This window comes from Papaver somniferum, chromosome 9 (assembly GCF_003573695.1).
Source record: "Papaver somniferum cultivar HN1 chromosome 9, ASM357369v1, whole genome shotgun sequence".
Lineage (NCBI taxonomy): Eukaryota > Viridiplantae > Streptophyta > Magnoliopsida > Ranunculales > Papaveraceae > Papaver > Papaver somniferum.
Genome location: NC_039366.1, coordinates 512,707 through 584,795, shown reverse-complemented (window position 1 = coordinate 584,795; position 72,089 = coordinate 512,707). Strand labels below are relative to the sequence as shown.

At 38.5% G+C, this 72,089-nt stretch overlaps 3 protein-coding genes, 1 long non-coding RNA gene and 1 other non-coding gene across 12 annotated transcripts; 1 reads left to right on the top strand and 4 right to left on the bottom strand.

Moving 5' to 3' along the window:
• Positions 1–8,937: 8,937 nt before the first annotated feature.
• LOC113308258 (WAT1-related protein At3g45870-like) lies at positions 8,938–11,342 on the bottom strand. Of its 3 annotated transcripts, XM_026556744.1 has the most exons (7): positions 11,067–11,342; positions 10,865–10,981; positions 10,664–10,777; positions 10,483–10,582; positions 10,220–10,375; positions 9,710–9,861; positions 8,938–9,304 (listed from the first exon to the last, which is right to left on the bottom strand). In XM_026556744.1, exons 1-7 carry the CDS (start codon positions 11,330–11,332, stop codon positions 9,163–9,165), a joined length of 1,047 nt encoding a protein of 348 aa, XP_026412529.1. In that variant the 5' UTR covers positions 11,333–11,342; the 3' UTR covers positions 8,938–9,162. The 3 variants fall into 3 exon arrangements, with proteins under 3 accessions (XP_026412529.1, XP_026412528.1, XP_026412530.1); XM_026556743.1 differs by having other exon boundaries at positions 10,483–10,777; XM_026556745.1 differs by lacking the exon at positions 10,865–10,981 and having other exon boundaries at positions 10,483–10,780; positions 11,136–11,342.
• A 738-nt stretch (positions 11,343–12,080) lies between these two features.
• On the bottom strand, positions 12,081–12,153 carry TRNAF-GAA. Its single transcript has one exon. It is a non-coding gene; the product is annotated as a tRNA-Phe (tRNA).
• Positions 12,154–30,630: 18,477 nt separating this feature from the next.
• Positions 30,631–34,975, top strand: LOC113310363. 3 transcript variants are annotated; one of them, XR_003341108.1, is made up of 5 exons: positions 30,631–30,766; positions 32,082–32,253; positions 33,181–33,213; positions 33,696–33,785; positions 34,365–34,975. It is a non-coding gene; the product is annotated as an uncharacterized LOC113310363 (long non-coding RNA). The 3 variants fall into 3 exon arrangements; XR_003341109.1 differs by lacking the exon at positions 30,631–30,766 and having other exon boundaries at positions 30,792–32,253; positions 33,714–33,785; XR_003341107.1 differs by lacking the exon at positions 30,631–30,766 and having other exon boundaries at positions 30,792–32,253.
• Positions 34,976–35,685: 710 nt separating this feature from the next.
• On the bottom strand, positions 35,686–55,999 carry LOC113310362. 4 transcript variants are annotated; one of them, XM_026559012.1, is made up of 9 exons: positions 55,604–55,999; positions 55,233–55,488; positions 54,217–54,312; positions 53,258–53,353; positions 53,054–53,118; positions 37,547–37,892; positions 37,342–37,438; positions 36,757–37,253; positions 35,686–36,388 (listed from the first exon to the last, which is right to left on the bottom strand). In XM_026559012.1, the coding sequence occupies exons 4-9, from the start codon at positions 53,317–53,319 to the stop codon at positions 36,379–36,381; spliced, it is 1,077 nt and encodes a 358-aa protein (XP_026414797.1). In that variant the 5' UTR covers positions 53,320–53,353; positions 54,217–54,312; positions 55,233–55,488; positions 55,604–55,999; the 3' UTR covers positions 35,686–36,378. The 4 variants fall into 4 exon arrangements, with proteins under 4 accessions (XP_026414797.1, XP_026414799.1, XP_026414798.1 ...); XM_026559014.1 differs by having other exon boundaries at positions 53,258–53,336; XM_026559013.1 differs by lacking the exon at positions 54,217–54,312.
• Positions 56,000–68,621: 12,622 nt separating this feature from the next.
• LOC113309877 lies at positions 68,622–69,194 on the bottom strand. The gene has a single exon (XM_026558397.1). The coding sequence runs from the start codon at positions 69,192–69,194 to the stop codon at positions 68,622–68,624; it is 573 nt and encodes a 190-aa protein (XP_026414182.1).
• Between the last annotated feature and the right edge of the window lie 2,895 nt (positions 69,195–72,089).

Below are 72,089 nucleotides of genomic sequence, written 5' to 3'. Positions count from 1 at the left end.
ATCTAACGGTTGAAATATATTAGCTTGGATAAATCAGGTTTTTCATCTAACGGTGATTATTGAACGCTTTGTTACCAAGGTAACTTAGCTTGCAAACCCTGATTTGAAAACTATATAAGGAGACGTCTAGCAACTGTGCAAAACTAATCCCCACACCTCCTGTGTGATACTAGTTGGTTTGCTAGAGTCGATTCTCCTTTAATCGTAGGTTTCTTCTCGAGACCCTGTCGATTAACGACTGAAGGACTTCATTGGGATTGTGAAGCCAGACGAAACTACTTCTCTTATAGTTGAGCGATCTGATCTTTCCATTTTGTATCGTACGAGTTCAATTTAATAATTGACTTGAGATTATATCTCCGATAGGGCAAGATAAAAATAAATCACAAACATCTTCGTCTCATCGTTTGTGATTCCACAATATCTAGTTTCGCTACCATACGATTTAGATTATTGTGAGGTGATTGATAATACTAGGTTGTTCTTTGGGAATATAAGCCCGGTTTATCAATTGGTTCTTGTTCACCTTGATTTTTATCAAAAGACTGAATAAAACTTTTAGGTTTATCTGTGGGAGACAGATTTATCTATCCTTGTAGACTTTTCTGTGTGATACAGATTTGTTTATTTAAGTCTTCGACTTTGGGTCGTAGCAACTCTTAGTTGTGGGTAAGATCAGCTAAGAGAATCAAGTGCGTAGTATCCTGCTGGGATCAGAGACGTAAGGAGCGCAACTGTATCTTGAATCAGTGTGAGATTGATTAGGGTTCAACTACAGTCCAGACCGAAGTTAGTTTGTAGTAGCCTAGTGTCTGTAGCGTCTTAATACAATGTGGTGTTCAATCTAGACTAGGTGTCGGGGTTTTTCTGCATTTGCGGTTTCCTCGTTAACAAAATTTCTGGTGTCTGTGTTATTTTTATTCCGCATTATATTTTTTTATATAATTGAAATATCACAGGTTGTGCGTTGTATCGATCAATAGTGAAATCCAACCTTTGGTTGTTGATTGGATATTGATTGATCCTCGGATATTGGTCTTTGCTATCATCCAAGTTTATCTCTCTTGTATTTAATTCAGACTCCCAAATTGCTTGAGTAAGATTTAAATCAAGAGATAAAGATATTAACTCCTTGATATACTTTTTATTAAGATTGAGTATGACGGTCTAGTTGATTCTCTTAAAAGTATATTAGAGTTAGTCCGTACATATTGTTAATCGAAATATTGGGTGAGGTTGTTAGACCCCCACATTTTCACACTCGCCTTAAGGGGGGAGTAACCTTGGAAATTCGTGTGGGAAAAATCCTCACCTTAACGACGTTCTGTGTCGTGGACATACTATCACCATACATAACAATTGTTGGGAGATCCTGGGTCCACGGGATCAAAGAAGTCGCCTCGACGTATCACCAGCGACTGAGGTTTCCAACGACTGATGGGATCGCAGAGATCATCGGAAACTCAGGCGAGGCTAAGTACTGTTACAACATGGACGTAAAAATTGTCGAAAAAATGATAATTTCGTCTAAAGCACAAAAGAAATGATCCAAGAATGCTAAGATCTAGGCCGAAATTGACGAATACATCGCAGCCACGAACGAAGCAAGGCGATCAGGCAGTGTGCTAACCTAGTACAATGTTCCAAACTCGGACTCACCGACAAGGTCCATACAGAACCTCTCTGACATCGGAGAACTAAGGTCAAACTTCTCAGCCTCGGAGTCCACAAAAGAGGTCAACATCAGAACATCCGAAAACCCGGGTATGGTTAGGATTGGAACTCTCCTCGACCGAGAGGAGTAATAAAAATTAGTGCAAATACTAGAGGAATACTCTGACATCTTTGCATGGTGTATGGAAGATATGCCTGGAATAGATCCATAGGTCTGTGTCATCATTTGAAAATCAACCCTAAGCATAAAACCGTAAGACAAAAGATGCGAAAGGTGGCACCAGAATATCACGAAGCAATTTAAAAAGAATTAAAAAATATGGAAGCATCGGGAGTCGTCCGAGAAGTGCAGTGTCCAATATGGGTATCCAACATTGTGATAGTCCCCAAGAAAAATGGAGGAGTGAGAATCTACATCGATTTTAGTGACCTTAACAAAGCCTGTCCGAAGGACAACTTTCCACTTCCCAACATTGATCAGCTCGTAGAAGCTACATCCGGATATGGGTTACTCTCCCTAATGGATGGGTACTCGGGCTATAACCAGATCCCACTCGTGGAGGAAGATCAATAGCATACTGGATTCTTCAGTCCCCGAGGGTTATACTATTACACTAAGATGCCATTTGGCTAAAAAAACGCATGAGCGACTTATCAATGAATGGTGGAGAAAATGTTTGACAATTGGATACATAAAACCCTATAGGTGTATGTGGATGACATGCTTGTCAAGAGGAAGCTTCCACAAGACCACGCAAACGACCTCAAAGAAATATTCGAACAAATGAGGAAGTTCAATATGAAAATAAATCCGGCAAAATTCACTTTTGGAGTAACCTCAGGAAAATCTTGAGATATTTGGTCACTAAACGAGGTATCTAGGTCGACCCAGAAAACGTACGGGCCATACTAGAAAGACCCTCGCCTGCCACGGTCAAGGACATGCAGAGGTTAAACGGTCGATTGGCAGCCCTTGGAAGGTTCATCGCCAGATCGTCCGATAAACTCGAAGACTTCTTCAACACCTTAAAAAAGGATAAAAATTCTCATAGAGTGTCGACTGGGAAGAAGCCTTCCAAAACATCAAGGAGCATCTGGCTACCTTGCCAATCCTACAAAAGCCCGACCTGGGAGAAAACCTTTACATATACCTGTCAGAAACTAACACCTCGATTGGTGCGGTGCTAACTTGGATAGATAAAGAAGTAGAAAAACCCATTTACTTCATCAGTAAGACTCTGACATCCGCGGATAAGAATTACTCCAAGATCAAAAAGATTGTATAGTCCTTAGTTTATGCGACACAAAAGTTGCGAACGTATTTACATGCACATACTGTGACCGTCATCACAAAAGCTCAGATAGAGTCTGTACTAGACCATGCCGATAGAGCAAGCAGAATCTCCAAATGGGGGGCACAAATCAAACAATTTGGGGTGAAATATCAAGCCCAAACAGTAACAAAAATCCAAGTGGTTGCAGATTTCTTAGCTGATTTCCCTTTAGACGATACCGATGAAATCGAAGAAATCCCGAGAATGGAGGACGAGCTAGAAGAACCTCCCGAGCTACTTCGGTTGGAAAATCAAAGACGATGGGAAGCTTTTGTAGATGGATCATGCAATTCAGAAATATCTGGCATCGGAGTGGTCTTTACGACCCCGACAGGCCGAAGGATCTTTTACAGCTTAAGGATAGAATTCCCCGCTACTAATAACATAGTCGAATACGAGGTAGTCATACATGCCCTTCGCGTGATAATCGCGTTCGGTATTACTGAAGTTAGACTCACGAGTGACTCACAGCTCCTCATCCGACAGATAGATGGAATGTATCAAGCCTCGGACCCGTGTTTACAGCGATATCTGCAACTCTCCAAACACTATATCGAGCAAATACCAAACATCACGTTCCGACACTTAAACATGAGAAACAACATGCACGCGGATGCCTTAACGTTCATATCCTCTATGAAGATAGATTTGGAAGCTACGAACGTCATAATCGAAAGGGTCATGCTTCCCTCCATACTCGTAGAAGGAGATATGGAAATTTTTAATGTAGACTCAACAAGCCAAGAAGAGGCCCTATCCAAGGACAATTGAAGAACACCAATCATGAGATGTCTAGCCAATGGCGATCTCCCAAGCGACCAACAACTCGCACACAAAGTAATATCATGATTTGGGAATTACTAGCTCAAGGACGACATTTTATAAAAAACAGTCATACCTGGGACCTCTATTCAGATGCCTTTTCTTTGCTGAAGGCCTAGAAATACTAAAATAAATACATTATGGTTACGCAGGAAACCATAGTGGGGGAAGATCCCTAGCTCACAAAGAGAGATTACAAGGATACCTTTGGCCTCGCATGAACGAGGACTCAAAGCAAATGGTTAATTCATGCTTAGAATGTCAAAAATTTGGCAAAAGAAGACACACACCGTCAATGGATTTAAAGTCCGTCCTAAGCCCTTGGCCATTTTCCAAATGGGGAGTCGACATAGTTGGACCCCTACGAATTGACACAGGACAAAGAAAATACTTAATAGTCGCCACTGACTATTCCACCAAATGGTTAGAGGCCTCAGCCCTCAGACACATTAGAGACCACGATATCTATAAGTTTCTCTTCGAACATATCATATGTCGTTTCGGTATCCCAGCCGCCATCGTATCAGACAATGGGGCACAACTCCGAGGGAAAAATATTAATCTCCTTTTTAACTGTTTCAAAATAAGAAAGAACAAATCCACCCCCATCTACCCCGAAAGCAATGGCCAGGCAGAGGTCACTAACAAAACCATCGCTGACATGCTTAAAAATAAGCTAGATGGGCTTGAGGCTAGCTGGTGTGAGAAGTTACATAACGTTCTCTGGGCCTACCGGACCACAAGAAGAGAAGCAACAGGGATGACCCTCTTTGCCCTCAAAGACGGAACAAAAGCGATCATACCAACCGACGCAATGGTCCCCACAACCAAGACCGAGGCATGGGAGAAAAACCTAACCTCGGACATGATACCTCCAAGCTAGAAGATCTCGAGGAAGAACAAGTATGGAAAATAGCTCTCAAAGAATGGAAAATTACCATCGGGGGTTAGCCCGAGAATACAACAAGTTTGTTCATCATAGGAAATTTAGCCCAGGTGACAAAGTCTGGCGCGAGATCCCGCCATACCAGCGCGAGTCACGAAAATTTGCTCCCATCTGGGAGTGACCACTAACAGTCATCGCCAAGGAAGGCGATGGAGCATATAGATTGCTCAAACCAAATTGGGAAGAACTAGAATGTCCCTGAAATATCAAATAACTCAAGCAATACAACGCTTAAACGACCTATCGCTTAAGAAGACAAGTCAAAACAATGGGGAATGAACTCCTACTTGTAAAGGGTCATGAAACCTTTCTTGAATACACTAAGGGTTTATAAACCCTTTTTTGAGAATAATAAAACTATCCCTTTTGTGCACTTGGTTCTATTTTTTGTTAGCTTACACTTGTTAATTTTTTATCTTATGATTTTTGCTTTAAGTTCTTTATTTCTTTTTTTTTTCTTCTTTTTTATCTTCCTTCTTTCTTGCATTTGCATATAGCATAATCATGTCATATTTGCATTATAACAAAAGCCCATCAAGAATATGGCACGGTGCTAGCCACACCTTCCATTCCACAACGAATGATGCGGTTAAAATTACCTAAGCTGCCCAAGACGGACACAAACCTAAGGCAATGCCATCTAGCCGAATGAAGCAAGATGAAGCGGGGGACACCCTAAACTACCTAAGATGGACACAGACCTAAGGTAATGCCATCACGATCATGAAATCGGATGATGTCCTGCCATAACAGGAGATACCCAGAATCAAGGCACTCTCCTTTAGATAAGGCGAGAATCACTTGACCGAGATATCTCCCTCCAAAACATGTTTAAGCAGACAGTGACTCAAATATCTGATTACTCGACCAACGGGCAAGTGTAACTTAAATTGGACACTATTGAAAAAGTCAAGCCCACGATGGCACCAGGAGAGAAGGAAATATCCTATACTCAACGTCCAACACTGTAAGAGATGCCTTATCCAATTAAGGGATCACTCATTGGATTTGTCACTCATGATTGGACCAAGAATACGTATAAAAACCCCTCAGATCCAGCAAAATAAACACAACAGGAGAGATAGTTCAACAAGGAAAGCTATCGTTCATTCCAATAAAATGTGCCAGTTACACGAGGGCATCTAACCCAAAGAACCTAAGGGGTTATCAAACAAAAAACAAAGGAATATTACAAATTATGCCTCGCCAACACAGTGTCCATCCGAGCTGGGGAAACCTCTGTCAGGAGCAACTACATCACCCGATTGGGGCATTTGCGATTCCAATATCGGATCGGCACAGCCTAGCAGGAGCAATCAACATTAAACCACCAGTAGCTTTCCCTCACTGCACAATAAACACCGGCGGATGCTAAGGCATAAAATATGGGTAGGTATATATATATATATATATATATATATATATATATATATATATATATATATATATATATATATATATATATATATATATATATAAATGTTTAAATATTAAGACATTATTTTATACCTCAACATCCTCAGCAGGTCAGGCGATATACAACCACCAGACGAAAGCATAAAAATATTTGTTAGCTACTAAATAACAACTCACACAGCAGCAAGAAATGTTTCTAAGCCAAAACAGGTGAAAAAATACATGGCGCAAAGTGTTCCCTAGGCCAATCGCTAGAAGAAACACTCTATATGAAGTGTTTCCAAGCTTGCCCGTGAAAAGAAATACAACAGCGAACACGAAATTTTCCAACAAAAATTTCAATACACTAGCAAACAAATCAATTCCTTTAAACCGTCAATAAGCTAAAGACGATATGGGAAAAGATAGGTCTTTCCGAGAAGACATCGGTGATGATCTAGAAATTAGATTAAGAAAAACCAAAGTATTAAATAAATGAGAGGACATACTATCATGCTCAAGAAAACACGAATAAGCACCTCGTTTCCATGGAGGACGGGGAGGAAAACGTTTGCTAGACATAAAAAACTCATATGAAGAAAGAAAGAAAGAAAGAGGGGCTTCGAACTCCACAGAAGGTATGAATAGAATCAATTCTCCACCCCAAGAGGATTTTTATAAGAATAAAAATCCTAGAAAAACCAACCAATATTTCCTAACCCAAGATGGTCAAGGCGTAGCAAACAAGACGACGGAAATCTCTAAGGAAGTCCATTAAAGAGAAAATATCTTCTCTCTAGGCGCCTCAAATCCAACCGATAAGTATGCATTAAAAATGCACACGTGGTGATAAAGACGGGGCAGTTACGAAGTTTTCTTCCCATCATGCCCTTGGCAAGTTGCAAAGAAAATGAGCAAAATGTGAGGGTAAATTACCCGATGTCCACGTGTCGACATCCCAAGGGATGGTTTCATGATGAGATGATAAAGTAGGAGCATCAAATCATATTCCGAAAAGCTGAGTTTGTCTGAATCGAGACGCCTGCTACAACGTCACATGAATGACGCGTGTAAGGAGTGGTCTAATCCGCTCATACGGTCAAGTCTAAAAAGAAGAACTGCATTTAATGGAGGATAAGAAGAGATATGGGTGAATCTACATCGTGACAGAAGGATCAGGCGATCTATATTATGACCCAGATATGATAAAACATGAGGTTCTCTTAGGAAGGGCTACACGATGACGAGCAGAGCGAGACAACTCGGGAGGAGAACCAAGCAAGCCATCACGAGGGATAATATAGAGTCTTTCTGAAGAATCAAAGACGATGTACGATAGCTCCACCACCACGGTAAGGCCATACCTTCACAAGTTTTATTTGTCTATAAATACCAGTCCATGTAGAAGGAGATGGACAACTTATGTATTATTAGATGGTCTTTTTACCGAGAATTCCTGAGAGAGATCTAGTCATAGAAATACTATGTGTCTGAGTGAGATTTGTAGCTCTTTCAAGGGTAAGACCCTAATCATAAATAAAGAATACATCTTCTTTCCCGTGGACGTAGGTTTTCATGGCCAAACCATTTTATATGCTTATGTCAATCTTTACTTTTATGTTCTTTAAATATTGTTTATCTTTGAATCTTGAATGTTTAAATAGTTTATAGCCTTTAGATTCATTTGGGTGTAGTCATCAGAAAAGATGCAACTACACAGATCTCCACCACCGTCTTCCTCTTTCTTGTCCATCACGGTTGACAACTTCCAATGATTATTCAATGATCAAGGTGTATAATCCATATTGGTATTTGTTGAATAATTAATTTGTATCGGCAAATTCATTGGATTCGACTGAGAAATAACCGATTGAATCGGCATCAGATGAATCACCACCACCATATCTTTTCTACTCCTCAAATTTCAAGGAGGTTTCTCCTCCCTATGAAGATGTTGTGAAAAACCAATGTCTTGCCTTGCTATTATTTCCGATCAATGGTAACAGACCTAAACAGTTGAATCACTATTTCAAATAAAATTTCATAATTTTCTAAATCAGGGGTTTCCGATGACGGAAATGGATATATAGAGACATTAAAACAGTTTGAGAGCTTTCAATTTGTACATGCGATAAACAAATTGAACCTCTTACTCAGAGAAATTGAAAGAATGGAAAATTAGGTAAAAAAAAGTAATCTGACGGCGCGTTGATATATATTGTTTGTGCGTGATTTTATTTTTGCAATAACCGGCGTTTCATGAACTACGAACAACTATGCTTCCGGTGTTAAATATTCTCGAACTTCACTGTCGGCGTCGGCATAACATTCAACTAATAATCTTTCGGGAGTATTTTCTTTTTAAGATAATAAAGGGAAAACTAGGAAAGATACGGGAAAAATGGCTGTAATGATTAGTTTTCTTAAATATTGTGCAAATTCAAATCGGCCTATTTTTTAGAAACGAAGGGAGGGAGTAACAAAACTTACTGATTTTACATGACTTTTGGCATGTTTTCAACGTAAATATTTAATAGAAAATGTGATCAACATTTAAGTCACACCATGACTTTGCAATTGAATTCGAATCATAATCTTGTACACCAGTAACACCGCTGTGACGCTGTCCAAATGGAACGGCAGGATATATAAGCAACAACTTGGAAAAATTCGTAAAGAGAAATAATTATGGAGCTTTTTAACAATACTTAATGGTGCAGTAAATATATATATATATATATATATATATATATTTATAAATGCACTAGTTTCGAGCTATAAAATAATATTAACTGCCATTTTATCTTATATTGAAGCATGAAGTCCAACTTCAAAGATGGAAAAAACGAGAAATAATTTTGGGACGTGGGTTTGTATAGAAAGCAAACAAGTAGAAGAATCTCCCGGTGCTTCTTGTTTCGCAGCCCAAGGCTTCTGGGGATGTGGTAGATGACCCTGGAAACGCATGTCTTTTTTAATATGAACCCTTGTTCAGGGGTAAATGTTTGTGAGGAGAGGTTCCACCACGACCGGATTGACATGATTGATTGTCCCTATTGCCTCTTGTCTCTCTCTGTAAGATGCCCAAGTAACCATATATAGTCCAGCAATGATAAGAGATCCACCTATGATGCTGCACATGGAAATCAGACAACTTAGCTTTAGTGTCAGGTTCTCATGGCCTAAGCTTAAGTATGCCTACAGTTGTCATTGAGTTTTGAAATATGCTAGGCGATGTATTAAACATATCACTGTATATGTTCACAGTTATCGCAACTTATATATTTTGTTAAGTAGATCGAATCCCTTGTCTTCCCAGTCCGGTTCTTCCACGCCGACAAACAACGTACATGCAGTTCAAATAGATTAAATACTTTGCAAAACCAGAGGAAGTGGTTGCCCACCCAAAGTTCTTGCTCCAAGGGTTACAAAAGTTTTTCTTAAATACCAACCCTTTTAACATAAACATAAATAGACAATGAACTTGTGGCTTTAAGATGTTTTTATCAGAATATAAACATAAGGAGTTGAGCAGAACCTTCCAAGATAAATGGCGTTTCCGAGGAAAATCTTGGACAACAATGCAGATGCAAAAGGTTGAAGTGGCATACAAAGAGCTACCAGTGCCGGTCCCAAAATCTTGTTCGACCATGTCGTGGCTCCATAATTAACAGCAGATGCAACAATTCCCTAGCAGGAAGAAAAAAACAAAAAAACAAAAAAACCTGTAGTTTTAGTTAATCCAGAAAGTCCCTGCTAGAACTAACTTTGATTAGATGCTCCAAATTGGGATGTAATATCTTCTGCGTTTACAGAAGCTCGCTCCAGCCATGAAATTGGGATTAATGGCAGTCACAGCCACAATATTTGATAACCAAATTTACAAAATAGATAAAATTGTTTTTCAACAATGGAAATAAAGCAAGCTGTGCATTTTATGGTACATTGGTACTTATTCATGCTTCTCTTTAAGCTGGACCACTAAACTTGGCCAACATTTCGGCACACTACATAAATAAAATAGGAAAATATAACTAGAAGTACTTACAGCGTATAGAACTGCGAGTAACTCAGATTGCGTCAAAGTCCAGACAGTATTTCCATCCGTTGCAGATATTCCAGCAATAACCATTAACATTGTACCAAAAAATTGTGAGTATGCAGTCATTGATAAGCTGGCCGGATACTTAAGTAGCAGCGGAGCCTGGAATTAGTAAACAATACAATAAAAAACATCTACAATTAGAATGATTCAAATTTCAGAAACAGGCATTACCATTTTCCATCACATATTATGAAACATCTAAATACCTGTAAGGATAGATAAGCAGCCACGCAAAAGCAGTTCCCAATTAAGCAGAACATCCCAATGTGAAACTTGGTAAGGCCAATATCCAACAAATCAGATATAAACCATCCAGCAGGTTCTTGATGCGCTCGGGCTATTATTTCATTTGTCGCTTCACCGTGCAACAACTCGCTAACATTGTTTCCGAATATAGCTGGACCTTTAAACAAAACCATTAGTATAGCTCCAGAAACACATACCAGTGTGCCACCCGCCTTCAGTTGGCCTTCAGTCTTTAGCAAATTCACTTTTTCAGTACTGCAAAAAATCAACCTCCCAAATCACCCAAATGAAGGAAAATACAAGAATGAAGTGGACAAAACGGAGGATGAAATTTGAGTTTACCCCATAAAAGCAGCAAAAACAAAAGTAAACACAGGAGTTGCAGGTTGAACAGCAGCAGCGGAAGTTGGATTTGTATAGCCAAGACCCATTAAAAACAACAGCTGATTCCCAAATACCCTGTTGACAAAATTGGACAGTGAAATCATGAAAAAGGAACGAAAATATAACATAAATTTGAAGAATGGATTGATTTATTACATACCCAGTTAATCCAAGGAAGAAGAAAGAGATGAGGAGACTAGAATTGATAGGAGGAAGAAGAATTCTTTTGTCACGAAAGTAAGCAATGGGTGCAAGTAATGAGAGAGAAATAAGATCACGACAAACACAGAATACAATTTGATTGATTCCAGCTTTGAGAGCAACACTTGATATGATATGATAACCTCCATATAATATCTGGACTACTGCTAATGTTGAATGAGCTTTCCATATTGTTTCCCTCTCCATTACTACCCCACCTGCCATTGATCAGGAGTTCTCTTCTCTGTCTGTCTGTGTGTGGATGGTGAACTTTGCCTTGGAGGAAGATGAAGAATTAGCGTGAACGTTTCTCAATGGAGTTTTTCAATGACATTTTATTCAACTAAAACGTACATTATTGTGCATAACACTCCTCGGCAAATGCTGAAATATTCCCTATACGAATATTTCTAAGAACACTGTTACGTCATCCCACTGATTACTCATTCGAAAAAGAACAGCTAAAGGATAGCGGCTGTTAAGAGTTCAACAAGGAGTACTATGCACAATGCTTTAATCGATTGTGTTACTGGTGGTACGCTTGAATCAATGTATGTTCGAGGCGACTCCTAATTACTACTGCAATTTTGGTTGTGCTGTCTCAAACTGCATCAAGAAAAGCACTCCGCATGGTCTTCTTGCTGATGAGGAAGATTGTAATTCTTACAGCGATTTTCGGATTTTTTTTTTTTTTTGAATGATTCTCTAGTCCAACTCTCAGATTTCCTTAACTTTTTTTTTGTATTAAGAAAAAAAAAACACCATTGAGCTTGACATTCCCAGTTTGAATGATTCTCTAGTCCAACAATTTAACTTTTTTAATATCAACTTGGCAACTTCCAATTAAAGGCTGCAAGCTTAGTTCATAGCTTAACATAAGTTAGGTCCATAGGCGAGGAAATAGAACTTCCGTGCGCAATAAGGCATCTACAAGTGTGAAAAAAACTGGAAGGAAAAGTTGAGAAAAAAAAAATGCGGTGAGCGTGGATCGAACACGCGACCTTCAGATCTTCAGTCTGACGCTCTCCCAACTGAGCTATCCCCGCGGTTGTGAAATTTCCCCTTATAATACAAAGAAACATTCTAAAATCTTGGTTATGACTGAAGCGGAGGACTTGATGTGTCGGGAAACCCTTGAACAAAAGAGTGCTGCAGGTTCTATATTTCATTGATGCTCTCCCCAAATGGTCATTCATACGGAAGGACATTTAGAGACTGATTCACCAGGGACACAATCAATTAAACATTGTAAAAACAAATGTTGTAGTTGACATTCATTCATTCTCAAGAACATTTCGAATCCTATCAATAGTTCCGGTGTGTACACAAAAACTTCCTTGATTCACTTTTTTGTAAAATATTATTCTTAATGTTTTTTGGACCGAGATAAGTGGCGTGGATAGCTCAGTTGGGAGATCGTCAGACTGAAGATCTGAAGGTCACGTGTTCGATCCACGCTAACCGCATTTTTTTTCTCAAGTTTTCCTTCCATCTTTTTTCACAGTAACACATTGTAGGCTCGTACATGCCATGGTGCGCACGGAAGTTCTATAAAAAGTTGGGCTAGAGAAACATTAAAAAAAAATATCTTTTTGAAATCGCTGTAAGACTTCGACATAATGTTCCACTTCAGCACGACAACTAGGAGTGCAGAAGTGATGCTGAACAGGGAGGGATTTCAGCCAAAGGGTAAACTGCAAATCTCCCATATCCATCGCAAGAAACTACTTAAGCAACTTTGTATATAAGATACAACGTATTAATTCATTCATTCCATTGCAAAGTGGCAGTAATATTGTGCAAGCAAATGTATAGATCCATTTTACTTAATTCATTGTTAAGGACTTACAGGGGACAATTACAGATCGACATTTTACTTAATTGGTACACTTTTTCCCGCAACGAGCATTGATACAATCATCCACTTGCTGAGGAGTGGCGGTTTCGTTGGCGCAGTTCAACATCCCACAACCAAGGCTGCAATAATCAGTAGTAGATGTAATAACCATATTATCTAAGGAAACCTCATGCTTGCCCTTACATTGTACCAAACAGACAATAGCACATGGAACCCATCCTACATCACCTTGACATTTCCTCATACATGTCGTCCAACACGCTGAACTCTGCCCTGCGAACATTCCCAACACTAAGATCACCCGAAAAAAAGACATCTTCAAATTCTTGCCTTCCATTTCTTTTTGGTACTAAACTCTTATTTTCTTAACTTTCTTTTTTCTCAATCGATTTTTCTCTGGAAATTTTGATTGAAGGAGATCCACATGGAGGACTAGTTTATAGGATTCGAGCCTAATCAACATTAAATGTGTGGATCTCAAATCATAACTCATGATGAACTTAAAATGGAAATATATCTCATGGTTCTTTTGCATTGGAACCATGATAAACTAAGGATTCACGGACACGCTAGAACAGGTACCTTGTCCTTTCCTAGCTGTGTCCTGTGTCTGCCACCAACCTTGATTTAAACTGTAATCACCTAACAAACATTCCATTTTCCATAAACACAATAAATTAATTCTAACTTGGTCCTCAAACTGAATATGCTTCTTCTGTCCACATTGTTTCCATCTTAGCTATTTCATCCCTTGTATAACCCATCCGTATCGACATTCAACGTAATTATGATTCATTATATTCCAGAATGCAGCACCTAACAATAACATGCTTTTTGTTCCTGAAAATGAACTATAATTTGGGGATCATTGAGGTACGAAAAAAGAAAAGCCCCAAAATTCTGGAATCCCAAAAAGGATATCAACAACAAAGCTTTTGGAATATGGCTCTTCATGGGGATTAGACTTCCCCCTCGAAAAATAGATCGTCAAGACATGTTCAAGGATCTTGTGAGAAATCATGATGAATTTCATCTATTCATTTTTTACGCAAAGTTTATGACATTGATCCTCAAGAGTCAAGACATAACGAAAACGGAAACACAAGTTAATAAAATCATTGTATCACGTTAGTAAAATAAATTCCAAAATAAATTGAATAAAGAATCACATTCATATTCTCTTATTTGATTACAAAATTCCTTAATTAATACATCGAACTAATAAATACGGAAAATGGGTCATTTGTCCAAATCTTTTTAAATCACGGTTCAAATGGACGAGTAAAAAATAGTTCAGGTGAAATGGCCAAAAAAAAATAGCAAGGATGAAACTGGATTCATCATGTGTTAATTAAAAATAAGAAAAAATATTTGAAAATGGGCACGATGAAACTGGTTACATCCTACCTATTTTTACATTTTTGTCCATTTCAAAATCTAACTGTCCATTTCACCCAGGAATTGTTGATTTTGGTCTTTTTAACCAATTTTGTGTAATAAATATGTAGAAGAAAGGCGTCTAATTTGTGCATTTTTTAGCGCAGTAAGAATTAACACAATGTTCAACCTGGTCTCCATGAGGATTCTGAGGAGTGCTGTTGTTGATGCAGTTTGCGGTAGCACAACCAAGCTTGCAATAGTGAACACCAAGAGACTCAATCTTGTTAGAAGGAGCCCCTCCGGATAAACATTTCTTCAAACAAGTAAATGGGCATTCAAGCAGTCCTTGCTGAATGCAGAACTCTTCCCTACGAACACTCCCAACATCACTATCACCATCAAAGAAATCATCTTCATACTTTTTCCTTCCATTGCTGCTACAAACTCTAGTTTGAATTGGCTCTTATCTTTTTTTTTTCTCACACTTTGGCTAATTTTCCGGAAATTTTTGATGGAAGGAGTTTTCGTTTGAGATGAAATTTATAAGGTATGAGCTTCCCAGCCCATGACACAATATGGCTCATCATGGCTTAACAATATCTCTGTACATCTCAAATCATAATTACTAAAGGAATTTCACAAATAATGATACCCCTTTTGAGAACCATAAAAATGGAAATGAATCATTTGAGAACCATAATTGATATACGGATGTCATGGCAACAAAGATAGATTTTTATTAAAGGGAAAGCCAAAAACATTTGGGGAAAGCTGACTTTAGGTCAAATATTGTTGACCTTGACTCAGTCACAGGGTGCAAATATAAATGTGTAAATGTTACAAATACCCTCTATTTTTGTTGACCTTCCACAAATACCCCCGAGGGGTAAAAAATATTTTTTTTTTGAGTCAATTTGAGAAAATTGCTTCCACTTTTTGGAAGCAACTTGTGCTAGTTGCGTCCACTTCCGGAAACAACTTGTGTTAGTTGCCTCCACTTCTAAAACAACTCGTGGTAGTTGCTTCCACTTTTCAGAAGGCAGGGTATTTTCAAAAATTGAATAACGAAATATTTTAAGGGAAAAGTTTTAAGGAGTACCCAAATAATGTACTAAAACTCATCCTCCCTAATGTCAGTTCTTCCTCTCTACCATCATCACAAACGACTAAAGTGATGGATTAATGATAGTTGAAATTAACGATGATAAAGGAAGAAAACATGGAAAATAACTGGGGCATATATGTCTGCTTTAGAATGATGCGGTATTTGTCCATTTGAACTCCCTCCGTCTAAGATGTGGTGCACTCTTTATTCTTTGACACTTCCAAATTCTATTAACTGCTTTATTTTTCGAGAAAATGTGGGAAGTTAAAGAAACAAAAAATAAATAAATAGTTAGATAATAAAAAAAATTTGGAAATTTTTTCCTACTTTATTTGACGTGTCATCATTTAAAAAGGGGCCACATACTCGACCACATCGTAGCCGCACAATGATACCCCTTTTGAGAACCATAAAAATGGAAATGAATCATTTGAGAACCATAATTGATATACGGATGTCATGGCAACAAAGATAGATTTTTATTAAAGGGAAAGCCAAAAACATTTGGGGAAAGCTGACTTTAGGTCAAATATAGTTGACCTTGACTCAGTCACAGGGTGCAAATATAAATGTGTAAATGTTACAAATACCCTCTATTTTTGTTGACCTTCCACAAATACCCCCGAGGGGTAAAAAATAATTTTTTTTGAGTCAATTTGAGAAAATTGCTTCCACTTTTTGGAAGCAACTTGTGCTAGTTGCGTCCACTTCTGGAAACAACTTGTGCTAGTTGCCTCCACTTCTAAAACAACTCGTGGTAGTTGCTTCCACTTTTCAGAAGATAGGGTATTTTTAAAAATTGAATAACGGAATATTTTAAGGGCAAAATTTTAAGGAGTATTCAAATAATGTACTAAAACTCATCCTCCCTAGTGTCAGTTCTTCCTCTCTACCATCATCACAAACGACTAAAGTGATGGATTAATGATAGTTGAAATTAACAATGATAAAGGAAGAAAACATGGAAAATAACTGAGCCATATATGTCTGCTTTAGAATGATGTGGTACATGTCCATTTGAACTCCCTCCGTCTAAGATGTGGTGCACTCTTTATTCTTTAACACCTCCAAATTCTATTAACTGCTTTATTTTTCGAGAAAATGTGGGAAGTTAAAGAAATAAAAGATAAATAAATAGTCAGATAATAAAATTGTTTTGGAAATTTTTTCCTACTTTATTTGACGTGTCAGCATTTAAAAAGGGATCACATACTCGATCACATCGTAGCCGCACCGATTTGGACTAAACCAACAATTTTAGCTGTCCTTTGCTAGCAGATTTGAGTGGTTTCTGCGAGAATATAACCCATTTTCTGATTTAAAAATGTAGTCAAAATTTCATAGAAATAGAGTAACCCTATTTGATCCCTTGTGTAATCCGCATATATAGAAAATGGATATATGCCTCACAATGAGTGTTGTCACTCTTTGTAATTGTTACCCTTATAAACCAAAATGAATGGACATACCATACCAGGTACAATGCATGACATGTGTCCAACTCTGATAGATTTAGCCGGAATGCAAAACTCATTAATATGCACGAAATATTATTTAGTACTTTTCTCACAAGGCAAGTGTATATGCCCCGGCCCATAAGGAGTATTCTCACTCTTTCTAATTGCAACCCTCATAAACCAAAATGCATGGAAAGAAATGACATTATAATAGAGAAGAAACAAAGAAGAAAAACTTTAAATTCTCTTATTTTGGATATCAAGTTGTTGTTACTTAGTTGGGCTGTGAATGTTGATTTTTTTAAAAACATCAAGTTTGATGATTTTGTTTTTGATTGGGTGAGTTTGTCTAAGGAGTAGTTCCTCGTAAACTCCCTATTCGCCTCTCTTTGTATTTCTTTGGAGGGTGCTATCGTGACATTCTTTCTTATTTATTTTGATTTTTCCTATTTCAAAAAAAAAATACATTGTAACCCTCATAAACCACGGCAACTTTATCATTAATTAATTGTTCCCTGTTTAACTCTCTTACCTTATCAGCCGCGTGTTTGATCCATGCTCATGGCATTTTCTTTCTTCTTCTTATTTTTCTAAACTCTCTGGCTATTTCTAGCGCACACGGACGTTTTACTTGCTGCCATATAGAATTGCAAGTTGGGGTTTTTCTTTTTTCGCAACTAAAAAGCTAATCTCAATAGTCACTGCACTGGCATAACTTTGGACAAGGTTAGCGCGGATGCCCAGGGACCGGAAATGGAATACTAATCCGAGAGTCAGTTCTCTAGCTTGATATTAGCCAGCAGACGAATGATAAATCTATGATGTAGAAACACAAAATCTGGGCAAATACAAAACATAAAATCTGAGGAATCTGAAAGTTGTACTGGAGAAATGAAGATCCAAAATAAATTGATTATTGCATTAAATTCATATTCTCTCTTATTGATTAGGAATTCCATTCATACATCGATTGATCTAACAAATTGTCACACAATTTGGGCCTTCAATTGTTGCATTTGTTATCGCAGTAAGAATTAACACAATATTCCACTTGGTCAACCCGAGGATCCTGCGGAATGCTTTTCTTAATGCAGTTGGAGACAGCACAACCAAAATTGCAATAGTAATTAGGAGTCACGTCGACTATACATTTCTTCAAGCATACAAAAGGACATTTAGCTCCTCTTCCAGCAGCGAAACAATCAATTACGCATTGTCCATAACACTCTCCGAATGCAGAACTCTTCCCTACGAACAATCCTAACAATACTATAACCATTAAAGAAATCATCTTCAGATTTTTTACATCCATTTTCTTACTGATTAGCTTCTAGTACTTGGTTAACTACCCAAAGCAAACTCTCTCTTTTGAAACTGTGATGGACAGACTCCCCTAGAGGACTAATTTATAGAGTTCAAACCATGGATTGATGACATAAATGATAATTCTAGGCAAGATTTTAAGGAAAGATATCTTCTGGGTGGCAAATCTTCACATTGATATCCACATTTAGTGATATTTTCGTTATTAAAACACATGATACGATAACATTGAATGTTAACGCTGTGCAATGTCCCATATCATTTCATCTGATGTGAAGATCTCTTCTTGCAGCTATAGAGGTTACAAAGGAAATAAAATGCGCAAACTAGCCCTTTTGAACCAAAAAAGTAAAAATAGGGCATGCAAACCTTTTTTGCAGCAACTATTTAAATCTAAAATAACTAATCCAAAGCTCCTAAACAAGCACTTTCTGCACTTTGTACCGTGACAAGTGCTTCTTAGCAGATTGAACAATCTTTCAATCTTGATCTATTCAGCAGGGATAATACCTGGAAATCGAACAATCATGTAATGGTCTTTTTTTATGCAGTACCTTCCGCTCATTATTCAATTCGAGCGCTCGAAACTACTATATATATAATCCAACCACGGAACAGTACACTATCCTACCTCAATTTGTCGATCGCAAATAGTTATAGATCATATTTCAGTGTTAGTTTAGCTTTTAATCCGATTAAATCACGTCATTACAAAGTTATATGCATGTTAAAGAATGCGAAAGACGATTATGACATACAAATCTACTCTTCGGGAACATGTTCATGGAAGGTCATTAAACATTCACACTCGTTGCCTAATATATGTGGTTCTGGTGTCTTTTGGAATGGATTTTTCATTTGGCACAATGTAGGTAACTCTTTGGTTTATTTCAATGTCGAGAAACAAATATTTGCCGAAGAACCGATGCCAGGCTGTTTACTTCCGAAATCAAGTAAGACTAGTTTGTATTTCGGTGAGTGCAAGGGTCATTTGTATTATGTTGAGCTTTCTAAACATCCGGTTTACTTAGAGCCGACCATCCTTATCTACGAGCAGCATTACAGTACTGGATGGCGTGCAGTATACAATATCGATATCCGTCGATTAAGAGTTTTATGTTTGAAGAAGATTGAGTATAATTTTTAAAAGAACGAGGTCAAAGTGTTACTTATCGATGGCGAAGAAGCAGAAGAAGAATATGATTCACCGAAGTTGGTTTTACAAATACGGGATAAAGTTCTTTCTTTTGATCTTGGAGATTTGGAGAGCATTAATGAAATTTATGATACAGAACCTAAACTACTCGTTATTCAAGGTTTTCGCATTGTAAAGTCGTTCATGCTTTCCGGTATATCCAGTCATTTGCTTCGGTCTGATGATGAAATTTAACGCTTTCGTTGAAGCTAAGCTCATGTGAGTTGTATCAACTTTGGTATGTGTCTATACTGTTAGTTTGAGCATTGGTCGAAGAAAAACAAAACAAAGTTGGTTTTGAAGTTGTTAAGCTGAGAAGCTCGTACACTTGTGAGCCAGTTCATAAATTCTTTTCTTGTTTTTGATCTTTCTAGGTAGAGGGCTGTAAAAATTGATTGAAATAACAATGTAGACGAGTTTCTTACAATAATCAAACTTTGAAGGCAAAAACCATTATTTAATTATGTCCAACACCACTGAAACTAACACTGCAAAATGAAATTCAGCTGACAGACCATACTCATAAACAAGTAATCACAAACCAACAACAATCAAACATAAATGCAATCATAATCAAACGTCTCGCTCTTTCACAATAATATCTTACCAGATAAGTGGTGTAAGAGTGACAAGAAACGCAAGATAAACAAAAAGAACGCTGATTTGCAGTTTCAAGCCATATGACGCAAGAAGAACAACTCTATCAATAACAGGACCACAAAAAACACCATATTTAGTTTTTGTTGTTCTGTCACTTTGGATACTAATAGGAGTAACACTTGAATTTGCAGTGATTGTGAACGGAACCCATTGATAACCTCGTATATTTCCTAACATTAAATGCTTATGTGTTGTCCTGCTTCAATACGCACTTCAAATGGTTCAGGACATAATTCATTAGAATGACCAATGGAAATCTCCATGTCATACTCGGAACCTTTTTTTAGCGTAACTGTTGTTTGTATCCCACTTGATTTCCCAGAAACAAGCTCGACTGCAGCATTTCCTCCAAGAAATAGATATCTATTCTCTGTAGCTACGTATTTCACCGTTCCTAATATTTCCCATTGGTTTATTGGTGACTGACTTTGATTTGATTCTGCATCAATAAGAACGCCACCAAAGGAATTGTTGGGAAATGCTGGCCCATATTTGAATCCATCATTCGGCAACAAATTCTTTTTTCTGCTGTTTAACTCAGGCGGGAACCCAAATCCACCATTATCTTCTGTGTCGGTTATATTAGAATGTTAGCAAAAAGTTACATATCAACTGATGAACGTATATATATATATATATTACTTTTTTTGATGAAAAAACATATGCATCAATCACATACAAGCGATTCTCAACTCGGAGTTGTTTGGGTTACTAATATAAGCAAGGTCTCTGTGCCGGGTTTCATGAGCAACTACAACCTACTATTTGCTCAAGGCTATCGGGTTATGTCCCTGTTAGCCATACTGTTGCGAGTCTTTCTCAAGACTCTCAACTGAGCCAGTCTACAACAGCAACCGGTCTACAGCCTTGTAACTAGGACTTATAGTTAGAAAAAACTTGTTCTTTGTTTGTTACCATCTATAACAGTTTCTAAAATAGTTCTGATGAACTATCAATATAAATAAGAAACTCATCTCCACACATTTGTTGTGGAAGATATTCATCTATATCCAGTGTTCTAAGTTGGTACCAGCTTGTCGATCCAACGCTTCCGCAAAAACACAAAAAAATACCCTACAAAATAAAATCCCTAAAACACCACTAATGGCTACAACAACTAGCCTTCGACAAATCCAGATTCATCACTTGGTAACTCTCAAACACACAGAAACCAATCATCTTCTTTGGAAGACATACTTCAAACCTATCCTAAAGGGATATGGTCTCACGGGTTTTATTTATGGAACCAAGGTAAAACCTGCTAGAACCCTACCTGATAGTGATGATATCAACCCATATTTTTACAGAACATGAGGCATGTGATTCACTGTTGGTTGGATGGCTAAACTCCACTCTTACACCTGAAGTGCTCGATGAAGTTGGTGGACTGGATATGGCAAAGCAAGTCTAGGATAAGCTAGAAAGCTATTTTACACCAAAAACCCTTGCACGTCAGGTGAATCTGAAAAGGAAACTTCATTCACTACAGAAAGGTAACAAAACTCTTAAACAATTTTTGCAAGACGCTAAGAGTTTATTTGAGCAGCTTACTGCATCTGGATGCACGGTTTCAGATGATGAGAAGAAACAGGCCATTAGTTATGGTCTAAACCAAGCTTATGATTCAATTGTAACATCATTGAGCACTGTTGAAAATCTGTTTATAGATAGATTCTATACTCATTTACTAACATTTGATATACGGTTAGAACAACAGTTACAGTCGTTGCAGCAACCTTTGGCTAATGTAGTTGTTGCGAGTAGCAAGCCTGATCAGAGGCGTTTCAACAATCATGGGAATCAATATCCAAACAACAATAATCAGAATAACAAGAGGAACAACAAAAATAATCCGAGAAACAACAACAATTCTTAGCAGCAACAAAGAGGAAATCAGGGAGATCAGATCTGTCAAATTTGTAAGAAGCGGAATCACACGGCAAATCGGTACTGATTTCGATACTAGAAAAGCAACGACAATCAACGTCAGCTTGCAGCTTACATAGCATTACCAGGTGGACAGAATGATAATGGTTGGGTAACAGACACTGGAGCTACTCACCATCTTACTGCAGATTTGAGAAATCTCACTATTCCTCATGAGTATGATGGTACTGAGCAAGTACACGTTGGTAATGGTAATGCACTCAACATTGCCAATGTTGGTAATGCCTCATTCCTTTATAAGTCAATATCTTTTGTTTTGAACAATATTTATCATGTTCCGCAAATAAAACAAACTTGCTGTCAGTTTCTCAATTCTGCAAAGACAATGATGTATTTTTTGAATATCACACATCTTAATTTGTTGTAAAGGACAAGCAAACGGGGACAACACTGCTACGAGGGCTGAATAGGAATGGTTTCCACGTCTTTTTGGGAATAGACATGCTAGAACCTTCAATAAAGCCGCAAGCTCATGTCTCTTCTACTCTACCACTGTGGCACCAACTTTTAGGTCATCCAATGTTGCGTACAGTCTAGGATCTTCGATGTCTACAACGCAGATTATGGACACACCTAATGTTTCTCAGGCAGTTCTTCCACAGACTTCAATCTGCAGATACATCACGATGTTCAGCAGGAAGTTGAACATCCAAATCAGCAAGTTGCAGTCACTCATCCCATGGTTACAAGGGATAAGGCAGGAATCTCAAAACCCATTCAAAAATTGTGCTTGACAGCAACAAAGTATCCTCTTCCTGAGTCTGATTTCATGGAGCCAATATGTTTTCCTGCTGCGAACAAAGATCCAAAGTGGAGGGGTCCGATGGATGATACATGCATGCATGAGCCGTATGTGGAGCATTGGGAGCTGGTGAAGAGGATCATTCGTTTTCTGACGCATACCGTCGACTATGGTTTACATCTAAAATCATCAAAGGACTTCTCGTTACATACATACTCTGATGCGGACTGGGCTGGAAGTCTAGATGATCGCAGGTCTACAAGTGGATATTGTGTATACTTTGGTGGAAACTTAATTCCTTGGAGTGCCAGAAAACAGAATATTTTCTCTAAATATAACACGGAAGCTGAGTATAGGGGAGTTTCCATTGCTACCTCTGAGGTAATTTGGATTCAGTCGTTACTTAAGGAACTTGGTATTGCTACAACAACTCAAACGATGTGGTGTAATAATCTTGGTGCGACGTATATCACTGCAAACCCTGTTTTCCATGCACGTACTAAGCACATAGAGATCGACTATCATTTTGTGCGAGAAAGAGTAACTGACAAGAAGTTACAGGTGCGGTTCATATGTTCTAAAGACCAACTGGCTGATATATTCACGAAGGGGCTCTCTTCTCCAAGGTTTCACTACATTCGGAACAAGTTGCACATTCGTCAACTCCGGTACAACTTAAGGGGAGGTGTTAGCCATACTGTTGCGAGTCTTTATCAAGACTCTCAACTGAGCCAGTCTACAACAGCAACCGGTCTACATCCTTGTAACTAGGACTTATAGTTAGCAAAAACTTGTTCTTTGTTTGTTACCATCTATGTAGCATCTGTAACAGTTTCTGAAATAGTTCTGATGAACTATCAATATAAATAAGAAACTCATCTCCACACATTTGTTGTGGAAGATAATCACCTATATCCAGTGTTCTAAGTGTCCCGATAATAAAAATTGAAAATCAGAAGAGTAAACAAAAAATGGTACTAAGCAATGCTCTTCTCATGTCCAAAACATTGACACGGCAATGCAATGCCTCGAAGACATGAGAGTGTCTAGTACTTAGTGACGGAACATGTTCCATCACCAAGTACTAGACATGTTTAGGATTAACGTTCTTACACGCCACTTATCTTGGTCCAAAAAACATTAACAATAATATTTTACAAAAAAAGTGAATCAAGGAAGTTTTTGTGTACACACCATAACTATTGATAGGATTCGAAATGTTCTTGAGAATGAATGAATCCAAAAGCACACCACATTTAGTCATAACAATGGTGTTACTAGTTTGGCGAGATTCTTGACTTTCAAGAGTCAGATTAACTAACTCTTCGTTTCCATGAATACCCAAAGAAACACCATGAGTTTGCCAACTACTTTAATTCTCAGTGAATTTGTCATTAAAAGTGACAACAACTGATTTATCTGGAACAGATACGGTCACACTAGTATGATTGGCACAATTTGGTTGAGCTGGTCGAAGATTAAATGTAAGTAGATAATGATGTGATTCTTTATTTGCTTTAAATGTTTGATTAATATTTCCATTTTCTCCTAAATATATTGGATTTCCTTCTTCACTCGAACTTGATGAAATGATATACTTTACGGTTCCTTGATATGACCATCCTGGTATGGAGTTGATTGTTGAATTCAGTGCTATAAATGGGTTTGTTGGTGGTATTTCAAAGTCCGGGTTTTGAAGATCTATATAGGAAAAAACAACAAATTATTAGTTGAACTTGTAAGTTTAGTGAGAAGAATGAATGAGAGAAACACATTTATGATATTGTTTTCATATGCATTACCTGGAAATGCACTTGCTATCAGAAGTTGAAGGAAAAGCAGTCCTGCAGCTCCCGCTTGCCATATCCCCATTTCTCTTGTCTGACAGAGAAAGAGCTAGAGAGATGTGTCAAGTTATGTACTTTTCTGTACTTTGGTTTGTATATTTAAAATGATACGAAAATGGTTTGACTTTTAATGAGATACACTAGTATGTCGACATTGTCCATTATATCCAGAGTTAGAAGTTTCAAGGAAGATTGTTGGGATAATGGACAAAATCAATGCAAAACAGGCAAGAGCCATGTCAAACCAGTAGACTTGAATGTAGGTTATTTTCTTTTGAAGCATATTCCATCGTTCATATTCAATTTTCAGAGATGTGAAAATGTAGTATACAAACAAGTGGGGTGATTAGGGTGAAGTAAACTCCAACCTATCGACCATTATCTCCGGTTTTGTTCTCCGAAGAGTGAAACCTTGTTGTGATCTCACATGATATTATTTGAGATGTATGACTGACTCTATGATTCATACATGCATGGAATGTCAACTACAACATTTGTTTTTACAATGTTTAATTGATTGTGTCCCTGGTGAATCAGTCTCTAAATGTCCTTCCGTATGAATGACCATTTGGGGAGAGCATCAATGAAATATAGAACCTGCAGCACTCTTTTGTACATCTGACTCTTAATCTAGTTTTGTCACTCTTGTAAACGGTGTACTGATAATTATTTTTTACACAGTAACCCCTAAGATGTTTCTTAAATGCCTTCTTGTTATTAAAAGCATACTTTACCTCAATCTTTGTAGGATCAAGAGGAGCCACCTCTTCTTCTACAGGGAATAATGGTTCTTATTCTTCATCACCGTGCATATTGAAGTCTTCTTTCCAGTTCTTGTAATCAGACTTCGCTTTCACATCTTTATCATCTATTTCTTCAAGACAATCATTATTATCATTACTCCCACCATCATTAGAAACTGTAATTAACAAACAACATCAGAGTGTTAGTACATTTAAAGAAATGGGAAATAGACAATAAGTTATAAACATCAAAGGGTTAATACTTCAATACCTTCTTCATCATCTTCTTCACCGCTGCTTGAATCACTACTTTCATCTCCAACTTTATATGTCTTGACAATATCTTCATAATCAATATCATCCTCTTCATTACTGTCATATATTGGTGGATCATTTGGGTCTTCAATGGGGTGACATTCATCCACAGTAGTGTTCTCTAACACCACATTCTCCTCATCATCATCACTGCTGACCCCTGCATCATTGTTGTTCACTGCATCAGTATTCTTGACTGCATCAACCCAGTAATCATGGTTAAAGTTTTCAGTCACTTGAATTGGTACACTGCTAGAACCCACAACACTGGCTTGACTAACGCAAGAATAACCCTGAGATTCCATTTCATTTAACAGATCCACAAACAATTTACTAGATACTCCTCCATTTGAGTTTTCAAACTTTGACTGAGCTTGCAACTTTGGTGATCTCCTTACAGTCTTTTCTGGTGATCTCCTTACAGACTTTTCCTTTGAAACTGGCTTTTTAGAAATCCTCTTATGGGACTTCTTTGGAGTCTCATCAATTACTGTCACTGGTTGTTCCATTGCAGCCTCAATGAAGTCATTGTCATTACCGAATTCAGAATTTAATATCTTCAAATGTAAACATATAAATCCTTTATCATCAGGTATTGCATGCTCCCAGAACTTAAATAAGTCCTCATTACTATCCATAATCTCAGGCAAACATGGTTCTATCATCCAATATAAACTAGGAATTTCATTTTCAGTTAGGCGCAACTTAACACGCAACATCTGCTCAAATTCATTAAGGCCAATTTTTTCTCTATCTATGTGAGGGAAGAACAAAGTCGTATTATTGTCCAAAACCAACATGTTGATGTCTCTATATGGATAATATGTTTCATCACTGCATCATAAGTAAACAAATGAACTTCAGAGAACTCATGCTTCGATTCACTATGAACTTTACTGAAACAATCAAACCCTAATTAAAAATTACAGAAAAATTTCAGAGAAAATTTAACCCTAACTAAATCAGAAAACAAACCAAACATCAACTCATGCTTAGATTCAAAACCTTAACATGCAACAACGTCGATTTAAGTAACAAAGACAAAAAAAGATAAAAAAAAAAAAAGAGATGGGTTTCTTCAGAAATTGAAAAAAACGAAGTTAGGGTTTTAGTAAAACATACAACTAGTTGTTCTTCCCGTTCTTTTTCTTCTTCATCTTGAACTTTACAAAACCCTTCACTCAGATTCACAAACTAAACCAAATCCCTCTGTAGAACCCTAGTTTTCTCTAACCTAAGTTTCTCTGCTGGAAAAAAGAGACACGGAGAGAACGAAATAAATGAGAAAGTAAAAGCCTTGATGTGGTTTCATTCCATGAAGGATAGGATAGTAAATTAACACACTGCCACGTGTAATAATCTCGTGATGCTATTCTTGAGCCGTCGATATATAGACAGGTGTAAGAATTTTGACCTGGTCAGCGAACTTTTGACCAATTAGGTGGGTCCGGACGGAAACACTAACAGTCGTGGCATTTAATAAACTTTGAAAAAAACGGTGGCAGTTTTTGAAACATGAAATTGGAAGTGTGGCAGTTTGTTAAAATTCACTTTAAAATGTTGTTCTTCCTAGGTCATATATGATCTGTTTTTCAGTTGAACTCCATTCATGTATATAATGTTTGAACTTGTTTGAGAACAATCAGATGGCATTTCAAGCTACTTCAGCGATTAAAGTTGCAGATGTTACAGAATACGCATTACCTTTAGATGAAGGAACAAGAGAATAGTTTGATAAGGTATGTACACATATAACTTGGCGTCGTTTATCCCATGGCCAAATAGCGTGTACCTCCCAATATTTCCTATTTGAATAACCAGATCATCATGTTTATGGAAGTTTCTTGAAAATATGTACTGTTATATCTGTTAATGGATATGTTCATAAAATAGCTTCTAAACAGGATCTAAAGATAATCTAGACAAAGTCGCATGACAAGAAAGCTCAAATTCCTTGTCAAGAACAATGCATTACGCTCTAAGAAGTAAAATCACATTTAGAAATGTCAAGACTTGCTAAATATATATGCAGTATCACTGGTTGGACGAGTTACATCCACCCTAAATTCTTTAACAACTCCTCAAAAAATGGACAGTTGGAAATCTATTTTTCTTAACACTTTCTTGTGTCTTTATGTATTCCCTCGTGAGTGGAAGAATGGGCAGTAGTAGCAACAACATTAGTTGAGAGAGGAAGTGAAGCATAAAATCAAAGCATCCCCATGGCTTGTATTTCCTTATACAATCTTTCTTTAGGACAAGTGGACCTAATAATAGAAGTTGCACAACACAAGTAATTTTCAGTGTTCAATTCTGAGATGAAATTGCATAGAGGTGAACCCCACATAACCACCCACCATTAAAATCTTTTAAAGTTCTAGTGTTGATGTGTTGCATTTTAAGGTCCGACCCAACATGGTATCAGATCAGTCGTAACCTGTTGAATCAGATAGAGCGGGCTTCTTTTACTCCCTCCATTTCTGAAATAAAAAGTTGGTTTTCTTTTTTGGGTATATCAGATAGAGCAGGCTTTTTTTACTCCCTCTGTTTCTAAAATATAAACTTGGTTTTCTTTTGTGAAAACTACAAGGAGACCCATTCTCCCTGATGTTTCTACTGTGAAACCCACGCTCCCCAAATTACAGGCGCGCACCCAAATTCTGGTAGAAAATCATTCTCAAACCCAAAATATATAAAATTATGTTTCTGTCTTTTTTTCTTCTTCTTCTTCTTCGTCTTTTTTTCTTCATCTTCTCCACTATACCTAGATCTCAGAAAAAGGGAGAGATTCGATTGATTTCGAGAACAAATTCATGCCTAAATTCGATTGATCTCAACAGCAACACCAAATCGTCTTCTTCTTCTTCGAATTAACGACGAACCCTCTTACTACCGGTTCTCTTCATTACAATTTCAATTAACTGCTGTTATTAATGGTAGCAGCAAAAATCCCTGAATGGGTTTGTAGAACACGGTTTGGTCATCATAGATTTATGATCAAAACTTGTTTTCAATGAAGATTTGAAATGGATTTCAGATTTTTATGAAACTCTCAGTCGTGAATTGAGTTAGAGTAAGCAATACTGGATGAGTTGTGAAGAAGTTTTAATTGCAGATGATGGTGTAAATACAGGAAAGAAGATGATGGTGTAAATACATGACCAAGAGCCCTCGAATAACTGAAAGATAATGGTTTGCGCGGGAGTTAATGAAACATGAAAGAAGATGATGATGTGGTTATGTCTGCATAACATGTCATTCAATCGAGAAACTGTCTGCATAACATGTTATGCATTCGTGAAAATGGATGCATAACCTGTTATGCATCTACAAAATTTGTTGCATAACTTGTTATGCAGTCCAGAAAACCTGCATAACCTGTTATGCATCCGAAAATATGGCTACATAATGCATTATGCATCGAGAAATATGGATGCATACTGCATTATGCATCAATTTTTTATATGTACGCGCTAAAATCAACCAAAAAATGGTAATATAACTTGTTATAGATGCATAATTTTGTTATCCAAATACACAGTTTGTTATGCAGTGGAGAAAATGGTTGCATAATTCGTTATGCGTCTGCAGAATGTGTTATGCATCGTTTTTGGTGACTGCATAATGGTTAAGTATCAAATTATGGGCCTGAGAATGAGAATATTATTTTTTTTTGGGTCTCCCCCAGACTTCCCCTTTTCTTTTTTGGGTATGTTATACGAAAATAAAAATGGAAAGTCAAAGATTTATAAATTAATACCTTACCTATATTAGGGACCACAACTTTCTCTCTTAACAAATTATCGGACCAAATCTACCCCAAATTAAGCCAAATTCAACTCATGATCACCAAAATATATCCAAGGTCAGGGAGCTTATAAGAGAGGATGGCAATGCTTGGAATGTTTACAGGCTAAGGAACTCTTTCTCAGAACTTGAGGTTGTAACAATAACATCCATACACATACGAGAAATCTATTGTGAGGACCGTTTGATTTGATGTGGCCAAGTATGTTTATAAACTTCTTCGATCCGATTTGGATTTCAACTTCATCTTTAGAGAATACGGAAAATGAGTCATTTTTCCAAATATTTTTAAATCACGGTTCAAATGGACGAGTAAAAAATAGTTTGGATGAAATGACAAAAAAAAAATAGCAAGGATGAAACTGGATTCATCCTATCTTAAATTTAAAAAATAGCAAGGATGAAACTGGATACATCCCGTGTAAATTAAAAATAAAAAAAAAATATTTGAAAATTGGCACGATGAAATTGGTTAAATCCTGCCTATTTTTACATTTTTGTTCATTTAAACAGTATCAAAATCTAACTGTCCATTTCACCTAAAAATTGTTGATTTTGGTCTTTTTAACCAATTTTGTGTAGAAAATAATCTGGTTTGGAAAACATTTCGGGAAAAAATGGGAGTAAGCCCGAGGATATTACATTTCATATGGAGATTAGCGAGTGGAGCTTTAGCTCTCAAGGATAATATCGCTCGATTTGTTAGAGAAGCAGGCACAACCTGCACATTTTGCAAATCCTTTACAGAAACAACTATGCACCTTTTAATTCAGTGTTACTTTGCAAGAAGGGTGTGGATACAAAGCCCTCTGGGACTCCGGTCAAGACACGACTACGCTTTGGTTTCAGACATCATCAATGAATGGTTCGTCTTTGATCCCAATGATTTTGGTCTAAGGTTAGCTTGTCATAACTTATAGAAATGACTACATTTTTAAGAAACTCAATCCTAATCCTTCGTCAGTAAACATTATTGCTTATAGATTGTCTCAAGATTACGAGAATCGTGAAGATTTGAAAGAAGTAAGTCCGGCACGACATGTCATCAAATCAGCCCGCCCGCATAATCAAAGACATCGGGCCTCTTTTAGTCCATCGAAGCAGTAAATATCACCACTTTCTTTCGTATCCGCCGCTGTGATAAAACCAAAGATAGAGTGCAAATAAGTTTTCCTAAACCCTAATCTTTCCCCGGCGCTCACTATGTACTAGCAAATCAAATCTGAAGCAATATGAAGCGATTCAGTAAGATGTGATCTCCAAACTCCATCGCTTATTCTGTAAGTGTTTGATTATAATTTCAATCTTGAGATTTACGATTCATTCTCATCTTCTTTGGTATATGAAAAATGATTGAATTAGTAAATGATGATGAAGTTGAAATACCAGATTTCACATCTGAATCTCCAGGTTGTTCTGTTCATCCATGTGGTTCTTCTTGTAATGTTTATTTTTTGTTTTATAATGATGATATGAGGTTTCTTTGTTTATGGAACCCATCCATTAAAGAATACAATCAACATACGAGACAAATCAATCGGCTATTCACAAGTCTAAATGCGTTTTTAGTCCAATCAAACCGAACCAAATATAGCAAAAATGAAATTGGGTCCTGAAAAAGCATGACTTCTGTCATAATCACAACAAGTTAAATGTTGAAATCATGAAGAGACTAGATGATCTATGGAATGAAGATAGGATGTCAGTATCTTGTGGCAGGGAAAATTTTGACAAAGTGTCAAGGATATATACAGAATGGCATTGAAGATTAATTCAATTTGGGTTGTGGTATCTAAAGATATTCAAAACCAGATTGGAAAGATGTTGGGATGTGTTTGTTTAACCAAAGGCTCCCTTATTCCTCTGGTATCTGGAGCATTATACGCGTTAGTGTTTGGATTTGTCTGTGGACCTTGAGAAGAAGAAAGTGAGTGCACTAAACTCCAGGGTAAACTAGCGGAGATAGAAACTTGGAAGAGTACTGCTGCGAAAGATGTGGATGCAACTGAATATTGGAGGAAGAAGTTTTCCGGTTTCGAGAGTCGAGTTCTGAGGATGGAAAATGAAAATTCAACAATGAGATGTGTTGGTTCGAATTTGGAGAGCATAGTCCTGAGGAGTGGAAAGGAAAGTTCAATATTGGGATGTGTAGAATTGCATAATTCTGAAAAGATAGAATCCGAAGCGCGGGGTTTGCAGAATGAAGTTACTCAAAGTGGTGAAAAGCAAAGACATAAAAATAACAGGAGCAAACTTAATGCTGAAACCAGTAGCTGAAAGAGGACGGATTCTCCTGTGTATGATGTTGGAATCAATAAACATCATGAATCCGAGTCTGGATTTCCCAGATACTATGCTGTGAATGTTTCTTCTCGATTTCTACATTTATATCTTGATATGCTTTCTTCATTTGAAGAGGAAAAACATTGAAATTCTATTGTTGCATTCTGATCTAGTAGTGAAAACAACTTCTTCTTTTTTAAGGTAAAAATAGTAGAAGAAGAAGTTGTATTCACTATTCGATGAGAATGCGTGTGTGGGATAATGAAACCTGGTAAGGAAATTGATCAGTTGACTGTTTTAATTTGAATGAAGCTTGGAGTTTGGTTCAGCAAAAGGTCGTTCAAGAAGCTTTAAGTTGGCATCAAGATACAACTGAGGTTTGCCTAAATTGTCATGAAAAGAATGTTGCATCAAGCTTTTATCAATATTGGTTGAACTGTTGGTAGTACAAAGATTATGAAAGTGGCAACACAAGTCTTTTCAGGTATATGCTAGTTTCTCTTTTTAGTTTAGTTCTTTATCAATTGTCTTGATAGATGATACACTTGTTGTCGTAGTATAATCTCATCGATGGAACCTGTAAATTTTCTAATTTTCCCCTTTTAGTTTAATTCCTTCTCATGATAGATGACACTCTTGTTTTGTTATGTATTTGCAGTATGATCTCATTGATGCAACCTCTAAATTTCCAAACTTTCCCTTTTATATTAGTTATCTACCATGATAAATGATACTCTTTCTGTATGATTTGTGTTCTTCATTTTAAAATTCAAAGAGGTTTTGCAACTCATTTCTCCTCTAGTTATCATACTAAGTTAGAAATGTCTCCGGATTTTCTGATAAACATTTCCCAAATGGGCAAAGCTGAGCCAGAAAGCAGACCCAGCCATTTAGACCAACTCCGTAGCCGGTGTAAGAGAGAGCAAATGTGCCTATCATTCTTAGGTGTTAAATTTTCGAAATGAATGACCAGTAGGGTGGTTGTCATGGCCCAAAGTCTTGGTGACGCCACTATCAAAAATAGCTACTCTATTAAGTTATTTAAGTTATTTCTGAAGGTCCCCACGATGGTAGTATTTATCCTATATTTCTTCTCATCATACATCTTATCAAACTCATATCACAACTAAGGGCACCACCACACTCTGGTATAAAAGAATGGGACACCCATCAAATTCAATTTTGAATAAATTTGAATCTACTTTACGTATTAAGATTACTGAAGAAGATTTTATGTCACTATTGTCAGCTTGGAAAGAGTATAAATATTACCATTTTTATACTTTAGGTAGAAACTCTATTGCACCACTTCGACTAGTTCATTGTGACATTTGAGGATCGACCAACTTTTATTCTGTTAGTATAGGCTGTGATTAGAAATGTAGATTTACATAACACATATTTCTTTCAGATGGCGTCATTGCGACAAGAGAAGCTTGATAAGGTACACAAACAGGCTTGTTCATTTACATTTAGTTTTTTATGGTCATCGTTGTTTTAAGTATTTCAGCTGCAGCTATAATTGTGATCTCACGAGTCGGTGATTGCTTAACTGTATGCATTTCACTCAGGCTCCTGCTGTACTATTTGATCTGCTGGATCTGTCAAAACTTGACACATACATTGCATTCTTTTTGCATCTTCCTTGGTAGATTTACTGTAATTTTTCTGCATCATTTTTATATGGTATTGCTTACCTCTGGGATAAGGGCTTTGGTTGTTGCCCCTAATGTCATGCACAAGCCGCAAAGATTTGGTGGCATTCTACGATGTTTCTGTAGCAGGAGAATCTTAGGTCGATAATAGACTAGATTGATCACCTGGTGTGACAACTTTTTGTATGTCATTCAGTTGTCCTGTTCCAAAACGAATGCTATAGATCCAAAGCTTAGGAATTTGGGATCTTGATTATGAGTTGCCTTACAGATTGCGGACTGCTTTCAGATGAAAGGACAAGAGAAGCTTGCTAAGGTACACATATAACTTGGCGTGGTTGGCCCATGACCAAAATCACAGGTACAGTGTAAGTTATTTAATCATTTCCAATATTTCCTATTTCAATAACCGAAGCATTACAATTGTGGAATTTTCTTGAAAAAATTGGTTGAAGTATCTGTTACTGGGATGTGTTCAGAAAATACATCGTCATGACATAATATGTGAAGATAATATAAACGAAGGCGCATAAGTATAACATGAATGCCTAAATGCCTTGTGGAAAAAAATGGATTACCCTATAAGAGGTAGAATTGCATTTAGAGATGTTATGATTTGTTACTCACATAAACAATATCACTGGATAGATGCATTATAATTACAACATCCTTAAATTCAAATATTATGTTTAACACGAGTGTAAACTTATTAGACAAAGTCAGCTTTCACTCTATTTTTCTAGGCCAATTTGCAATTATGAATTTTGGGGTTAGCACTGCCCAAGCCTCATGTTCATTTGGAAGATGTATTTGTTATTTCATCTTGTTCTACCTATTTGTGTCAGTTTCCATTCTTTAGGATTTCTTCAACAACTCCTCAAAAAGTACACGATTTGATTGGAAATCCTAGTTTGTAACACATTCTTGTTTGTTTATGTAGTCTCTCATGGGTGGAAGAATTGGAAGCAGTAGAAACACCCACGATTTAAGGGGTAAAAAATGCGTATTCTCTTAGCATCCAGAATAGCATAAAGGCAAACTATTTATGTTTGAATTACAAGTTATAAGTTTTATAAACCCAAATGTGCTAAATTAAGGCAAACTATTTATGTTCAGAAAATACATCGTCATGACATAATATGTGAAGATAATATAAACGAAGGCGCATAAGTATAACATGAATGCCTAAATGCCTTGTGGAAAAAAATGGATTACCCTATAAGAGGTAGAATTGCATTTAGAGATGTTATGATTTGTTACTCACATAAACAATATCACTGGATAGATGCATTATAATTACAACATCCTTAAATTCAAATATTATGTTTAACACGAGTGTAAACTTATTAGACAAAGTCAGCTTTCACTCTATTTTTCTAGGCCAATTTGCAATTATGAATTTTGGGGTTAGCACTGCCCAAGCCTCATGTTCATTTGGAAGATGTATTTGTTATTTCATCTTGTTCTACCTATTTGTGTCAGTTTCCATTCTTTAGGATTTCTTCAACAACTCCTCAAAAAGTACACGATTTGATTGGAAATCCTAGTTTGTAACACATTCTTGTTTGTTTATGTAGTCTCTCATGGGTGGAAGAATTGGAAGCAGTAGAAACACCCACGATTTAAGGGGTAAAAAATGCGTATTCTCTTAGCATCCAGAATAGCATAAAGGCAAACTATTTATGTTTGAATTACAAGTTATAAGTTTTATAAACCCAAATGTGCTAAATTAGAGCAGAGTAGAAAGTTTAAAATTGGGGGTTTTAATAAAGTGCCACACTTCCTATTTCATGTTTAAGAAAATGTCACCGTTTTTTTCAAAGTTTATTAAATGCCACACTCTTGACTTTTTTCGTCACGTTTTTTTGAGAAAACAGTTAACTAGCGTTAGTATCCGTTAGTGCATATGTGGCATTAAATCAGCAGCGTAAAATGACATTGAAGCTCCTGAATCAGTAACTGGAACGAGTTAGTCAGTGATTGAGCAGAGAGTTAACTCGCGACTCGGTGCAGTGAAGAAAACGAGTTAACCTGAATCCTATTCCTATTTCTCCTTACTTTTCTGCCAGTGATCCACTCAAATCCAAGATCATCAAGCTACTTAAAGAGAACTGTTGCTGCGCTTTTGAAGAAGAGAGCCATTGCTACAATGAATGCCCACTGCATAAACAAGAATGCTACAAAGAACAATGCAAATCAGAAATGCATCTGAGAATATGTAAAAATTAACTTGAAAAGACAATTAACATGTAATCTGAAAATTAGTTCTAACTAATATCATTTTCATTCATAAAGCAAGATTATCCCATCAAAATAAAACTGATTTCTGGTACATATACATGTCCAGACCAGAATCAGTGTCTAAAGCAACCACAAAAACTAACCATCAATTAGATACTTGTCCACAACGTATCTAAAACAAACAATAAAGAACACACACTTCTACTTCCTAGTCTTCTTAGCCTTGGTTTGCTTTCCCTTTGTGACAGAAAGATGTTGACTGACAGATCCAATACCAGCAAAATTCTGACTAAAATTTTGATTATCTTGTGTAGATCCATGAGTGTTAGGTCCTGCTACTGGTCTTCCTTGAGTGCTAGGTCCTGCTACTGGTCTTCCTTGAGTGCTAGGTCCTGCAGATGACTCACTAACAAAAAATGATGTACCTCTGGATCTGTTCACCTTGGCTTTACCCCTTGCAGTGCTACTTTCAGGCTGATCTCTCTGTGTGAAGGTGTAGTTTGCAGCATCATACTCAGTGCTTGGCTTGAATCCAGTTTGGTTTTTACCAACATCATCACCAGCACAGGTTCTATTGTTGTGGCCAGCAATAGATCCACATTTTCCACACTTCCTTTTCTTCACCACAGTTTCAGGTTCATCATAACTTCTCTTCCTCTTCTTTGCTGGTCTTCCAGTTTTTCTCTGATAAGGAGGAGGGTTTACGTTGACGTTCATGGTTGCCTGCCAGAAGAAGAGAAAACAAATGAGAAAGTTAAAGTAATGAAACCCTGAAGGGTTTGATTCTTAAATAGGGAAAAGAGAAAAATAAATAACTAATATCTTGAAAAGTAAATGCACCACATTCAATAAAGTTTATAAATCTATCTTATCTTCCCATAACCATTCAGTTATGTCTTCTAAGGGTGTGACAACATTTGCATATGTGGTCTTATAATACTCCACAGAATAGTAAGGAGCACAATAATTGTTCAATCAATAAAACAAAGGTGTGTCAGTGTACAAGGAACAATAAATAATACAAACCGCTTACAAAAACAAAAGTAAATGAATAATACAAAAAAAGTAATTGAATAATACAAACCACTTACTCTTTCCAGTTTGGCCTCAGCAGTTTCAATGCACATACAACATGTTGACAAGGGAATCCCCTTAGCTGCCATTGCAAACAAGTGCATTGTTTGTCTATAATATTCACTGTGAATATTTTCTTGGTGATCACATTAGTTATCAAATAAACTTTTCCAACCACACTTCCTTCTGTATCAAACTTTCCAACCAAGTCAAGCATCTTATTTATCAATTTAACAGCAACATGGACCAAACCATTTTCATTCCACTTAGCAGATTCTTCCATTCTCTTAAATAACAAACCCATGAATAACTGACCATATATTATGCCTAGTTGGATTATAGGTTTATCTCTCATATTAGAATCCATGGAATTAAAAGATTCAGAGAAATTGTTATTCATATGCTCACAACAGCTAAGGGGATCAAAATAGGCCCTAGACCAAGTACTTGGATCTTCTTTCCTAAGATATTCACCAGCATCAGCATTTTCTTTGCATATACTGTCAAAGTGCTCCTACATTGCAAAACAATCACAATTTTATATATAACCTACAAACTAACAATCAAGAAACATACGGGATTTTAACAAAAGAGGCACAAACCTGAAAATGCTTTACTTTGTAAGCTTTGCATGCATTCCACAATGAGATGTGCAAGGTTGGTGCCTTGTAGTATTTCTTGAAGTTCTTGTATAAGTGCCTGCGTATGCAAATAAAGAGTTATTACTTCTTCAAGTTCTTGAACCAATAGAAAAACACATACACAATGTAAACTACTGTTAAAAAACAAGTGACTAAACTTAATTACCTGAAACAATATCTAACTCTTGCACTAGGGAAAACCTTAGGAACAGCTTCCAACAAGCCTTTCTGCCTATCGAAAATAAAGGTAATTCTTTCAGCATGATGTGCATTGATTGCTGGAGACAAATCGTTGAGGAACCCAGTCCAGTTCTCCTTAGTTTCACTCTGAAAGACCTTAATGCCTAAAGGCACAAGATTATTATGACCATCAAGTGTTGTTGCAGCCATTAGAACACCACCACGCTTTCCAGTTAGATGACATGCATCTAACCCTATGACTGGTCTTCCTACTTTCTGAAATCCTCTCATTGGTGTAGCAAATGAAATAGTCATGCTCATGAATGCCTTATCTGCACTTTAAGTAACCAAACTATGTAACTAACTGAGCATAACTTACAAATAAATAAAGGGAAGAGCATAAATAAGATGTACTGAACATAATGTTACTTTTTTTTTTATAACTGTATTTAGCAACTGACCCTGGATTAGTATGAGACACCATTGCACAAAAGATGGGTACATCCTTGTAGCTGTCATCATAATTACCAAACAGATCTTCTAAAAGAAGATTTCTTGCTTTTCATGCACAAATATATGGTATATCTATGTTATGAGTAACAAAAAAGTCTCTTGCTATATGTCTAGGCTTTGGAATTAAGGCCCCAGCTGTCTCCTTTAACTTCTCATGTACCACTTCTTTTACAAACTCAGGATTGGCAGATCTGTTAAAACTCTTTGGATTTCCAACACAAGTATGTTCTAGATTAACCTTCCTAACAATGAAAGTAGGCTCATGCCTTTTTATGCTAGCATTTACAAACCATAGACATCGCCAGAGTACGTTTCAGTTAGACTTGTATAAATAGGTCTTACCTATTTCCACCAAGACACAAGTTTTTGGTCAAGGAGAAATACAACACTCAGAAAGGCAACTTTGCTAGCTTTTCCAAAGATTTCACCTTCTGATAAAAGTCAAGTACTACTCTTCCAGAACTGTTCTGGTCTCAACACTCTCTTCGATTCCCTCCAAAAACCAGCCCTTCTCCTCCTCTTTGTGACCGAAGCAAATCCGGAACGACCATTTCTTGGTTTAGGCCGGAGTTGTACAGATTGATCTCTCGAATCTAAAGTACTCCCGTGCAGTACATTTGTTTAGGGTTTAGATTTGTTTCTCACTCACCTACCGAAATTACCAAAATCCGCAGAAACGATTTTCACCCATAAACAATTGGCGACCACAGTGGGAGATTAAACTTTCGGTTACAATGTCAGTTTTCAATCCTCGATCTCATACTTTGATCCAGACATCAGGACGGCAGAAGCAAGCGATCTGTTCAGGAATCCACAACTCGACTACCAGACAACCTGGTTACCAGTTGCAGACCGCAAGAGACGGCTGGGGACTTCACAGAAACCGAAAGAAAACGATTCAGTCATCAAGTGACTAAAAACGACTGGGGACTTCCCATAATCGCGGCGGTGCTTCCCACAAAACTCGATCTTACACACGGAGGATCCCCTTTTCATCAGGAGGTCCGAGAAACCGAGTAAGTATTTCCTAGACAAAATATATGGTTTACAATTTCAAGTTTTCACGAGAATGACAAAACCAATAGCCATGTTATGTTTGATCCCATGTCATCTACCAGCACGCAATGTTCACGATTCCATATCTTCCCTGGGATGTTCGTATCACTTACAATCATAACCAAAAAAACGACATCATCCGAAAACGGTTCATCCCGAATAATAACCCAAAACCCTCATAGGTAACACTTGTCTATCAACCCAGAAATCCAGAAAATCAAAACCATAAACCAGGTGTTTCATTTTCCTTTCAAAAAAAAAAGAATTTCAGAAGACAGAAGTGCATCCAAAGGAAGCCATTCAATAGTGGTTTGCTCTTCTCGAAGAAGACGTCCTTCGTCATTTGGAGGACCGCCTGTTTCAGCTCCAACTCTTTGGACAGCCTTCCAACCTCCGCCTCTTGTTGTTTGACCACGTCCGCAGAAGGACCTTCGGTCGCCTTGGCCTGCAACCTTGGATCTCAGAGAAACCCTAACGCCCAGTTTTCATGGAATCAGTTGCATGCCCATGTGTACCTACTTTGCATCATAACGATTACCAATCACTATTCATGAGGTAGCTGACGCTACCATGGTAATATTCGAAGATAAGAACAATATTTCTACAGGTATATGGGAGGCGTACCTATGGGTAGGGTTTGCACCAACACAAGAAACGCTGGAGTACATACTTGGAATATGCTGGCCCGCTTTATTGCTACCGCGCCACGCCAAGACAGCGCCCACGCCGGAACCATCGCCCACGCCAAGAAGCGCCATGCCAAGCCAGCGTCCACGCCAAGAAGCGCCATATCAAGCCAGCGCTCGTTCCAACAAGATGCAGCGCTAACAACTTGCATCTTTCCAGGGCCAGCAGCTTGTATCTTTTCCAGCGCGCTGACAGCTTGTGTCCTTCCAGCACTGGCAACTTGCGTCTTCCAGCGCTGACAGCTTGCGTCCTTCCGGCACTGACAACTTGCGTCTTCCAACGCTGACAACTTGCGTCCTTCCGGCACCGACAACTTGCGTCTTCCAGCGCTGACAGCTTGCGCCCTTCCGACACCGGCAATCTACATCTTTCCAGCGCGCTGACAGATTGCGTCCTTCCAGCGTCACACTTGCACTTCCAGCTTGCATCTTTACAGCAGCTTGGATCTTTACAGCAGCTTACATCTTCCCAGCGCTAGCAGCTTACATCCTTCTAGCGTTGCACTTGAACGATCCGTAGGGAATCAGCAATCCGATTTCATCACACGTAAAGATCAGGAACGACTTCTCCAAAATCGAAGCAAACAAAATCATCAAACCCCTTGAGTTCACGAAGACTCTCTTCTTGTCAAGAGACGCATGATTTCTGCGGACTTCGACCACAAAACTGTATAGTCCGTGATGAAACATTTATATGAGATTCTATGTTTCCCCAAGGAACAACGTCAAGACATATTTGCATCCCTCGACCGTACCGCATCAGGGAAGCAGCCTTTTCCAACCAGAGAAATCGTCCCCAAATTCCAACCTCCCTTGGAGAGCGCGATTGATAGATGGAATTGGGGACTCCTAACCACTGTCCGCTTGAAGTACGTCCAGCCTTACAACACACTGATTGACGCAACCTCTCCAGCGGCTCCGCTTCAATGTTCGCTTCAGCAACCGCTCCACTTTAACATTCGCTCCAACAGCCGCTCCGCTTCAGCGTTCTTTCCATAAAATGCTCCAGGATCCGAAGCTGAAACTTCAGCGTTTGGCTTCCTAAGTTTCAACATCCTCCCAAGAACCAAAGCTGCTTCAACGCTGCTGCTTCCTGCAAAGGATCGTACCACCGCGCTCCCCATGTCAAGGATCATGATCACAGCCAGCCATTATTCGCAGTCATGGCCGCCTTTTAATCCATCCCGCCAAAACTCGTGATCATGGACAGTTTGCTCGCTAACACATCCAGCCAATACTTTTACTTCCATGGATGCCCGTACAATTCCAGCCAACCTACCTTGTTACCACGACAATGCAGTCTCCTCTGACTACATCTGCTACCAAGAACTGTTGCCGCTCATTTGTTGATATCATCCATAGCTTCACCACAACAGTAATAACTACAAAGATGGAAACATGTAAACCATACTTGGGTATTGAGGATATATACGGAATCCCTTCACTGTCAAAGCTCGGAAGACACAAACAACCAAAAAGGCCATAGACACAACAAGGTCATCTACTCTTCAAGGGTGTAGCGCAAGAATATCATAACCTCTCTGTATAAAAGACGCCATCGACACTCTACGAGACCGCGACGGATCCCAAGCCTGCCTAGAGGAAACAACTTCAGAAACTAAAGAAGAGCGCGACTGGACACTGATCATCGCAGTCCATCCCGATGACCATCAAAGAATGTTTCATCCATGTGATATTCAGAGCATCCCGGCATCACATCTAGAAGAGTACAATAATCTTGCATCAAATCCCGTGGACGTGGATTCAAGGCGACGCAATGAAAGTAAGCTACACATGGGGACTACCAGCATGGGAAGCTTTCACTCCCCTCAACCTGGTTATGTCTGATTTCAACATCATCGCTGCCAAAGTTTTACGATCCGCAAGAATTTCTCAATATGAAGTCGTACATGTGCATCGAAGACTCCAAAAGCACACCACAAGGATACATTCACATATTCGGCCAAGTCATCGGATTCAACAAGAAGATAACTGGAGACCGCTCACCGCATCCTATTCCATATGACATTTCAAGATTTAGAAGCTGGTTCAAAGGATGTCTCTTGGTACAAAGTACTTGAAGACTTGATAGCAGCACATCGGCAACAGAATGTCTCCCAACTCATCTATTTCATTCTGTGGCTTCGGGAGATTTCTACCATACAATCATCCACGGCATATCATTGTCCTGATCGGAAGGTCCAGACACTGACAACCTAAGTCAAGGATGGACCGACAACGCAACCACAACCTCCAAGGTTATCCCTGACATGATCGCTACCGAGCGTATGTTTCATCCATCCATCCCAAGAATGCAATGGAGTTTGGTAAATTTTGGAATCCACTGGAGAGACACTGCGAACGAAAGCACGGACTCAAACGAGCAACAGAAAACAGAAGAGGGTCGATACCTCTTTCCATGCGAACAGAGTTTTTATAGCTTTAACAGAATGAAGATTCCTTCTTTCTCCGTGAACGGGAATAGGTGACTGGCGCGCGACTATGCCACCCTGGGCCCGCAACATCCCTCATGACTTCTTCCTGATTTTCACTGTCGGGCCGTTTTCTCCTCCTAAGCGAGCTCGAAACCTAAATATTCACGTGTAGGAAGATAGAGAATTATGTTTCGTGTCCGATAAAGGGGCGTACCGTCAAACTCCGAGTCCGTACGCGGATTCTACAACGATTCTAGCAGAGGGCGCTAATCAGGGTTGCGGCATGTCAAACCCTAAACCGCAAGCGCTTCCCTTGCAAGCGTTTCCTTCCAAAGCGCTTCCCTTACCAGCGCCATTCCTTGCCAATCTCTTTACAGAGCGACCCACACCCGTTCCATGCCCGTCAGTGCTAATGGGTCCCCTTCATGCCAAGTCCATGCTAGCAGCTCCGCCTCGCGTTCCAAAGCCTAGCCCCAAAGACACCTAGTCATACTGGGATACGTGCAAAGCTACCATATGCAAGGATTGCGGATTCTACTTACATCTCGAAAAAGGTCAGACAAATATCCTCGGCCCTCTTTCACGACTTACTGTCTCAGTTCTATCCTCGTCTGTCACCATCTTATGCTTACCTTGCAACAAGGCTCCTGTTCCAAGCTAAGCAGGGGACTTAATGTTTAAAGCTGTCAAACGGGAAAGCTAGGGTTAACCCGACCCTAGCTTGCTAACCCGTACTAGGGTTAGGGTCAACCCTAACCCTAGTACTATTCACGAACAAGCTCAAAATCCCAACCCTAGCCCTAGACGGGTCAACTCTGACGGGTTGGCGGGTTGGCTTGTTAATGTTATCAATTTAAAAATTAAATTTAAAATTTAGGATTGTTTAGGATTATTCATTTAATAAAGGTCAAACCTAGGTCAATTTGGTGTTTAACTAGAAGCCCCACCACTGAGTTGTAAAGTGGATGTTTTTATTGCCACTTAATCAACGATATAGCCGGTTACGGCGCTTTAGTTTTCTTAGGCAGAGAACCCTAACATCAACTAAGCATTTTACTTTTTTTTTTATCATTTTATAAGTTTAAATTAATGTGAGTAAGACTAACTCACTGTTTAAATTATGCTAGTCCTTTTATCAATTTAGGACATCCCGAATAAATATGTGATTGAGAATCTAAGTTGTAATTTAATTTATTGATTGATTATTTAAAATCTAAAAATTGTTATATTTGTTTGGGAAGATCCAAAATTAGCTTTATTTATTGATTTAAAATTAACTAATTCTAATATATGTTTGCAAATTATGGATTTTAAAGAGTTGGTGGGATTGAGGGATATATTTATTAATTTTGACGGGTTGACGGGTAACCCGCGGATTGGCCCTAGCCCGGCTTGTTTTCTAGTAGGGTTGTATATGCCAACCCTAACCCGGCCCGTTTAGACAACAAGCCAAGTCGGGCCGGGTTGAAACAAGCCGGGTTAGGGTCAACCCGCAAGCTGGGTTATAAATTGACAGCTCTATTAATGTTGATGATGGTTTTTAAACAAGGGGTAAAATCCTAAAACCTTATGCATAGCATGACGTCACAGGTGACGCTAAACACATTTATTAGAATATTTAATGCACTTATGTAAAAAATTACCAGGATATCTTTTTTCAAATGCTAAACTAGGGTTTCGACACACAAAACCCTAAGCCGCACAATCGCTACGCATCATGGCAACTATGTGATAGACGCATTTATGTGTCTACTTTATCTCAATTGTGTATATTGTTAGTGCCCATTGTTGTACTTATTTTGGTTTTTAATCTCTTTGTAGGTGTTTTTGGATAAATAAGGCTTTGCGGCAAAAATTGGCTAAAAATGTGGCCATTGGATTGTCGTTGATAGTGTACCGGAAATACCCCGGAGGAACCCTGAAAAAGTGCGGAAAACATCCCAGAAGAATTGCTAAAGGCACCCATAATTTGGATAAGGGGCACCCCATTTCAGGGCATGTACTAAAGGGACACCGGAACTGGATAGGGGAGGTCATCTTCAACATTCAAACCAGAAATTGGCGGGAAAAAAGGCAGCAGCGACAACAGTTTTTGAGCAGAGATTTGAGCGACTTAGGAGGAGATTCAATGGGCATATTTGGTACCTACGGACTCTAGAAGACATAACAGGCGTAATGCAATCGTCTAGACCCATCCAATTGGGCTGGATAAGTCGGAATAATTGATCAAAGTCCCAACAGGATACGGCTTCTCTGTTTAGGGTTTGGGATTGGTCAGAGAGATTTATGAGATTTTCTTGCGTGATATATACTTCAAATAAGTTGAGTCCAAGTCCTAGAAGATATTTGAGACGAGAGAATAGCTAAAAACAGGGTGGAATGCAACAAGAAGAGGATTATTCTTCAAACTGCCCGTAGAGAATAATGGATATTTTCAACGAGTTTGATCGAGTTTCAAGGTGATTCAAAGCCTATAAATAGTTGGATTTAGTCATAGAAGGGTTAGAAACCCTTAGGAGAGAGTTTAGAGTTCAGGATAGACGAGAAGAAGAAGTTACAGGAGATATTGTTGTTGCTGCTGCTGCCATTGAAGATCCTGAAGAACACGAAGAACAGACTCATATAGTCAGTCGTTCTTCAGCAGTCTTAAATAACAATACCTTCTTTTACAGCAGTAAAGGCTTATCGTTTACAACAGTCTTAATAGCACTTACCCCTTTGTAACAGTGACGCTGTAACACTTCTACAGCGTTGCTAATTCCTGTTTCATCTTAAATACATCAATAAAAACACCTATTTTAGCCATGAATTTATCTTGTGAGTGTGTTTTTGGGATGAGGAGCTAAACCCAATCACAGGGGTGATGGAGGAAGCCATTCTTCCAAAAGTTATGTGGTAAAATTCATTTAAATTTATTTATGCAATCCTTTCATGATTAATTACACCGAATGAAAATTGAATAAATGATTTTTATTAATTAATTGTGTTTTCTCTTGATGAAATATGCTTGGTTTATTGCTTTTGATATTTCATGCTTGCGATTAACAATGGATGTTTTGAAAATATGATTTAGGCAATGATTAGAATCACAATTGTTTTTGATTTGAATTATAATGTCTAGAATTGCATGATAATAATTATTATTGAATCACATGAATTTTGGTGAATGCTGAAATCCTAACCCCTGGTCTTTCCATAATATTTACATAATTTTGAATTTTGAATTTGTTTTATCTTTTATTTTTAATTTAAATCTAAAAATTGTTTTCTTTTCAAGTCCGAGCAACGAACACCTTATTTACCGCATTGAAATTACTACAACAAAATGGCGCCGCCGACGCGGACTTATATATAGATTTGTTTTTAGGTTTAATTTTTATTTATTTATTATTATTTGTTCCTTTTTACGTTTCTTTTTGTGTCTTTGATTTACAGGTTCGAAGTGGAATACTAAGGACTTGGGAACATAAAGTTTAAAGCTAAAAGCTAAAAGAGAAGAAAAAAAAAGACATAATTTTTTTTTAGGATGTAATTTTTATTATTATTTTTTTTGTATATAGCTTTTATTTATTTTTTTTAGAATTTGTAAATAAGCTTTATTTTTCATAATTTTTGTAATTTTTGGACTTTATTCTGGACTTTTGGACATTTTTTTTTTAACCCTACGGAAGGGTCTTATTATTAATAAAAAAAAATATATAAACTGTGTGCAGGGAAGGACGACGATTACTATATCGTCTCGGCCCCTCGGGTTCGTACATGACATAGGAGTCGTGGCCCGAGTCGACTTCAACGGTTCATCCCCCGTCTGGTACGGGAGGTAAGTCCAACGAAACACTCGCGAATCTCCTGTAAGCGAGTTACTGTATTCCTTAAGGTGATTCATTGATCGAGGACGAATTTGGACTGTTTTTAATTTCCTAGTAAAGGGCAAGGCCTGGCCAAATCAAGATAAGGACTCGGATTTCATCACCGTTTCCTTCTTGCCCGTCTTAGGAAAACAAAACCGAACGTGAACCTAAGCTTTAAAATTTGGAATAGAACAAGACCGATAGGGTAACGAGCTTAATAGGAAACTCGTTCGAAAAATATTGGTTGCTCTTTAAGCACACTTCAAAGTTCATGATGGTTTCTGTGAGTTGAATGCGTGACTGCGCCGCCTTGTGATAGCGGTGAGGCCTTGGGTATCAAAGCTCCACTGAGCTTCCCTCGCCTCAATTCAACTTACTTTGACTCGGATTGATTCCAGAGGGGTGTGCTCAAATTGTAACGAATTCCTTTTCGAAGGAATAGAAGCTGGTCTAGAAACAATCTAAGTGGAGCCATCATGCTTGTTGTTTGCTAGATTTTATAGGTTTGATTGGTCGAGTCAGCCTTGTTTGTGATTGTGTAGAATTCCCTTGCAATTAAAAATGTCGAACTGGTATGATAGAAGCCAATACAATGAGTATCGATCTGAATTTGAACATGGACATCATAATTTTTATGATCATGGTGGGAATAGTAGTTGGGAACGCCAACCTTTTCAAGGTTATGGTTCATACCATGGTGAGCCCAATTACTATCCACACGCGAATTGGTCTTACGAGCAAGAAAATCAGGAACACTGTAGTACTGGTTACTCGTTTTTGGAAACTAGTCCTGATAATGATATTTCTGAACCTGTTCCATCTCTAGAAGAGAACCAACAACGGATTGAAAGGACGTATAAACGTTTAGTTGCAATGAATAATACAAAAGAAGAGTGTACACGATATTCTGAGATGATAAACGAGAGTGGTGAACGTATAAGTATTATGCTCAGTGAAATTCAGGCACGTCTAGAGGCAGAAAATGAACAGTTAGCTAATGCTGCTCGAAATAATCTAAATTTCCAAAATAGGGTTTCTAATTCTACCCTTGATATCAATAGTGAATATTTGCGTAATTTAGAGGACGAGGCTAGAATAAAAGACACTACTTGTTTAGATAAGGTGCAATCATCTTTGTACTATTTATGATGATGAGGATAGCAGTAATGAAGAATCTGAAATATGTAGGCATAGTGATCAGGAGTCTAGTAATCCAATTGAGCTGTATAGTCATTATATTATTTCTAGTTCAAATCCAAATAATTTTTATGATTATTCACCTATTCAAAAGGACGAGGATTTGATTAGGGATACCACCGTTTTAGACGATGTAGTTTTTCCTTTTGATTACGAAGCCGATAGTGGTTTAGAGGAACGGGTTCATTTCGAAAATAATGTTTTAGAGTCTAGCGAATTAGAAACAATAGTCTTGGAAGAAGAAGATAGACCCGTAGAGATGAGTAAAGATGCACTACCTGATAATAACTTAGAAGAATCTCTTGAATATTTTAAGGACTCTGAAGATACGGAAATTCAAGAAATAATTAAAGGTCTATCTAGAGACACTGAAAACTCTAAGTTTGGGGGTGATTATCACTTCCCTAGTGCCTTACCTTTAACTCTCAGAAAGTCCCCACACTTAGGACTTGATATCTGTGCCTCGACCATTTTACAAGATTACCTTCATACTCGTTTTCCCGAGCCTAATGATGTCCAGGAAAAAGTTCAGTCGTTAGAAACCCATCCTATGGTTGATGTGGTTTTCCCAGGCTATGATCCCCAGATTGACTTTGTTTTCCCACCAAATAGTTTTCTTCCAACTGTGAGAACGTTTATATTCCAAATGTGTCGAATATTAAGTTGTGAGACTAAACCTAAATGCTTTAGGAAATTAGAATCGACAAATTTGCTTAAGAATGACCACTACTCTCATTGTGGTCAATTATGTAAGTCAAATCTTATTGACTTAGAGGATCCTCAATTATTTAGGTTATTATTGTGCGCTTCTAAGATCATATTTGAGTTTTTCCAGACTCTAGGACCTAATGATTCGGATCCCACCTATGAAGAAACGCAACCAATGAAAATATTTTATTTAGACCCTTTCTTAGAACCTGAACCACAATTAGATATAAATTTCTTAATCAGGAAACTAAGTAAGGGCATGCTAGTCTTGTTCACTTTCTTGGTTCATTGCAGTTTCCTTTGGTCAGCTCTATTTGGTTTTGAAGACCCACAGTTATTTCGACTGTTACTATATGATTCGAGGTGACTAATCTTTCCTAAGTCTGGCTGAAGACATTAAACTTAGCACTTATTGGGAGGTAACCCAATCTCATGCAACACGGTAATATCTTTCCTTATCTCTTTTGCTTCAAATGGTAACAGTTTCTCCTTGTTCATGCTTTTAATTTTATCTTTAGAACATTGAGGACAATGTTAGATTAAAGTTTGGGGGTATGGGAGAAACTTTTTAGTTGCAGTATGAATAAATAAACTCCAGAACCTATAAATTTATGCCTATTGAGGATTGCACTAACTAATCTAAGTGGATGGAAGCGTTTTGGTTGTAGGAGTTGAGGAACCAATCTGATTAGATGGCAACATCTAGAAAAGTCTATTCATAAAAGCACAGAGCTCAGGTGTTAGAAATAACATGACTTGGAGGATCCTCAGTTATTTAGGTCTATTCACTTCTATTTTTATTTTATTTTGTTTTTAAACTATGTTACTCTAAGTGATTGGGTGGGGCTCACGATTCAAGTTGTTACCAATGCTAGGGTGAATTAGAGTGATTGAGATACCACAAAAAAATAAAAAAAAATAAAAAAGTTGAAAAAAAAAGAGAAAAAAAAAAGAGGAAAGAAAGAAATTGAGACCAGACCATTTGACCAAAAGGAATAAATTCAATAAAATCGACCACTGGTACCCTTGTATATGACAGTTGTGTTGACCTAGAGTTAGGTTATCGACCACTGGTACCCTTGTATATGCCAGTGTGTTGATATTAGTCAGACTAATATCTCAATCCATTAGGATAGGTTCATTTTGGCGGAGGCCTTCAGACAGATATGGGAAACGCCGTTCACTTAGTAAACATCAAAACCATATATGTTTTTCTATATCCATCTTCTTGATCTATCCATGTGATTAGTTTTGACTCCGAATATGATGTCCATAGTGCAACTATCTGAGTAGAGCTCTGTCACTTTATATGAATTTTAGTATGCTTGAGTGCAAACTCGTGTACAACAATTGGAATTTCGCATCAGGGTACTTCTTCATGTAGTCAATAAGTATGCCAACCAAGTCCATGCTAGCATCTCCGCCTCGCGTTCCAAAGCCTATCCCCAAAGACACCTAGTCATACTGGGATACGTGCAAAGCTACCAGATGCAAGGATTGCGGATTCTACTTACATCTCGAAAAACGTCAGACAAATATCCTCGGCCCTCTTTCACGACTTACTGTCTCAGTTCTATCCTCGTCTGTCACCATCTTATGATTACCTTGTAACAAGGCTCCTGTTCCAAGCTAAGCAGGGGACTTAATGTTGATGACGATTTTTAAACAAGGGGTAAAATCATAAAACCTTATGCATAGCATGACGTCACAGGTGACGCTAAACACATTTATTAGAATATTTAATGCACTTATGTAAAAAATTACCAGGATATCTTTTTTCAAATGCTAAACTAGGGTTTCGACACACAAAACCCTAAGCCGCACAATCGCTACGCATCATGGCAACTATGTGATAGACGCATTTATGTGTCTAATTTATCTCAATTGTGTATATTGTTAGTGCACATTGTTGTACTTATTTTGGTTTTTAATCTATTTGTAAGTGTTTTTGGATAAATAAGGCTTTGCGGCAAAAATTGGCTAAAAATGTGGCCATTGGATTGTCGTTGATAGTGTACCGGAAATGCCCAAGAAGTGTACCGGAAATACCCCGGAGGAACCCCGAAAAAGTGCGGAAAACATCCCAGAAGAATTGCTAAAGGCACCCCTAATTTGGATAAGGGGCACCCCATTTCAGGGCATGTACTAAAGGGACACCGGAACTGGATAGGGGGAGGTCATCTTCAAAATTCAAAACAGAAATTGGCGGGAAAAAAAGGCAGCAGCGACAACAGTTTTTGAGCAGAGATTTGAGCGACTTAGGAGGAGATTCAATGGGCATATTTGGTACCTACGGACTCTAGAAGACATAACAGGCCTAATGCAATCGTCTAGACCCATCCCATTGGGCTGGATAAGTCGGAATAATTGATCAAAGTCCCAACAGGATACGGCTTCTCTGTTTAGGGTTTGGGATTGGTCAGAGAGATTTATGGGATTTTCTTGCGTGGGATATACTTCAAATAAGTTGAGTCCAAGTCCTAGAAGATATTTGAGACAAGAGAATAGCTAAAAACAGGGTGGAACGCAACAAGAAGATGATTATTCTTTAAACTGCCCGTAGCGAATAATGGAGATTTTCAACGAGTTTGATCGAGTTTCAAGGTGATTCAAAGCCTATAAATAGTTGGACTTAAGTCATAGAAGGGTTAGAAACCCTTAGAAGAGAGTTTAGAGTTCAGGATAGACGAGAAGAAGAAGTTACAGGAGATATTGTTGATGCTGCTGCTGCCATTGAAGATCCTGAAGAACACGAAGAACAGACTCACATAGTCGTTCTTCAGCAGTCTTAAATAACAATACCTTCTTTTACAGCAGTAAAGGCTTATCGTTTACAACAGTCTTAATAGCACTTACCCCTTTGTAACAGTGACGCTGTAACACTTCTACAGCGTTGCTAATTCCTGTTTCATCTTATATACATCAATAAAAACACCTATTTTAGCCATGAATTTATCTTGTGAGTGTATTTTTGGGATGAGGAGCTAAACCCAATCACAGGGGTGATGGAGGAAGCCATTCTTCCAAAAGTTATGTGGTAAAATTCATTTAAATTTATTTATGCAATCCTTTTATGATTAATTACACCGAATGAAAATTGAATAAATGATTTTTATTAATTAATTGTGTTTTCTCTTGATGAAATATTCTTGGTTTATTGCTTTTGATATTTCATGCTTGCGATTAACAATGGATGTTTTGAAAATATGATTTAGGCAATGATTAGAATCACAATTGTTTTTGATTTGAATTATAATGTCTAGAATTGCATGATAATAATTATTATTGAATCACATGAATTTTGGTGAATGCTGAAATCCTAACTCCTGGTCTTTCCATAATATTTACATAATTTTGAATTTTGAATTTGTTTTATCTTTTATTTTTAATTTAAATCTAAAAATTGTTTTCTTTTCAAGTCCGAGCAACGAACACCTTATTTACCGCATTGAAATTACTACAACACTATGCCAAAACCAAAGCCGCACAATCGCTGTGTATCATGGCAACCATGCCAAAACCAAGCCGCACAATCATTGCGCTTCACGGCAACCGTGCCAAATTCGAGCTGCACAATCATTGCGCCACACGCGCCATTGGCACAAGCGACGCCTGCGACCTAGCACGCCAAGCCGTGCAAACCTAGGGCCAAGCCGCCACACGTGTCATTGGCACATGCCAAGCGACGCTTGCGACCTAGCATGCCAAGCCGTGCAAACTTAGGGCCAAGCCGCCACACGCGCCATTGGCACATTCTAAGCGACGCTTGCGACCTAGCGTGCCAAGCCGTGCAAACCTAGGGCCAAGCCGCCACACGAGCCATTGGCACATTCCAAGCGACGCTTGCGACCAAGCATGCCAAGCCGTGCAAACCTAGGGCCAAGCCTCCACACGCGCCATTGGCACATGCCAAACGACGCTTGCGACCTAGCATGCCAAGCCGTGCAAACCTAGGGCCAAGCCGCCACACGCGCCATTGTCACATGTCAAGCGACGCTTGCGACCTAGCATGCCAATCCGTGAAAACCTAGTATCAAGCCTCCACACGCGCCATTGGCACATGCCAAGCGACCCTTGCAACCTAGTATGCCAAGTCGTGCAAACCTAGGGCTAAAGCCGCTACGCGCGCCATTGGCACATGCCATGCAACACTTGAATTTTGGCATTACCACTTGCACCCGATGTGCAACCTACAGCCAAGGCATTCCGCACAATCCATTGGCACATGTCGTGCAACCCTTGCACTTTGGCATGCCGCGCCTACATCAAAGGTCACGATTTCTCTGATGATGCAAAATCTCGACCGTCGAAGGTCTCCACTGAGACGACACATCTCTCAATCTCAACTTATCAAACACCAGCGACATGCTACACGTTTTCCACGAAAACACTCGAGACATCAATACATGTCACAAACTGGGGGATGCTCTTTAGGGTTTTGGTTTGACGGTTTATAACGTCCGGCATACACAAATGCCCATTTCAAGACAGTTTATTAAGAATAAAACGATTAGTAAATGCAGGAAGTAATGGTGAAACGCTCTTTCATTATGGAACATCAATTCCATCAATACCAGGCGTTATCACCTCTTCCCATTTAACTCATCCGTTTCTTTTTCTTACGAGGCCAGAGTACGTTTCACTTAGACTTGTATAAATAGGTCTTACCTATTTCCACCAAGACTAAAGTTTTTGGTCAAGGAGAAATACAACACTCAGAGAGGCAACTTTGCTAGCTTTACCAAAGCTTTCACCTTCTGATACAAGTCAAGTACTACTCTTCCAGAACTGTTCTGGCCTCAACACTCTCTTCGCTTCCCTCCCTAAACCATCCCTTCTCCTCCTCTTTATGACCGAAGCAAATCCGGAACGACCATTTCTTGGTTTAGACCGGAATTGTACAGATTGATCTCTCAAATCTAAAGTACTCCCGTGCAGTACATTTGTTTGCGGTTTAGATTTGTTTCTCACTCACCTACCGAAATTAACAAAATCGGTAAAAACAATTTTCACCCATAAACACACACGTTAGTGGACTAAATGGTACCTGAAATCCTTCCCACTCGAAGGAGCCTGGAGATCCTGGCAGGGAGATACTCGGAAATCAACTTCCTGGTTCATTAAGAACAACACAAAAATGATAACAAAGTGAGTTAAAGCATGGAGCGTGCAGAACTAGGTGAAGGGACAGTTGTATACCTCATCATATGCACATAACTAAATAAATTTATGGGAACAAGAAGTTGTATACCTCATCATATTCGATAAAGATGGGAAATAAAACATCAGTTTTGAACATCTTCTCATGCCCATCTTTCTAACCAGTGAGACTGCGAGGAAATATTCACTGTATGATAATTCATTCCCAAATTTCAACATACAAAACCAATAAAAAATTTAAGCTTATGATTGTTAAAGCTGAATATCAAAGTAGCCAGCAGATTTAGCAAGGAATCCTAGATATGAATTTCTGTAAAGACTTATCAAATAATACCATTTTACCAGCAACTGATTAAAACATGTTAAATAAAATGTTTGTCTATTACACAAGTCCAGTCTAGAGGAGTTGCAGGACAGTTGAATCAACTAAGGTAGTTCAATTGAACATGGACATATCATTGAGCTAAGGTAGAAGCTGCTGTAACAGTAATAAGGTTGTTCTAGTCTTGAAATCAGTTATAAGATGAATGTTCTTCATTCCTTGAGCGTAATAGCTACTACGGGCTATAGCACAAATGAAATCCGAAGTAGCTACATGATAGTTTCAAGAAATTGAGATTATTTCTTTTGGAAATACCAAGTTCAGCATTCATAGACAACAATCAAAGTTGAATCCAAAGTTATCATTCACAGGAATGTTATTCATTGGGTATTTAAGATCAATACTCGTATATAAGTATTCACAAGCTAGATTCTTCTCGCTTGAGTTTTCCTATCTCAACATGTTTCATGATGTTCAATTCTAATGATGCAAGCTAAAACAGTAAAAAGACAACGAAAGTAAAATGAAGTAAAAAAATACAAGCAAGTTTTATAAGAAAAACTAAAAGTAACCAACATGAGACCATTTGTACAAGAGATTACTAACAATCCTAAGAATCCTTTAGTATAAAACTACAGATCTGTACTATAATTTTGGTAAACTAGAAACAAGAGCATGGATGTAAAACAAATAATGAGACTAAAAATGATAAGGAAATACTGTAGCACCTTATATGCAGCTAGTACATCATCCATATGTCCATAAAGTACCAAAATGATGTATTTAAGAGCAGCTCGAGACCAAGATATAGAAGTCCGAGCACCCTTAAACATGAGAAAAGCATGAATAAGCTGGTATTCATTCTCTTCCTTGTCATAATTAAAATACAACATGAAATGTGTACCGATTCTGATTATCATATGAAATCAATTAGTCCAAACGATGTATGAAGGTAAATTTACTAACACTAACTGATTTACACACAAAAATTGTGTTCCAAAACCAGCACATACTTGTATTGTTTTACCATATCAACTTATACCCATAATTGTGCATTAGATAAGCATTATAGGATAAATGTAGATAGAGATAAAGAGGTACTTAGCTTTGTGTCAACTGTCAACTGTGAACTTTAAAACTACTCACAGTACTTAGTTGTTTCTGCAGATGGCGTCCTTAAGGATATGTGTAGCTACACGTTCTAAGTTAAAGGATTACGCGTTAAAGTGACAGATAAACAGTTCTGTAAATGGTCATCTCACAAATGACATAAAGACAACAGAAATGAAATTAAATAAACTTTTTTAACAATAAAAACCATTCAGAGAAAGGCAATACTCGGGAATTAAATTGTCCAAACACATCTGCGATGCAAAGTAACTACAAATGACATGCCTATAATATCTGATAGCAATAGAATTCTTGAAACAAAATACGTATCAAAACCCCTGCTTGGCTTACGATGGGATATCTCCTCAAATATCATATTAAAACGTCAAACTAAATATGTACCAAATCCGTTGCCTGGCTTTCAATTAATCCATCAGAAAAAGTCCTGCTAGCAAATGCATTAAAAACCCACTACTCTAAAAACAAAAACTCATCAAATATCATATTAAAACGTCAAACTAATCACCTCTAACACACTCAAGCCATAAAAAAAACACCATATTTAACAAAATCAAAGCTCTATAACTTAAAAATATGCAATCTTTAGGACATTTAGAAAGGTTGGAGAGATTACCAGAATTACTCTAATTATGTTTGTAGGCTGCTCATAGAAATCTGGAAATATGTTATGCCATTTTTCCATCAGCATCAAGCAGCACCATAAACAGCTTCATACATCACCATCATCATCAGATACCACCAATTCATGTTCCTATAACTCCAGATCAACTCCATCATCTTCACAGCCCTGTAACCCTATTTGTGGATTCAAAATTGGGGAAAACCCAATCTCTTAAACCCATTAGAACTGCTATTCATGATTCAATCACCTTCAATCATCCATTAGAACATGTTGAAAAAGAATTCAAAAGAGATTAGTTTCTACCTTCAAATCAAAAAAAGAAACATGAAAAACCTAGCTATGAAAACCCTAACTATACTTACTGATGTTGATTCTCGGAATCCACAACGAAGAAGATAGTTTTCAATTTGGTCATACCAAATCTAGGGTTTTCAGTGGAGATTTAATTTTACAGATTCTAAGAAATCATAATAGCATTGCTTTCTCCATCTCCCTGTATTTCTAATTTGAATACTAGAGGTTGTGTTTTTGTGTTCATATAAACAATCTAGATCGAGTTAAAGATTTTGAAGGGGAAGAAAAGAACTCTGAATCTAGGTTTACTTCATAAAAGTGAAATAAAAAAGAAAAAAAAGGAAAAAAAAAAACAGTTCATGTGCTGGTATGAGGATAGCTTTATTATTCGACGACAACAATGAAGGTTTGAATCTGATGAAGATGATAACGATGGTGGTAATAAGAGGACATAAAGGAGCGAGGAAAAGCGATATATAAAGAAGAAAATGAGATAGAGAATGGCTTTTACCGATGATAAAAGAGAGATAGATACTAGTCAGCTTCTCGGACCTTCTGAATGGGATGAATAATGAATCAGCTAAAAAGTGCGGACAACCACACTCACGAGTTGCACGCGTACAACTCCAATCTGTTGCAAATCGTAACAAAGGGAATAGTTGCGAGATTTGAAACAAATCTGAGTTGTTGCGAAAATTTTACAACTGAAATTCGCAACTGAAAATTCGCAATAGGGGATAAAGTATTGCTAAATCTAGTTATTAATCCTTGAATTTGGTGTATGTGTTTCTTTTCCCCTTTTTTGATCTTTTCTCTATTTTGTGGTCCTTATTTATATATTTCCTTCGAGCTTATAGTTGGCGAAAGAGGCTACTTCGCCAGAGAATAAGGCGAAGACTGCTGCTAAGAAGAAGAATAAGGAGCTTGCTGGGGAGAAGTTGGGAAAAAGGTCTTCGCGTCCCTAGAAGGTAATGTGTGTTATTGCTTCGCAGATAGGTTTATTTCTTCGGTTTCCTTATTGGATTTTTGTTTGTTCTGTCTCTCCCTGATGAGGAGGGATCTGAAGGCTAAGAACAAGGTGAAGGAGAACAGGGTGAAGAAGATGATGGTTTTGTGGGCGACAGTAAGGAGTCTTATGAAGATTCTCCTGTTTCGCCTACATGCACGAGGGCAAAACTTAAAAAGTTTAGCCAGAGCATGGTTAAGTCTAGGGGTGCATCAAAAGGCAAACCCCTTATTGATGCGGTTAACCCTTTGACTTTAATTAGGATCTGTAAATACATCTGCCTCAGTTAATATTGATGATCCTGTTGTGCTATCTTCGCTTGAGAATTTTTTTTTCGCGGATTCTGATAGAGAAATTGGTTAGAGTGGCTTCACTCACTCTTCTCATGTGACATCGTCTGAAAAGTCTTCTCCTGAGGTTCTTACTGTGGATTTTTTTTCCAATATAGCCTCTATTGCTCAGTTCTCCGCCTCCGATCCCAACCTTGCTGAATTCGCACTGAATCTTGCTTCTCATCCCTCTGTTAGTGCCTCTCAACCTGGATGGGAGTTTCAGTCCAAGCTTTCTCTTGATAAACATCTTTCCTTCGGCTATTTGGTAAGCTCCTTATCTGGTAACCTTTCTTCTGAATTGGTCATGTCATTCTATTCATATCGTCATGTCTTCAGAAAATGTGTCGCGAGATCGCTCAGGTTTAGGATTATCGCAAAGTTTCTATTGTGGTTCGCGCTCAGTCATCTCGGCTATCCTCTCTTGAAGGTGAAGTTAGCAGTCTCCAAGTCGAAGTTTCTCTTCATAAGGAACGCAATAGACTCAATAGGGATTTATGTACTAGGGATAACGAGTTTAAAATAGCTCGCATTTGAAACGATACTTGACAGGTAGGTCCTCGCATTTCCTGTTTGTATTTTGCTTTTTTCGAGTCCTTTAGGGATATCTCTCTTAGTTGGGGGTCGTGATATTTCCTTGAAGAGGTCTTCAATCTAACTGATCTTGCTGCTGCTGCGAATTTAGATAGAGAAGCTCTTCTGGTTCATTTTAACTCTCTTAGTCAAAACTTTATGTTGGCTGAGAATGTGGAATATGACGTAGAAGATGATACCGGGGATTATAAGCAAAAATTTGAATGTCTTAAACCTGAGTTTAGGAAGTTGGTAGCTATTCTAGGGTCCTCCGGGCGTTGCGTCAAGCATCTTCAGGGTGTTATCGAACAATTGAATGTTGACAAAGCGACTTTGATAGATGAAAGGAATGAGGCCATTGAAAGTGGAGCGAATGCTCTTCAATATTGTCAAAGGGAGAATCATGAGCTTCGTGTGATTCTTGAGAATATTCGGAACCGTATTAGAATTAAAGGCAATGTTGATTTCGATAAGGCCCTAGGTGATATTGAGGAGCATAGGGTTGCGGTTACTAAACATGTTGTTTGGGTAGAACAACATCAAAGGACTTTAGATTCCGTGATTATGTATAAAGAAGGTGTTTTTGATAGTTTATCTTGGTCCTTTGTGGCTTTTTTCTTCCTTAAGGGTTCTGATTTGTCTTTGCTCTTCGCAGAGAATGAGAAAAATCTGAGAGTTGAATTGGAGTCCCTGACTGAAAAACTTGAGAAGTCGTAATGGAATTGGAGACACTCAAGGATGGAGGTGGTTCTTCTTCGCAGTTGGCGACTGATCTTTCTTCTGCGAAAGATGAGCTTCTTCGCTTAAGGACAGCGGCTGAGCGATATAAAGAAGTTATGGAGGCTAGATATGCATTGTTGAAGCGTCACAAGAAGGCCCAAATTTCTAATGTCAATCGCGAAGCGCAAAGGTTATATAACAAGGTCGCCGGGTACTGCAGATCATGTTACTACCGAGAACAATCTTCCTACTAGGATTTTCCTGATGTTTCAGTGTCTGATGATGAGTTTGTAGAGCGTGGGTCTAGTGACGAAGAGGAGGTTATTGGGGATGAGCAGTCAGGTGATGAAGAAGGACTCGGCGAAGAAGATCTTGATGGAGAAGGTATTGATGAAGAGAACGCTGAAGAAGAAGATGCTGACGAGGGAGATGTTGATCTTGGAGCTGGATCTGACAAAGCCGTTGCAGTTGATGGTGAAGGCGAACATCAATCATCTCTGGATGGCCAGGATTCACAAGGACATATATCATCTTCTCAGACCGGTGCTCTTGATGTTTCGCACCCGGGAGCAGGCGGTTCCCCCCTAGCAGCTTCTCCTTCTCATGATTGGGATGCCTTCTAGTTGCGTCTCTTTTAAAACATTTTTCCTTTTCTGTTTTCGGATGTTCTGGGCGCTCCCAAGCTTGGGGGGCATAATATGACTTTTGGTTCATATCTTTCTTGTTGTTAGAAACTTTGAATCAAAGCAGATGTATGTATGCAACTAGGTTATTTCCCTTTTGGTTGTGCCTTAATTCATATAAAATGTTTCTCATGATATTTAAGGTTTCCGACTGAAAAGTTGGGAAGCATATAAATTTTAACATCCCCATACTTACCTCTGCTTTCCATCTTTGAAGTGAGGTTGTAACCTTAAATACTATTCTCGATTTGGTAGGGTTGATGTTGATGTCGCATGTGTACTTAGGTGAATACTCTAAGAAGTTAAAGAATACAGATGTTCATAAATATTTGCTTTTGTTAATCTAAAATTTTCATGCAAAGTTGTTATCTGTGATGAGTATTATTATGACATACCAATATGTGGGAGGCATATCTTTAAGGTTCAAGGGTTTCTATTATATTGCGTAGTCATGCTAGCTTGTTAGATGATAAATCTTAAGACTCGTTTCGAGTTTAATACTTAGCTGAATAGGGATGTGCCCGCCTTGCTCTGTCCACTCCTTGATGCGATCCGTCATTTGCCTCAGTGCGACCTTTTATTGTCCTGGTGCGATACTTTTGGCATCTCATCTCCCTTCGCGCTCCTTGCATAGCTTATATTCACATGATCTTTATAGGTCTTAACTGCCTCCTAATTAAGGTCTTACTGCCTTCCTCACATAGAACTTTAAAGGACTTATGGTCTCTTTGGGTAGGGTCTTCAATATTGGGCGACGACATCTCAGTTCCAGGTGCTCTTGCGAGTCATTGTCCATCGATTTCGCCTTAACTGTGTCAGTATTCTTACCTCCTCTGTTTATTTCTGCAACAATATACCAGGCCTTAGGTACTCTTGTGAGTAGAAAGCCCCAACACATTGTCGTCTTTGACACAATTTATCTCCCTAGTGGAGGATGTCGTCCATTTATATTGCCCCTGAATCGCCCTTTCAAGGAAGTCACCTCTAACCATTTCAGTTAGGCTCCTCCCATCCAGTTATTCAAAGACCAGTGTTGTCGCAACCCCATGCTTTTTGCCTAAGTGGCTTAATAGGCATGATATTACACCCTAAGTGGGGTTTCTTTAGACCGGGTGTATCACATGTTCCAGACCTTCTTGTATCTCCACTGGTCTGCTTTTACACCATACTAGAGAACTTATTTGATGAGTGGTTCTTTCTCAGTGGCCTCCAGTGGATGGGATTTTCTTTCACCCCAATATAAGTAACTTTTTTCCAGGATGCCCCAGTTCTGAAGCACGTTAGGGATTATGGTCGCCTCTTATACATGTGCAGTCCTCCGGTCGCACAATTATGAGAACTAAGTTGACACGCCACAACCGTAATCCCAGCCTCCCTAAATAGAGGTTTTAAATAATAACTTGCTGCCCCCTATCGAGGTCTTACAAGAAATTTTGTACATGTCGGATAGCTTTTTGTTTCGTCTTTGGCTTGCTCGCTTGTTTGTGGAAAGATCTTTGCTTTAGAATTTCTTTGAAGTGATACATAGCTCGCTTCTTTCGTCTCAGCTTTCCGAGTATTTTGCTTTCCATATGTGGCTGTCACATGGTGAGTGGGATGCAACAAATGATCTTTTTTTTTCTTTTCTCTCACGTCTGGGAGGGGACCTGACTTCCAGTGAGGTTGTCTTTGTTGTTTTCGCAGGCTTTCCTTAGGATTCTTTTATGCGCTTTTTCGATCTTCTTTCTCGTGGGGGTGGTTTGCGACACATCATTGATTCCTAGGTTTTTTCTGGTAGTAACTTGAATGTGGTTTTCCTTTTCGAGTCATTTTCTCCCATTGTTCGTTTTGATATAACGCTCTTCTTCTCATCATATGTCCCTTTTGCCTATGATGATGCATTCCTTCCATAATTTTTCATTCATCTGCTTCGCTATTTCTTCCTTCTCCATGCTTTCATTTCTACAAGACCTTTTGTAGTTTTCTCCATATTCTATTCCCAATTCGTATTCCCGTATCCTTCTTTTGAGATACTGGTTTTCTATCATCAGCCATCCATTTTTTTGTGCGACGTTGATTCGTTCTTCTATCAACATTTTTTCTGTTTCTTTCCATTATGCGAACCTTTCTTCATGATCGCACTGGAGGGTGAAGATCCCTTTATCTCGATTTTGGCAGTGGCACTGGTTTTCTTTTCTCCTGTTGTCCCTCCCGAGATCTATCATTGGTCTTTCTGGATCGTATGGTTGAACCCGTTATTTCCAATATTGTGGATTTTCTATGGCAGCAACTAGTTCTTTCCCGCACCTACTCTTAAAGTTGTTTCTTTGCATTGCTGGGATTTTTGGTGTTTGGAGAGTGGGAGATATGGTGTTTTAAAGGATGAATAATCTTTTAAGAGTTTTTTGTACAAACGAAGAAAAGGGGTATTGTTTCTATCGCAGCTTTATGGTGGTGAGAATGAGAAGGAGGAGTAACTTTACTAGGTGTTCATGAAATCGGAACGATGTCCTGCCAGAGTTTCGTAATGGTGAACAGAAAAATGATGGTAGTAAAAAAAAATAAACAAACTTGATCAGATGGTGATTTCTAGCTGAGTACTAGCAGGTGGGAATAAATCCTTCATGTTTCTAGCGCCAAACCGTAATTGCGAAAAATCCCACAACTACACCCAAGAAGATGATAAGAACCCCAAATCTAAGTCATAGAGATAAACTTAAACGTCAGTGATATTATACACCACTTGACACTAAAATGATCTTCACTCAATCTTTGTATTGAGAATATGATGTTCTTAAAAAGATACAAATGAAAAATAATGGAGATAACAAGTAAAATCTCACTAATATAATATTTCTCTTCTTTGGAAGTGATTTTTAGCCCTATTACTTGACTGAACTCTCTTCACCTGCCTCTCTCTTTACCATGTGAATCTATATATTGGCAAATACATCAGTAGAAGACAGTCATGTTCACGTGCAGGATCTCTGAAGAGAGATTTGTTATCAGTTTGTCTTATTCGCCAGGCTTTGGGGAGATGTCGTTGTCTCTCGCGTTGCTGCTTCGTGCTCATCTTGTCGTGACATGCTTGTCGCCTGGTTGTTCTTTGTGCTTCTTTCTTCTTATCGCATGATTGCTCTTCTCTTCTTCGTTTTGATGATTGTCTTAGCTTAGGCGAGATTATGGGTTTGTTTTGTGCGATATTTCTCCCCTACTGTGACACCTACCCAAATGACTGCATATAGGCGATATTTGCCAAATTCTCAGTATTCTTTCCATGAGGATATGAGGAGTGCGTTCCTTGATGCAGTTTGACATAGCATGACTAAAATTGCAGTAGAAATTAGGAGTCTCCTCGAACATACATGTTTTCCAACATACAAAAGGACATATAAAGAGTCGGACTACTGATCCACCAATGACACAATCAATTAAGCAATGTGCATAACACTCCTTGTTGAATGCTGCACTCTTCCTTGCGAGCATTCCTAACAATAATATCAACGTTAAAGAAATCATCTTCAGATTTTCACTTCCATTTTCTTACCGATAAGCTTCTAATGCTTGGCGTCTCTTTTGAAATTTGAAAAAGTGATGGACAGTCACCTCAAGAACTAGTTTATTGATGGCACAAATCATAATTTTCGATGAGATTTTAAGGAAAAATATCTTCTGGGTGGTGGATCTTCATATTAATATCAAAAATTAATGATATTACTGTATTAATTAGAACACACGACATTAACATTTGGATGGCCACCGGAGGAAGAGCATATAATCCCTGTGTACCAACACATAGATGAATACGAGCGATGCTGAACTGGGAGGGATTTCAGCCAAAGAGTAAAATGCTATGTCCCATACCCAAAGCAAGAAATCGAAACAAACTATTAAAGCAACTTTGTATATGAGATAAAAAGAACTAATTCATTCATTCCGTTGCAAGTTGCACTAACATAGCGTAAGCAAATGGATCAATCCCTTTTATTTAATTCATTTTTACAACGGATGGGATGGTAACATGTAGACATTTCTAATTTATTTAGTGCACTCTTCCCCACAACGAACATTGATACAATCATCCACTTGCTGAGGAGTGGCGTCTTTGACGGCGCAGTTCAGGATCCCACAACCAAGCTTGCAGTTATCAGTAGCAGATGTAATAACCTTTTTATCAGTAGCAGATGTAATAACCTTATTATCTGAAAACGTATTACAATCTATCAAGCAGATTATAGCACATGGAATCCATCCAACTGTTTCTTGACAGTTCCTCATACATGTTGTCCAACATGCTGAACTCTTCCCTGCGAACACTCCCAACACAAAGATCACCAGAAAAAAAGACACCTTCAAGTTCTTGCTTTTCATTTTTTGTGGTTATCGACTAAACTCTAATTTTAACTTCCTCTTTTCTCACAGTCGATTTTTTGCTTGAAATTTGATTCATGGAGTTCTACATGGAGGACTAATTTATAGGATTCAAGCTAATCGACATTGAATATGTGGATCTCAAATCATAATTTCGGCATTGAAAAATGTAGACATAATTCGTAGGATATGTTAACATAGCACCGAACATGATTATTTTGTTCCAAATTGTTTCCATTTTATCTAGTAGGAATGTGCATAATGAAGTAACAATGTTTCATACCTTGTATAACCCTCTCATATGTTACCATTAATCGGAGAAAATGGATATTCCCTGTAAAGGGAGTGTTGTCACTCTTTCTAAATTCTATTTATAATCCCCATATAAACCAAGGGTGCACAGGCACGCCAGAACAGTTATATACCTTGTCCTGTGGTAATTGTGTCATATGTCTGTCACCAATATTGATCTAGAACTATAACCACCTAACAAACATGCCCTTGTCCATAAAACACAACTGATTCATTCTAACTTGGTCCTCAAACGTTTTAGAATCACCCATGTGCTGTGAGGTAACTTTTTTTTTTATAGCTAAGTCATAATAATTTTATTAATAGCTAAAGAGGTTACAAAGGATTTAAAATGGGCAAAGTAGCCCATGCAAACCCTTTGCAGCAACTATTTAAATCTAAGATAACTAATGCTAGACATGTAACTAAAACCCAGTAGTACACCCAAAAGGAAAGTAACAATATCTACGACATGTATTGTAATATGAACTCCCAAGTCTTTATTGATAAATGATACGAAGTAATGAAAGTACAAGTTTTGAACACAAGGAAACCCTAATCTCACCCTCTAATCTAAGCTCTCTCCTTTTCTCAAAATTCGATCCCCTATACATTGCCCAAGGACCTTTATTTATAGGCCACCTAACCCTAATGGAGGACATCTCATTTTATCTCGTCACAATCTCGCGGAGGCGCTTTATACTTCGCCCATACCGTTTTCCATAAAGTTATCTCCTTCTTTAACTATCTTCACATGGGTTTGTCGGGACACCTGTCTCTTTACTTGTTCCCTAATTCACTTACTTCGCGCTTTGCCTTTTCATCCAAGTAAACGTACTTCTCCCTTTATGACTTCGTCCTTGATATCTTGTTTGACACTCCATCTTGGTTTGTCGCATCTTAGATTCTTCTTGTGAGTATCCCTGACTTCGGCGAGATAATGCTGACATCTGATTTGACAAGTCTCTGACTGGGATCTTGGAGTGAGATTTTCTACCTTTTTACTTCCGACACGTGGCGAACCTCTTTCGTGTACCTTCATTTGGTCCTTTGTAACACTCATTCCCCTAGGAGATTACCTCGTGATAGGGTTCTATCTCACACAAAGATGATACTTCGTCAAATAGCCAATAATGGCGATTCTGACCTGATTTGACAAGTCATAGACGAGGATTTTCGTGGCACGATACAGGATCTTTTGACCGGATTTTCGTGTCTTCCCTATGTCCACGTGGAAATCCATATTTTGGTATCCACATTTTTCCTTTTCTTATTCTTCTTGATCGTGGGGAAAGGAGAATAAGAACCGTCTGAAGTTAGATAATCGCCACTTCTTCCCATAAATGCTCTCCACGTGGTCCCTTTCCTCGTGTAACCATCAATCACTGATTCGTATTCTTCAATCGTGGGCAATTAAGTTTGAACAGTCGTCCCTATAAATACCTCTTTCTCTGACCTCTACTTTCTCCTCTTTCCTTCTCTACTTTCTGTAAGCCCTGGTTTTGTTTTCCTTTCCTCCAATGGTCCCAAGAAAGTCCCCAGTCCTACTACATCCACGACTCTTGAGTAATTTAAAGTTGATCTACAGAAGCTGGGTATTCCTCTATCTCTTGCGGTTGATTCATCTGTTTCTCCTCCCGTTATCGCAACCAAGTTCATGGAATTAAACTATTGATGGATTCAGACGGAAACTTGGAATTCTAGAAGGATGCTAGTCACCGTCGGTCAACTAAAAGCAGATCTTTCTTTTCCTCTGTACGACCCAAAGAATCCTCTCTTCTATGAAATTCTAGTGAAGCTTCAACGAGGTGTTTTCCAATTGAGTGGAAATGTTATTCGCCTTGCCAATGAGTTTGTCAAGAGATCTAATGGAGACCTTTCCCAAATTCCTGACCTGGTTCAAGAATTCGACCCTGCGGATTACAATATTGATTCTTTCTCCACGAATTATGTTGGCAAAGACATGACCAAGAGAACCTATCAAGAGTGGGGTGTTAAACTTTCTCGCAAATCCCCATCCGACTCGTGCAAAGTCCTTCTTTTAGATGTTGATCCTATTGGCCCGTCGCGGAACAAGTATCTTCGTCTTTGTAGCGACGAAGACTGGATGATGTATCCTTTGGTGGCTGAAGGTACATTGGTGTGGGGTGTTGACGAGAATGGAAATCCTCGGACTGGTCCCCTCCCTTCACATGCTCATCTCGCCAAATATGATCACGGTAGACTCTGCTGGCATAAGAGGTCCAAGGAGGTTAGTTTCGTTTTCTTTTGGTTTCCTTACTTTTGGCTTGCATCATTCCATAATGTCCTTTTTCTTGTCTCAGTATCCGCTTCCTCCGCCTGGTATGTTGAAGAACCGCTCCCGGAAACTGGTCCGAACACAGGTTTGTATCTCGCGGCCTCTTTCTTTGTTATTTTTTGCGTTAATTTCTAATTTTCTATCCTTCAGGGGGGTGAGCCTCAAGCAACAGACGGTCCTGCTAAGAATCTGAGGAAATGTCAATGCTCCGAGGTTCCTTCTACCACCGGCCAGGTACCTCCTTCCTTCCCAGTTTGCTTTCTTTTCTTCTTGTCATTGCTTAACCTCATGGATTTAAGGATGATCCTCCTACCTATCGCTCCTCTCGGCGGCGTCGTTATGGCTTGGATTTTAGATAGAATGACTCAAGTTCATTCCTCAGTTTTTCCTCAATCTGGTCCTCCTCAGCATCAACAACCCCACTCATCTCGCGAGAATATTCCGTCGCGATCCGCTCCCTCTTCGTCCATAAGTGATCATCAAACCAACAAAGCGGAAGAAGCTGGTCTTCTTCCCAACTTGAATTTCTTAAGGGAGATATTTGTTTCAACTCGTGAAAATCCCTCCTTAAGATCTGAGGCTACCGAATCTTTAGTCAATCTCAGCTTCAATGATTTTTTGGCTGAAGATCAATCCTTTATTCTGAATGCTTATTTGAATCTTTCTCTGGAGAAGCATTCTGCCATAATGGGTTTGGTGAGCTTCTATTCTAAGTTTAATGTTTGCTTTTCCCTTTGTAGTTCCTCCCTAACATTTTAGAGAAAATCGTTTATCCTTCAGGAGCAACATCTTAGAATGGCTCATCTCATTGAGCTTCGGGAGTCTCGGGAATTAATGAATAAGTCTAGTGCTTGTATCCTCCATTTGGAGAAACAGCTTACAGAAGAAAAGAAGATTTCGGCTGATCTTCGCCGTGATTTTCCCTTCTTTTGTTATTTTGGCACTGTCCTTCTCTTGATGTCAGCTTACATGTTTAACTCATTTTCCCTTTTAGGTCATGAACAAGAGCTTGAGGACCAGGTCTCCATCCTATCCCGGGAGAAGGATAATCTTTCCAACCAAGTTTCCACTCAGCAAGAGGATATTCAGTATCTCCACGAGGATCTTGGTAAGATAACGAAGGACGCTACCCGACTTGCGAAGCGACTTCGTAGAAATGCTCAAGACGAGAAGGTCCTGCTTTTTAATGAGTTCTGCGATTCTCAGGGCATTCCTCGCGTTTCTTTGGACCTCGAAGTCTTTTCTGACGATGAGCCGGAACCTATAGTTAAGGAACCGACTTCCGCTGTTAATGAGTTTTACCCTGATGACGAGGATACTAAAACCGATGAGGATGATGAAGGTATACACACTGATGAGGATCATGAAGATGATGATTGAGGATGCTTGTTCCCTTCTTTATTTTGAATTTTGCTAATGTTGTAACCTTGTAATTTATTTGTAAATAATATTTCGGGTGTTTCGGATGTTTATCATTTTGTAAATAATGTATTTCCCTTTTTCTTACAACTTTGCTTCCGTAATGTTCATATCTTTCTTATAAATATGTGTTTGTTTTTGATCTCGCAGCTTTGCTTCTGCGATGTTCACTACGTATTCGTGAACATGTGTTCGCATCTGTCTCATGCCTTCGTCTTTGCCTCTACTTTGCGTCTTCGAATAACTTCGCCTCTATCTCGCGCCTTTCCTTTTGCACTTTTTGACCTTAGTTCCAAGTATATACTTTCGAAAGACACTGAGCCTTGTGAGGATAATCCTAAAGAAGAACAAAAATATAGAAGTATATACTTGCCTCTTGTTCTTGTTGAGCATTAGATGATCAATCCAGTGTTGTACAAGTCAATATTTTATATTTACTTTGTTTGTTTATGAGATCTGTGCTTTCCTGGAAGCTTTTCGAGGTCTCATTATGCCTCCTAATTAAGGTCTTATTTTGCCTCATCCTTTCTGAAGGATTTTAATTCGACGAAGTCTCAGGCGCTTATTACCCTTCCAAATAATAATCCATCAACCTCGTCTTAGCTTTTATTTTATTTTCCTCCGCGACAATGTGACAGGCCTAATTATTCCCATGAACATTAGCCCCATGACATTGCTGGTTTTTTTGGTCACACAGCTCCCTACTCTGGAGGTTGCCATCCCTTTATATTCCTCCTGATAGCCCCTTCAAGGAGGTTAACCCTAACATGCATGTTGGTCTCCTCCCATCCGGTTATTACAACAGTCATTTGTTTTCGTGGCTTCTTATTTCTTTCGCCAATGTGGCTTGTGATAACGAAGCCACACCCTAAGTGAGGTTTCTTTGGGATCGAGTGCATCGTAGCCAAGACTTGCCAAACGGACATGGCCGGTAACGCTCCATATGTCCCAGGCACCAGCAGCTCAACCGAATACGTCGGCGCCTTGGTCATATTTCTACACCCCTTACTTAAGGCCATCATAAAAGGGACCCTCAGCGGATAAGTCTTATTATTGCCCCTAGCTTATCTCTCTGAGAGTTTTTCACGACATGCGTTAGGTCTTGCCTCTTGCATTTTCATACGAACTAGGTTGAATGTCGTGGATTCTCAGCCTCCCTAGGCGAAGGTTTTAAGTTTCCCTAGAAACTGCTTGTTTTGTGAATCTTGTTCGCCTCCTAATGTGAGGTCTTATTTTACTTTGGTTATCTCGTAAGTTTTGTTTGTTTATTCCAAAGACCTTGCTCTCATGTAAGTTGATTATAAAAGAGATATTTCATTAATAGACTCCATTCAACAGCATTTTGTTTCCTTTACTGCGTTATATCTTACATTCATGGATAGTATATTTTGATACACATTGGATTCCAAGGATGGTCTAATTTTCGATCTCGCCATATATTATATTTCCTTCTTCGTTTGTGTCCTTCCCTTCACAATCTGCTAACTCGTACGCCCCATTGCCAACTACCCTTTTCACGATATAGGGTCCTTCCCACATAGGCTCTGACTTTCCTCCTGATCCTTTTTGGTATGGGGGTATTTCTCGTAGCACAAGCTCTCCTGGTACAAAGCTTCGGGGTTTTACCCTTTTGTTGTATTCCCTTGACATCCTCTGATGGTAATTCATCATATGTTGTAACGCGATTTCCCTGTTTACTTCGAGATCGTCCAACTTTGCTAAGATCAAATATGAATTTATCCCTTTATCCCATGCTTCCTTCCTCGTGGTTGGAAGGATTACTTCGGGGGGCAACACCGCCTCAGTTCCATACGTCAAACAAAAGGGTGACGTTCCGGTTGCATCTCTCCAGGTGGTTCTATAGGAAAATATCACATTTAGGATTTTTTCACACCATCCTTTATGATGACTATCCAACTGTTTCTTCAATGTGTTTGCTAGTGTCTTGTTAGTAGCCTCCGCTTTCCCGTTGATTTGGATTCCATCCATTTTGTGAAATAATCCATTGCTACTATCAGGTACCTCCTTTGCATTGTCCCGGTTACAAATGGTCTCACAATATCAATTCCCCACATGGCGAAGGGCCAGAAAATTAATATATAGTTTAAGCTCGTGGATGGTGCATGTATCATTTTCCCAAATCTCTGGCATGCTTCGCATCTCGTGGAGATGTCCTTTGCATATTTGTGCATATATGGCCAAAAGTATCATTGTGTCCTAGTTTTGAGAGTTAATGACCTGGTTCCACTGTGATTGCCAGCGTCCCATAATGAATTGATTTCATAATTTCTATCCCCTCATTTCGTGACAAGCATCTCATCAGCGGTCCCAAATATGATCTTCTATACAAGACTCCTTCTCGCACCTCATAATTTGTGGACTTACTTTTGATTTTATTTGCCTCTTGCCTATCTCATGGGAGATCTCCATTCATTAAATAGTTATATATGGGGTTCGCCAATCATCATCGCTTATTCCCGCACTCCCTTGTTCGACCATCATCACTTTGGACTCCCTTTCTTCTCTGTTTATTGAGGGCTGCATTAACCGTTCAATCATGATACGTCCGATTTTTGTATCTTAAATCAGTGAAGCTATAAAAGCAAGTGCATCTGCATGTCTGTTATTATCTCGGCCTACGTTCCTCCAAATAAGGCTTCGTATCTTCATTGAATATTCTTTCACGAGTTGCTGATACTTTTGCATCACTGGATCCTGCATTATATCTTCCATCGAGTTGGCAAACCACAAGCTGCGAGTCACTGGTAATTCGTACTTCGTCTAATCCCATTTATATCGTGATCCTTAGATCTTGTATCACTTCTTCATATTCAGTCTCATTATTTGTTGATTTCTATTCCAATCGGAAGCAGAACACTATCCTAACCCCCATGGGCGAAGTGAATACTATTCCTATTCCTCCTCCGCAGTTGTTTGATGATCCATCGAAAAATATCTCCCATCTTCTGGGATGGTTCTCTTGTAATAAGTCCTTAGTGTTTGGCCGATTGTCATCTACATCCATCATTTCCTCTATGCTTTCGTCATCTTATGAGGGAAATTCGTCCAGAAACTCCGCGATTATGTGGGACTTTGTAGAAGTCTGTACTTCATATTTTAGTCCGAATTGATCAATTTGGGTGTTCCATCTTTCTACTCGCCCAACTCTCTTCCAGTTCTTTAGGACTGATTCTATAGGAATTCTCGTGAGGACTTTAATTTTGTGGGTCTGGAAGTAAGTCCGCAACTTTTACGAAGTATGATACAATGCCAATATCAATTTTTCAATCTTTGGGTAATTTCTCTCTGCGGAATTGAGAGTCTTGTTAACGTCAAAGATTGGTTTTTCTACCCCCTCATCGCTCCGAAGTAGCTAGGACAGCACTAATAGCGTTTGGTGTTGCCGTGAGGCAAAGTAACAGCTCCTCTCCGGGTTCTGGTTTTTGTAGGATTGACAATTTAATGAGGTGTTCCTTTATACCCTTCAACGCCTCCTCACATTCTTGCGTCCATGCAAACTTCGTCCCCTTCTTTTAAATGTCAAAGAAGTGCTTACACTTTTCCGAAGACTGCGGGACAAATCTTCCCAAAGCTGCTAACTGCCCATTAATTTTTGTACATCCTTTATGGTGGCGGGTGAGGGCATTTATAGTATATCCTGGACCTTGGCTGGGTCAACTTCTATGCCTTTTCGTGAAACTATGTGTCCCAGGAACTTTGTTTTTCAACCCCAAAGATGCATTTTGCTGGATTTGTTTTCATTTTGTATTTCCTCATCTGCTCAAAGATCTCCCTCAGGTCTTCCACATGATCTCCTGAATCCTTTTTCTTGACCAGCATATCATCCACATAAACTTCTAACTTCGTGTGTACCCATTTCGCGAAAATTTTCTCCACCATCCGTTAATATGTAGCCCTGCATTTTTCAATCCAAATGGCATCCTTGTGTAACAGTATAACACTCTAGGAGAAAAGAAAGTTGTGTGTTCTTGGTCTTCCTCAGCCAATGGTATTTAATTTGTATCCACAATACCCGTCCATGGAGGACAACCTCTTGTACCCAGATGTTGATTCCACCATCTGCGGGATATTTGGTAAAGGAAAGCTATCTTTGGGGCATGCGCTATTCAGGTCGCTGAAATCGATACATATTCTTATTCCATTTTTTTCTTGGGCACAATTACCATGTTCGCAATCCAATCTGGGTACTTTGACGGCCTTATGATTCCGGCGTCCATCATCTTTTGAAGTTCCTTGTCGATTTTCTCATGATATGTTGTGGCGATCTTCCTTATCCGTTGCCTGATTGGCTTGATTGTCGGGTCCAGTTTCAATCTATGACATGCCACTTGTGGATCAATCCCTGGCATTTCTTCCATGCTCCCCGCAAATATGTCACCATATTTTCCGAGTAACTCAACTAATCTCGTCTCTTCTTCCTCGTCCATTTTCGTCCCAATCTTTAGGATCTTAGGTTCATCGTTGGTCCATATATTCACATCCTTTGTAGGTTCTACCGCAGCAAATTTCATGATCGGTTCTCCTAGTGGCGTCGGTTCCTTTATTGGCTTCACGAGCTCTCCTTCTTCTTTGGGTATCTCGCTCGGTATTGCCCATCCTTCTTTAGCTCTTTCCATGTACACCCTTAATTCTTCCTCCTTCTTTAACTCAAGCATTTTCCATTTTTGTTCCTTCTTCCTTTTCATTCTCCCTTCGTAATTCTCGACATCTTTCTCGCCACATTCTCCTGTGTATTTGATATTTCCCCGTATTTCGCCAATCCCGCTGGGCATTGGGAATCGCAGCAATTGATGGTATGTCGACATTACTCCCTTTATCCCATGAATCCATGGTCTTCCCATAAGAGCGTTATAGGGTGACTCC

Excerpts from the sequence above, each read along its gene's own strand:
- LOC113308258 (XM_026556743.1), bottom strand. The coding sequence starts at position 11,332 with ATGGCAGGTGGGGTAGTAATGGAGAGGGAAACAATATGGAAAGCTCAT. Across the intron at positions 9,862-10,219 it reads TACTCGCAGTTCTATACGCT|GGAATTGTTGCATCTGCTGT; the intron begins GTAAGTACTTCT and ends TCTTCCTGCTAG. Across the intron at positions 9,305-9,709 it reads AACGCCATTTATCTTGGAAG|CATCATAGGTGGATCTCTTA; the intron begins GTTCTGCTCAAC and ends TTCCATGTGCAG.
- LOC113310362 (XM_026559012.1), bottom strand. The coding sequence starts at position 53,319 with ATGGGCATGAGAAGATGTTCAAAACTGATGTTTTATTTCCCATCTTTA. Across the intron at positions 53,119-53,257 it reads TCTTTATCGAATATGATGAG|GAAGTTGATTTCCGAGTATC; the intron begins GTATACAACTTC and ends TTAATGAACCAG. Across the intron at positions 37,254-37,341 it reads ACAAAGTAAAGCATTTTCAG|GAGCACTTTGACAGTATATG; the intron begins GTTTGTGCCTCT and ends TTTGCAATGTAG.
- LOC113309877 (XM_026558397.1), bottom strand. The coding sequence starts at position 69,194 with ATGGATGGAATCCAAATCAACGGGAAAGCGGAGGCTACTAACAAGACA.